Raw genomic sequence first — 72,089 nt, 5'->3', positions numbered from 1 at the left:
CATGGATGTGCACTTCCGTTTTATCTTTGTGACGCATATTAGTAATTGCGCAGTAAATAGCATTATTCCTATATGATCTTTGAGAAATCTAAATTCATATGTATAATATCCTAGTTAACGTCTGTTGTAAATTTGCGATATGTTGAAGATATGAATGTATACACATTGCTTAAATGTATACTCAAATATTAAAATATTATATGAAGTCTGATCTGTACCTGGTTCAGCCTCTGTCCCGCTTGCTCCCAGGTCACTGAATTGAGGGGCACTGGCCTCTGGGTCGGGAGTCTCATGGGCATCAGCTGGGGGCTGGGAGGGGGGCAAGGACCGCACGCTTGCAAATGCGGGGGGGGGGATCCAGTTTTCTTTATGGTCTAGTTTTTGTGGGGGGTGGGCCCGGATCCTCACCTTTCCGACGGGCACTAGTCCAATCCCTCATGAGGCAGACTTTATTCCGCTGTCGCAACCTCATATCTCCGAATCTCCTACACATTTGCTGGATGTCTGACACCCCATTAACTGAGAAAGCGACAGACGCCCAGATGGCATTTTTTATAGCCACAGTCGTCGCCCTCCTCTGAGCCCCATAAAGCGGAGTAGACTAGTGCCGCACTCTCCTCGCTGTTGAACCTGGGAAGCACCATGTTGGCAAACAGGCTTTACAGAACTGACAAAAATGGCTGTGTGAAATGGACTTTTATATGGGGAAGTAAACATGAGATACACCATGGGACATGGTATCTGTACATCTCATTGGATAAAATAATGTAATTTTGTTAGCATGTCTGTGAGGCCATACTGACTCAAGTCATGTTTGTGTGATGAACTCTGATTGGCCATTACTTAATGGTTGATGGATTCATATCTTTGTAACTTACATACACATGCCTCCTGGGGGTGCTGTTACTACATTTGGCATGTAGACTTTTCTTTAGAATTTATGGGAATGTAATGTATATGTGACGCATATATAATATACGGCATCCAATAAATATTAAGCTATTTTGTTTACATTTGAAATATATTTGATTTAATATTACGAAAGTAAATATTATCCAGTCACATTAGTAAATGTTTATTAAACATTTCAAAGTTTAGTATTGATCAATAGATATGTAACATTGTTCAATTTATTTTTAACTTCTATTTGATTTTCTTTACAATCCCAACAATGCACATCGATTGTGTGCTAAGTGACAGTGTGTGAAATTATATTTTGCATTTCAGAATTGTGAATCTTGTGTTGAAAGATACATTTACCACGCTATATTTCACTAATGGTGAAATGTGCTATTTGTATTTAACATATACGTTACTTTGATAATTTAAAGGGACATTTTAAAACAAAAAATATTGACATTATTTCACATAAATCAAAACGAGCATGTATTTCTACAAAATATTCACATATACTTAATTTAAATAATTCATTCTCATGGTGTATTTTATTTTGAGGTGCAGCAATGCAATACTGGGAAGTATCTGAAGACATCTGGCTAACCATTTAAAATATGCATTGTTGTCTACACACAAATAAGAAGAAAGCTCCCAGTAATGCTTTTCTGCTGATGAGCCTATCTAGATTGTTTTCTCAAATAAGGATAGCAAGAGAATGAAGAAAATGTTATTTTCGAAGATGAACGTATGCTTTTTTTTAAATATGCTCTGTCTGAATCATGGAAGATAAACTTTGGGTTGTATGTCCCTTTCACTAAACATGTAATAGGCATCACAAGTGATTAACAAACAAATAAATCAGTTAACATATTTACATATAGAATATTGTTATTTTAATTGATGAAGGCATGTAATACACGCTATTCTAATATTAAATACTAGTCCTAAAGTCCGTTCACACGGGCCATTTTTTGCATTACAGCGGTCCCACCCCTTGCTCTCTTTCCCACCGCTCTCTTTTGCTCTCACTCTCCCCCTCTCTTTTGCACTCTCTCTCCCCCTCTCTTACGCTCTCTCTCGCTCCACCTCTCTTTTGCTCTCTCTCCCCGCTCTCTTTTGCTCTCTTTCTCCCCCCTTTCTTTTGCTCTCTCTCCCCCCTCTCTTTTGCTCTCTCTCTCTCCCCCTCTCTTTTTCTCTCTCTTCCCTCTCTTTTACTCTTTCCCCTTTCTTTTGCTCCCTCTCTCCCCCCTCTCTTTTGTTTTCTCTCCTCCTCTCTTTTGCTCTCTCTCCCCCTCTCTTTTGCGCTCTCTCTCTCCCCCTCTCTTTTGCACTCTTTCTCTCCCCCTCTCTTTTGCGCTCTCTCTCCCTCTCTCTTTTGTGCTCTCTGTCAGCGCTCACTTTTGCGCTCTCTCTCCCCCTCTCTTTTGCACTTTCTCTCTCCCCCTCCCTTTTGCGCTCTCTCTCTCCCCTCTCTTTTTCTCTCTCTCTCATTTATATAAAGCAGTTGAGCATTGTTGTCCCTTTAAAAAAAGCGACAAATAGAATATTTTCTAATGATATATTTTAATTTGACGAAATTCCTAATGGCATATTATGTTTAAATCCTGATTTTAAAGGGACACTAAACCCATCATTTTTCTTTCATGATTCAGACAGAGTATACAATTTTAAACAACATTCCAATGTACTTCTATGATCTAAATAGCTTCATTCTTTAGATATCCTTTGTTGAAGAAATAGCAATGCACATGGGTGAGTCAAAATCACACAAGGCATCTTTGTGCAGCCACCAATCAGCAGCTACTGAGCCTATCTAGATATGCTTTTCAGCAAAGGATATGAAGAGAATAAAGCAAATTATATAATAGAAGTAAATTAGAAAACTGTTTAACATTGCATACTGTTTCTAAATCATGATATTTAAAAATTGGGTTTTATGTCCCTTTAAATATGTGTAATTTATTAAAATTATTTCCTATTTGTCATGATACAATTGATCGTGATTTATACTTGATGTAATGTAATGTAATGTAATGTAATTTCCTAAATGATTTTGACCGTCTACTGATGTTCACACATGTTGTAAAACACATAACTACAGTGCCAAATAGTATATTTCGTGATCTATTTGACATTGCAAGAATTAAAAAAAAATGAAAAATAGGAAATTACCGTGCGCGTTACAGAAAGAGGCCGATTGCGTGTACGAGCACGCATTCCCCATAGAAGTAACTGGAGGAGAGAAATAGAAAAAAACAAAACATTCCAATACTGTGAAATAGTACATGAAATAGTGATTATTTCATATTGCAAAAATGTTTTGTGAACGTAATCAGCTCTATATTGTTTGTATGTAGATAATTATGTATGTATGTGATGATATTTGTACAGAGATCTAGCTAAATGAGTGTATGCTCATGTATGTCTATGTGCGTCAATGTAAAATGGCTTTGTGTGCATTTTTTTCTAACACCCGATATCTCGTATCTTTGATCCGTTATAATTTTTGAGAGCAATATTTTAATAAAGTTGAATTTATTCTACAGTGTTTCTATGAGTCTAACTGTATTTTGTATTATAATTTTGAAGTGATTAGTGAAGGTTTTTGGTTGCGATATATCAATAACTACTGGTCTTGGATAGTGGATTTGGGCGTAAATGGAGATTTTTGTTGCGCTATGGAGGTTTTTTCAAACTTGTACTGCATTATGGAAATCGATGCGTTATGGCCATAACGCAAAAAAATTAGCCAGAAAGCACAACTCGTAATCTAGCCGATAGTGACTACACAATATTGATATCTTGCATACAAAGATGGCAGAGGCTTCTCCTGGTTACAATAGTGGCCTTTTAGCCAATTCTCACACTGTAAAAGATGTTTTGTAAAAAGGCGCCATTTCTGCAATTAAAACTAATGAGCCACTTTAGTTTTGCATAAATGTAATTTCTCACTGTACAGACCAGGATCCTGCAATCCTGGTCTGTACAGTGAGAACTTACAGTTCAGCCCAAATGGATTAAACAATAATATTGTTATTTTTATTTTCTTTAAAAAACAAATACCATTGATTTCACAACTTATATCTGATATTGACACCACATCACAAGACAAAATACTTTAAAAATGTAATTTATTATTTACCAACATAATTATTTATTTATAAAATATTTTACCAGGAAGGATACATTGAGATTTCTCTCGTTTTCAAGTATGTCCTGGGATCACAAAATATTGCATTGATACAATAGGGTACAATAAAATACAAAAACAATACAGGGAGTGAAGAATTATTAGGCAAATGAGTATTTTGACCACATCATCCTCTTTATGCATGTTGTCTTACTCCAAGCTGTATAGGCTCGAAAGCCTACTACCAATTAAGCATATTAGGTGATGTGCATCTCTGTAATGAGAAGGGGTGTGGTCTAATGACATCAACACCCTATATCAGGTGTGCATAATTATTAGGCAACTTCCTTTCCTTTGGCAAAATGGGTCAAAAGAAGGACTTGACAGGCTCAGAAAAGTCAAAAATAGTGAGATATCTTGCAGAGGGATGCAGCACTCTTAAAATTGAAGCTTCTGAAGCGTGATCATCGAACAATCAAGCGTTTCATTCAAAATAGTCAACAGGGTCGCAAGAAGCGTGTGGAAAAACCAAGGCGCAAAATAACTGCCCATGAACTGAGAAAAGTCAAGCGTGCAGCTGCCAAGATGCCACTTGCCACCAGTTTGGCCATTTTTCAGAGCTGCAACATCACTGGAGTGCCCAAAAGCACAAGGTGTGCAATACTCAGAGACATGGCCAAGGTAAGAAAGGCTGAAAGACGACCACCACTGAACAAGACACACAAGCTGAAACGTCAAGACTGGGCCAAGAAATATCTCAAGACTGATTTTTCTAAGGTTTTATGGACTGATGAAATGAGAGTGAGTCTTGATGGGCCAGATGGATGGGCCGTGGCTGGATTGGTAAAGGGCAGAGAGCTCCAGTCCGACTCAGACGCCAGGTGGAGGTGGAGTACTGGTTTGGGCTGGTATCATCAAAGATGAGCTTGTGTGGCCTTTTCGGGTTGAGGATGGAGTCAAGCTCAACTCCCAGTCCTACTGCCAGTTTCTGGAAGACACCTTCTTCAAGCAGTGGTACAGGAAGAAGTCTGCATCCTTCAAGAAAAACATGATTTTCATGCAGGACAATGCTCCATCACATGCGTCCAAGTACTCCACAGCGTGGCTGGCAAGAAAGGGTATAAAAGAAGAAAATCTAATGACATGGCCTCCTTGTTCACCTGATCTGAACCCCATTGAGAACCTGTGGTCCATCATCAAATGTGAGATTTACAAGGAGGGAAAACAGTACACCTCTCTGAACAGTGTCTGGGAGGCTGTGGTTGCTGCTGCACGCAATGTTGATGGTGAACAGATCAAAACACTGACAGAATCCATGGATGGCAGGCTTTTGAGTGCCCTTGCAAAGAAAGGTGGCTATATTGGTCACTGATTTGTTTTTGTTTTGTTTTTGAATGTCAGAAATGTATATTTGTGAATGTTGAGATGTTATATTGGTTTCACTGGTAAAAATAAATAATTGAAATGGGTATATATTTGGTTTTTGTTAAGTTGCCTAATAATTATGCACAGTAATAGTCACCTGCACACACAGATATCCCCCTAAAATAGCTATAACTAAAAATAAACTAAAAACTACTTCCAAAACTATTCAGCTTTGATATTAATGAGTTTTTTGGGTTCATTGAGAACATGGTTGTTGTTCAATAATAAAATTAATCCTCAAAAATACAACTTGCCTAATAATTCTGCACTCCCTGTAATAATACACAATATATGCAAACATTTAACATAGAACAGGTACGAAATATTTAATCAACCATGAAAGGAGCATTCTGTTTTGAGATATGTATAGAGGGATCTCTTAAAGGATTTTAGGCTTGGGGAAGTTTTTAAAGTGTGAAGGAGGTCATTCCATAATTGTGGCGCTCTGTAGGAAAAGGAGGATCGAGCTGCTTTCTTTTTGTATTGAGGCAAGCTAAATAATGTGCTGTTATTGGATCGGAGGTTATAGGAGGTGGGAATAGCAGGGGAGAGCATTCTGCTCAGGTAGGGTGGGAGCTTCCCAGAAAGGCTCTTAAAGATAAGGCAGGAAAGATGGAAGGTGCGTCTGGATTCCAGCAACAGCCAGTTTAGTTCTTTTAGCATGTCATCTTGATATTTTTTAAAACGTATTTAATGGATCTTGAAAGGGTACAAACACCCCTTCAGCACAAAGCAATGACACGCTTATGGATATATAATGAGATAAATGTAAAATAAAATTACAAAAAACAGTTGTTTTCCCAATCGTGCGATCATGATTTATGTATTTTCACATTTCTATTGGTTCCCATGTGTTATGAGACTTTACATATTAAAGATGCACAATGGCAAAAAAAATATTTCATCAGAAATATTTGTTTCAAAATTTTGCTGGAGTCCACTCGTTCATGCCACCAATTGTTTCGTCAGAATATTTGTTAAAGAAATTAGCTTGTTAAAATGAAAGTAAATCCTAGCGTTTTACAAACGCTAGGATTTACTATTTAAACAAATAAAGGGCACTTTCATTCATGAAGTATAAGATACTTCATGTAGAAAGCTCTTATATATTTGATTCAATTGATAGCCACTCTTAGCTCTTACAGCAGCCCACGGCTAAAAATATTTTTGGCTAATAGATGACGTTTTCACCTCTTAGCCAATAGCCGTGCGGTAAATCTGGCTTGGCACCCATGGGCTGCTGTAGGAGCTAAGAGCGGCGATCGGTTGAATCAAATAAAGGAGCTTTCTACATGAAGTATCTTATACTTCATGAATGAAAGTGCCCTATAATTGTTTCAATAGTAAACTTACTTTCACTTTAAAGAGTATGCAATTTTAAGCAACTTTCTAATTTACTCCTATTATCAATTTTTCTTTGTTCTTTTGGTTTCTTTATTTGAAAAAGCAGTAATGTAAGCATAGGAGACGGCCTATTTTTGGTTCAACACCTGGGTATCGCTTGCTAATTGGTGGCTAAATGTAGCCACCAATGAGCAAGCGCTTTCCTGGTGCTGAACTAAAAATGGGCCGGCTCCTAAGTTTTTATTCCTGCTTTTTAAAATAAAGATTCTAAGAGAACGAAGAAAATTGATAATAGGAGTAAATTAGAAAGTTGCTTAAAATTGCCTGCTCTATCTGAATCATGGCACAAAAAAAATTGGGTTTAAAAACTAATATTTACAGTAAAATTGAATAATAGACAAATACACAATAAAACAATGCAATATCATTTACTTTGAATTTGAAATCCACATTAGAACATTTTCTGACAAGTTTAAAAGTGAACCCAAATGTCCCCTCCCCCTGTATCACGTGACAGAAATCAGCCAATCACAAAATTGTATATATTGTGCACTTTTGCACATGCTTAGTAGAAGCTGGAGCTCAGAAAGTGTACATATAAAAACAATGCACGTTTTGATAATATAATTATATTTGAAAGTTGTTTTTTTTTATTGTGACTAGATAATGAATAGATAATAGTCTCAAACAAGAGGAGATGAAGATATGTTTTGTTTATTAATCCCTTTTATTTATCCCTTTTATTTGTTTATTTACTCTTATTTTTTCTCTCTTTTTTTAATTAATTACTTAATACAAATTGTTGAAAAAACATTTGTATTAAAGGAGCTGCCAAAATCTCTATAAGACAGTGTTGCACATCTGCAATTCCTATATGGGATATTTGGTGGCACAAAGGTGTGGAGGGTGGTGAGTGGAAAGGAATTGTCACAGTGTTTGGTTCCCGTGTTTGGTTGTCTACAGATAGGAAATTAATTTATGATCTGTTAAATTTATAGCAATGAATTAATACACAATTTTCATTATACAACAACTTTAATGAACCTTTTAGCTCTACTGCAAGGGACAATGTACTATAAAATGTGTTTTCCCTTAATATGTGTTCCAAATTACTTGTTATACCTACTGCAGAGTATTAAATGTATGGTATATTGTTCCTTCATGTTTATTTCTGCCTTTAAAATAACTGGGGGGGTTCCCATTAAAACTATTACCTAGGACATACCCATAACAATGGGCAGAGCCTGTAACTAAAGCAGACCTGTTAATCACCTAGATTACGAGTTTTGCGTTGCGGCTCGTAACGCTGAAAATATGGCATTTTCAGCGTTAAAACAGCACCACAGCCATTATGAGTCTTGTCGGTATAGCTGTACCGCACATCTTTTAGCCTGTAACGCAACATCAGTACCGCTCTCGTAAAAATTAAGTTTTTTCATGGGACTCCCATAGCGCCGGTATTACGAGTTTTGCGGTGAGGCTAAAAGTGAGCGTTACAGCCTATAACGACAAGATCTGTACCGCCATCTAAACTCAGCAGTTAGGAGTTTCACGCTACAAAGCTGTAACATAAAACTCATAACTAAGAGTGTTAAAAAGTACACTAACACCCATAAACTACCTATTAACCCCTAAACCGAGGCCCTCCCGCATCGCAAACACTATAATAAACTCATTAACCCCTAATCTGCCGCTCCCGACATTGCCGCCACTAATAAAATGTATTAACCCCTATTCCGCCGCTCCCCGACATTGTCACCACTATAATAAACCTATTAACCCCTAAACCGCAAGCCCCCCACAACAAAATAAACTAAAATAAACTATTATTCCCTAAACCGAAAGCCCCCACAATGAAATAAACTAAAACAAACTATTAACCCCTAAACCGAAAGCCCCCCCACAACGGAATATACTAAAATAAACTATTAACCCCTAAACCTAACGACCCCCTAACTTTATATTAAAATTACAATTTCCCTATCTTACATTAAATTAAAACTTACCTGTCAAATTTAAAAATTAATTTTAAACTAACAATTAAACTATTATAATTATTAAACTAAAATTAAACTAACCAATTAAATAAAACTAAACTACACATTAAAAAATCCTAACACTACTACTAAGTATCTAAATTCAAAATAAATAAATAACTAAATAACAAAAAAAACCACACCAAATTACGAAAAATAACAAATTATCAAAAATAAAAAAGAATTACACCTAATCTAATAGCCCTATCAAAATAAAAAAGCCCACCCAAAATAAAAAAAAAACCTAGCCTACAATAAACTACCAATGGCCCTTAAAAGGGCCTTTTGTGGGGAATTGCCCCAAAGATATCAGCTCTTTTACCTGTAAAAAAAATACAAACCTCCCCAACAGTAAAACCCACCACGCAACCAACCCCCCAGATAATAACACTATCTAAAATAACCTAAGCTAACCATTGCCCTGAAAAGAACATTTGTATGGGCATTGCCCTTAAAAGGGCATTTAGCTCTTTTACATTGCCCAAATCCTAATCTAAAAAAAACCCACCCAAAAAACCCTTAGAAAAACCTAACACTAACCCCTGACAATCCACTTACAGTTGTTGAAGTCCCCCTTGAAGGATCCATCCAGCCGGCGAAGTCATCATCCATGCGGCAAGAAGTCTTCATCCAGGCGGCCTCTTCTATTTTCATCCAGCCAGTGAAGTCTTCATCCATGCGGCAAGAAGTCTTCATCCAGGCGGACTCTTTGATCTTCATCCAGCCGGCGCGGAGCTGGTCCATCCTGAAGACATCCGGCGTGGAGCATCCTCTTCATACGGTCACCACCGTATACTAATTCTTCAATACAAGTGACGCAATCCAAGATGCCGTCCCTTGCATTCCTATTGGCTGAAAAATTTCAATCAGCCAAAAGGAATTAGATCTGCTAAAATCCTATTGGTTGTTCCAATCAGCCAATAGGATTGAGCTCTCATTCTATTGGCTGTTCCAATCACCATGACACCATGACACTTGTATATGAGCATCGTTGTATGGTGCCTTGTCCTCAAGAGCCTCGCACAATGCCTGCGTTAGGCTGTAGAAGAGGTCATAGAGGAGCTGTGCCACCTCAGACTCCCACATGGCCAAGGCCTCCTTCATGGTTATAGTTCTGTCAAACTCCCTGGTCTAGAAATATCCGATCCATCTTCTGAGTTCTCCTCAAGCCCATCTAAACACAATAGGGATCTGTCTTTAGCGCCTAAGGGGTATATATATATTGAAACCTTCTTTTACTCAAGTTAGAGCCGAGAGCTCAGCACAAACACAACTTGTTCATTTAGTAGTTGGCTCCGACCCCTTGAAATGTATTTTTGATGTGTTTTTTAATTTCACGAAACATTTAACTACAGCTCTGAGATTGCAGTAATGATTATAGCTTAATCCCAATTGCGCTCAACTTGTAATATGAGTTCAACTTAACATGCCCACAAACGATCGGGAAAACATGCTTGCAAATGTTTGTGCACCACTTGGAATTTAGCCCATAATGTGCAATCAGAGTTGAGGAGAGAGTGCTAAAGAAACATCCACCACATCCAAGGAAGGCAGTATACCTGCAAATGGCTGACTTCCAACTGGTTTGTAGTGTCTGTAATAGGAATGAGCACAGTTTAAATCTTTTAACAGTGATCTATTGGAGGACAAGTCAAGTGCCAGTAGCAGCAGTCATTCCAGCTCCAATAGCATTTATTAAAGTTGCTGCAGTTAAAAAGCTCAGAGTTAGATCTTGGAATTGATCTGGGGGTCTGCTGTGAGGTAAAGTATCGCCTATCCCAGCCCCCACCTCTCGATGCCAACTTGAAAATGAGTGTCTCGGGGGCCCCAAAGCAGAAGTGCTCTGTTTCTACACAGAGCAGGAGCGGCAGAAACAGCAGCTGCACTGAAGGCCTTTACATATACTGCAGCAGCAATGGAGTGTAGGAGCAGCAGCAGCAGTATTAGAGGAGGCTTTTAAATAAAATGACATTTTACATTAATAAAATTAGTTGTAAGGCAAATGAGCACCAATGGATCAGGATCCTAGAAGAGGAAACAAACAGAGGCATCTCTAGGTGCATTATCATCAGGTGATAAAAACAGCAGCACAAGCAGATAAGAAATTCACTCACATGTGATGAAGCACACAATAGTGCTAATGGTGCAGGCCGAGACTTCTGAGCCACTAGGCTGACTCAACAACCAACTCTCCTGGAAAAGGTGCCCAGCGATTGTGGTGCCTCTCTCCTGGCAGTCCCGCTCTCCTTGCAGGATATTCAGTCACGATTTCCAAGTCGAATAACTTTGTAATCACTGGATGCTACTTCAGTGTAACAATCATCTGCCACAGGGTTTGGGAATTGGTGTACGGTAACAAAATTACCAAAGATAGGAGTCGTAGCGTATAAAAGCAATTTATTTGATAAAAATAATTAAAACAGTGACGCGTTTCTTGGCTGTCCACGCTGTTTCCTCAAGCTGTTAACATACTGAAAAACCTCTACCTATTTAAATCAATGTGCTCCAATCAACTATAGTAAACTAAACCCACACCTTGTTTGTTAATTGTTACATCCCCCCTCTGACATCATGTAGGTAAATAGGATTAACAGCATATGATAGGGTAACAAACATTTGGTTATTCCTCCTCCTCCAAAGTCAAACAAGAATTAACAAAGAGTTTAAACTACCGCACTAACATATAGTGTATATAGATGGCAATAGCGATAAATACAAATACAGAATTAAAAACATTAACAAAATCTCCATACTATCTTATAACGAACACAAATCACAGGTTAATGTTAATTCAAGTGGCTCACAGTCCCCTTGTAGCAACATATTAACACATGGGAAAAACACATCTCCTCTGCAAAAATAAACCAAATCTTACCAAAAAATTGATCATTCAATACACTATTAGTATCCATCTATATGACAGTGTGTCACAACCCTTCATGAATATACCAAGGTAATTAATACAGCCAGATATGAATTGATCCGAGTGCTAATTCCAAATTTTATGTTATACACATCAGAATATGTCTCACGTAAAAATAGGACTAAAGTGAAAAATATAATAGTAAAAATAATAATAAAGTGTAACTATTAATCAAGTGAATATAAGTTGTAAAATAACAACTATTATATCTATATGACTAGTGTCAACATTCAAATAACTTAAGGGCCCAAAATAAATTATATACAATAAGATATAAACTAGTGACTAGTGAGTATATGTGATTGGGCTGTGTTAAAAAATACGATTAGCTTGTGATATGTGTCCATTATATCAGCGACCCCAATTACTATAGGGGATAACAAAAATTAACAAAAAAGATAAACTAATTAAAATGCAACTAAATATATATTAAGGTTTAAACTGTGGGGGTGTAGTGTATTGTTTATAGATCCAAAATGTCTCCCTCTGGCGTAACCTAATTAATCTATTGTATCTGTGAGATGAGAGAACATGTTCAATGAGGGTGATATTAAAACACTTCAGATCACCACCATGCCTGGCATTACAGTGTCGAGACACACTATGATATAGGAATTTTGTCTTCATATTCCTAAAATGTTCAGACCACCTATGACTAAGGCATCTACAAGTGCGCCCCACGTACTTGACCCCACATTTACAGGTCAATAAATATATAACATACATAGAAGCGCAAGTGATACGGCTTCTTATGGGATAAGTGCATGTTTAATGGTCAGATTTAAACGTGGTTTTCCCATGAGAAACGTGTCACTGTTTTAATTGTTTTTATGGAATAAATTGCTTTTATACGCTACCGCTCCTATCTTTGGTAATTTTGTTACCGTACACCCATACCCGAACCCTGTGGCAGATGATTGTTACACTGTAACAGTTCCTGAAGTAGCATCCAGTGGTTACAAAGTTATTCGACTTGGAAATCGTGATTAAATATCCAGCAAGAAGAGCGGGTCTGTCAGGAGAGTGGGACCGCCAGGAGAGAGGCACCACAATCGCTCGGCACCTTTTCCAGGAGAGCTGGTTGTTGAGTCAGCCGATCGGCTCAGAGGTCTCGGCCTGCCCCATTAGCATCACATTCATCATCACATGTGAGTGAATGTCTTATCTGCTTGTGCTGCTGTTTTTTTTTTTAAACTTTATTAAAGGTAAAGCAAAGAAATAACTGAAAAGAGAAAATCAGTATAACTGAGACCAACTGAAAGAAGGTCACATTACAAAGTTGTTTGTGATGACACAATACATAACAGTGAAATACAAAGAACAGAAACAACATAAGATAAATATAGTGCAATGCTGTTCTTGCAGGAAAGTATTTATGTATCAGTTGTAGAGGAATTGGGATATATAATAAACACTCATTAGTAGGATAATCCTTCGACCAACTGATTCCAAGCATATCTAATGCTGACTGGCTTGCAAGCTGTTGGACAAGTAGTTAAGGAGGTATATATGCATTGGGTCTAGAGTGCTTGTGGGTACTAGAGGGGACGTGAGAAAGATGAAGTGTATTCAGGTTGGTGGTGGTGCTTGATTTAGATATTCTTCCCAGAGGAAGCAAATGGATTGATAATCATCCAAACATTTACTTTGTGTGTAGTGGTGTTTTTCTAGCTGGAGAGATTTTGTGGTTATCTCTCTCCAGGTGTTAACTGATGGGAGGTGCGGTGATTTCCAATTTTTTGGGATAAGTCTTTTTGCTGAGTTGACCATAATCGTCATCAATGTGAGTCTCAATTTACATTTAGTCTTAGTAAATTTGTTAAAGAGGAAAAACCAGATGTTTAGGTCTAGAGTCGTTGAGAGTGCCCTTTCCATTGCAGTCTTGATTGTCATCCAGTAAGATTGAGCGATGGGACAAGCCCACCAAATGCGTGTGGGAGTACCTTCTGTGTTACAACCTCTCCAACAAGTTGGGGAGGATGTGGGGAAGATTATGTGCAGTCGGGATGGTGTGTAGTACTATCTGCATAAGAATTTAATATTCATCTCTAGTGTGTATATAGAAGATGAGGATTTGGTCATGGATGAGAAGATGTGGTACCATGTTATTTGGGGTTGGTGTGCGTCGATCTCTTTTTCCCATTTGTCTACATAAGAAGGAAGTGAGGTAGGGTATGGGTGCATAAGAATTTGATATGTCGTTGATAGGAGACCTTTGTTTACGGCTTCTCTGGTACAGATACCCTCAAAATCAGTTAAGTTGGGGGGCGGAGCCTATAGCTGAAGCGGCAAGACGCATTTTTATGGAGCTCCTGGCTCTAATTATCTTTAAAAGCCTTAACTACAGGACATTCGTCCAAAACAGAACAAATTTATGCTCTGAAATAGTCTGAGATAGTTGGAAACACAAATCCACATCGAAATTGCTGATCGCCTATGTTCTTCAGCTGTGCCACAAAGTGATCGCTACCTTTTGAAAGGCCGACCGTCTGCGTGACCAGGGCTGCCGCATTATACCTCCCCCGGGAAACTGGGTTACAAGGCAGGAGTTTATCACTGCTTCACAAGACTGTTCATACATTTCATCTGGAATCAACACTAAACAATATTTATTTTGTGCAACTGTTACTGTACAAGATAGACAGCAGGAGATTTCAGTGCCTTTCTCATCAGCACGTAGCCAATAAAGATGGCGTTTGGCGCTGAAATGCTACTTGCAGCCGTGACAAGGCTGCTGCAAGATCACCATGAGAAGATACTACAATCATGGGAAACTGAGTGTGGTGGACTCCGTGAGCTGGTCAGACAGGTTGGGCACAGACACATGAAGCCAGGAGACCCTGCAGAGAAAACCGACAGGGACACAAGCCTTCAGGAGCCTATTACAAGCTTATCGGGCACAACACCTCAACTTCAGGATCCGATTGCGGTAGCACCGCACTTGAGCCTGTCTGTTAAGTACCCCCCAGCAATTGGTGGCTATCCGTGTGCGATCTCGGTCGTTAGCGAGAGGCAACTGCAAATCCCCAGACAACAGCTGATCGCAACTGAAATGGCAAGCGCAGCCAGCGCTGAAGCGACTGCCGCATTCTCAGGCCCAGAAATAACTCACCTCACAGATGCCAGCGAGAGGAGGGTGACAGTGGGGGATCTGACTCAACCCGAGATGAAACTTGCCTATCGTAAGAAGAGTGCTTCTGTGGAGTCCGGGGCCGCAGAGATGAGGTTCACGGTCACATATAATTGTCTTCCGGTGAACAAAGTGAGCTTGAGAGATCGACTACCAGCCCGGGGAGCTTTCTGTCAACCCATGATCAGCATGGACGCACCTTGCTACTGTCGGCCCTTTGACCCTGGGGGCTATCAGACAGCCTTCGGTAGGTGTCAGAAAGAGTTACTCACGGACTGACAGGTCACAGCCGCAGCACACTGAATTTCATAATACCCTATTCAGATGGACTGGAAAATGAAGTTAGTATACAATTACCCTCAAAATAGACTTTATAATACGCTCAGCTGTGGCCTTATGCTTGCGATTTAGATGAGTGTTTTTTCTTTTAAGTGGGGTCCTGAGCTATTGGGATCTATACAACTGCTTATTGTTGTGTCTAGCTGCTGCGACTAGACTTGCATAACTCAGTAACACTCCACTGCAAGTCTTTCTGTGTATGTCTGTTTACCTTTAACCCTTCACCCATACTTGACGTTATCCTATTGACACTGTGAACGCACGTTGCAGCAGCAGGACCCTGGACCACTGGAACACGGACATCATATGTTTATTAACTCTGTGCTAGCATATAATATAAATAGCTGCTGCGGACAGGAGGTATAACTCTGTGTCAGCGTAACTAGGATATAAATGCACTGGCTAAATCAGCGTCTGTTATACTCTTTATAATATGTATCAGAATGCACTATCTTGGGGTAAAAATACTGCTTAGATAACTACACAGATGGCTACGGTTACCGCTGCTGCAGGAGGGCAATATTGTTCTGGGGTAAAAGTAATATTTTAGCATAACTCTGTGCTAGCGTCCCAATATGTCTCAGAATGCTAAAGATTTGGTACACATTGACTTAGCCCAACCTTAACGCAGCCCAATATCAGGTAACATTCCCCCTGCTTTTGATATACCCAGGAGCTGCTTGTTTCAATAGCTTACTAATATCAACCCAGGTGCTGCTAGTTCAAGTAGTTCAAGTAACTTACTCATATGTTTCAGACTGCTAAAGGGATAGAACACATTAACTGTTACTGCTGAAAGAGGGCATAACCCTATGCTAGCGCTCAAACATCTTTCTGTCCAAATACGTTTCAGACTACTAAAGATTCAGAACACTTTAATTCAGCTCAATATCAGCTAATATTCCTTTTCTTTTAGTATACCCAATAGCTGCTTGTCTAAATAATATAATAATATATACCCAGGTGCTGCTTGTTTAAGGAACTCACTTACAGTGTATTAATTTCTATACATCACTCTCAGTAACTCCTTTATAAGTATATAACTGGTACTTGTTAAAGTAACTCACTATATGTTAGTGTTGATTACCTACCTTCTTCAACTACATTCTGGGTCCAAGAGTGGCCCATTTTCCTTGTTCTCCTTTCCCCAAGGCCCCTACTACGACATAGTTATATTTCAGGAGGTCCAAGAGTGGCCTTTATATTTTTCTAGGGGCATGCGTTATGTCTTTAAGTTAATATACTCTAATGGGGATGCTATATAACAGAAAACATGAGGTTACATTTTCTTATTTCTATTCGCATGACTAGATAATAATTGTCTTCCTTGTATGACATGACTATATCTGGTGATATTGAATATATTAATGTTTTGTTTCTATTTATATTCTTCTCCCAGTGTTAATGTGATACCTTTCTGTATTTACATGTCTTGCGAATTATCACTTGAATTGTTAAATCATACTTTATACCTCAATAAAAATTAAATAAAAAAAAAAAAAAAAAAAAAAAAAAAAAATCAGTTAAGTTGCGCATGAGTTGGGTTGTGTGTGGATGTCTCATAAGAAAATCCGACATTTGAAGATAGCGAAACCAATTTTCATATGCGGGATCTAAATAGGGGGTAATCTCAATTTGAGTTTTGGGTTTACCATTATCTATGAGGATATGGCAAGGGATGGACTTGGTTATGCGAGGTTTCAACACTGCTTGCTTTGGTTGTTGAAAGGGGAAATCAAAGTTTTCTAAAATGGGGAACAGGGGAGAGGGTATTGTGGATACTTAACTGTGTTTTTTAATTAATGTATTCCATACATGAAAAGTTTCAGCAATTATTGACGGAAGAGGAACTGGTAGGTTCCTCGATTTTGGGGAGAGCCAACACTTGCTCCCAAGATGGTTAGTGTTGGATAGGTGATGTTCTAAAAGAACCCACTCTTTGTGCAGCAAATGCTTGCACCAGTTGATAATTCTGGTAAGGAAGGTGGTCAATCTGTACTGTTGCAGATTTGGGATCCCCAAGCCTCCTAAATCCTTTGGGCGATAGAGGGTTGCAGTTGCAATTTGGGGACGCTTATGTTGCCAAATATATTTCATGATTAGTTTTTGCAGATTATGTATTAGTGGTAACGGTAAGGGAATGGGGAGGGTCTGGAAAAGATAAAGTAGTTTCGGGAGAAGTATCATTTTAACAGCATTGATCCTGCCCACCCATGATAGAGGTTTGTTGCTCCAGGAACATAGGAGAGCTTGTGTCGTTATGGTTATGTCTTTGAAATTTGTATCTAGTAATGTGGGCTTGTAAGGGGAGATGTATATTCCTAAGTATTTAATGGATTGTTGCTGTGTGCGAAAATGAGCAAGTGATTGTATTATTTTCAGTACATCTGCCTGAAGCCCAATTGGAAGGAGTTCTGATTTGGAAATATTGATTCTGAAATTGGAAAAATTACCGTAGGTGTTTAAAGTTTGGAGGAAGGGGGGAATCGAGGAAGCTGGCTGTGTGAGTGTTAAAAAGATATCATCCGCATATAGAGAAGTATTATATTCATATTGATCAAATTTGAAACCTTGAATAGCAGTATTTTTTCGGATATGGGAGGCCAGAACCTCCATGGCAAGTACAAATAGTATGGGAGAAAGAGGGCAGCCCTGTCTTGTACCATTGGAGATCTGAAATGGGCGGGATAATGTATCATTTAATTTGACTTTGGCTAGTGGTTGATTGTATAAGGAGAAAATTTCACCTATAAAGGCTTGATCAAATCCGAATTTAGTAAGTGTCGTTCCCAGGAAAGGCCAATTTAGCCTATCAAAGGCTTTCTCCGCGTCCATAGAAATGAACGCAGAGGGTATATTGTGTTTATGGGCATATTTCATGAGATGCAAAATTTTCTTTTCTTTTTCAATAATTTTTATTGTTTTTACATTATATACAGCATCATCACATATTAACAAAAATATATAAATCTACAATCAACAAAATACAGATAGATTTGAAAATAAAATAGTCTCTACTTAGCTTACAATTTCCGCAATACAAAAAAAATAATATTTAAATCAAAAAATAGATTTCTCATCCTGTATCCTATTCTTACACACATAATCATTACAAAATCAAATGTGAGTGATACCATACTAAAAGGCCATAACACCTAGACAGAAAAAAAAAAATAATAAAAAAAAAAATAGTTTGAGTTCTCCCTCTCTCATCCCCCCCCCGTTACTCCAGTACTCCCACCGCATTGTCCCCCATTGGGTCACTCCAGCCAACTGTGCGGAAATACATTTAATAACGTCAACTCTGCAAAACTCACTGTTGAAAGGAAGGGGGCAAGAATTATCTTTTGCAGCGGTATAGAGTATGATAGAATAACCGGAGACCATTTCCACAGAAATTTCTGCGTTTGTTTCTCAGTAGCATCGTAAAGGTGATATGATTCAAACACTAAATGGTCTTGTAATGTTTTAAAGACCATAGCTAGACCAGGAACACTCTTAGCTTTCCAATTTTTCAGTATACAGTGTCTAACAGTTAATATAATTGTGTGTAAACTATTTATAGTATTACAATTAATCCTATCATTTGATGAAAAAAGAAAAATAACATCTTTCCCATCTAATGCTATTGTTACTTTGTATAATTTATTGAACCAAAAGATAATTTTCAGCCATAATTGTCTGACCTTAGGACATGTCCAAAACATATGGAGTAAATCTGCCTTGCCATGTGCACATCGCGGACATAGGTCAACTGGGGTCGAATAAAATTTAGATATTTTCCACGGTGATAGATAGAAATTATTAATCAACTTCATATGTGATTCTTTCAAAGTTATAGGTATCTTACATTTACCCATGGCCGCAAAATTTTAATAGTATTATCTTTTGTTTCCCTATGAGGGGTAAACCCTGCTTGATTTAAATGAATTAAAGATGCTAATACAGTGTTAATATGGGTTGCAAGTATTTTTGCGTACAATTTGATATCTGTATTGAGAAGAGATATTGGGCGGAAGTTCGCTGGAACGGTGGGTGGTTTGCCTGGTTTGGGAATAACAACTACGTGGGCTTCCAGCATAGATTGGGGGAAGGGATTGTTATGGGACACTTCATTAAAAAGAAGTGTAAGATGTGGTATGAGTACTGATGAGAATGTATAGTAGTATTTGCCCGATAATCCATCCGGGCCCGGACTTTTCCGTTATTTAATGATTAAATGGCTGCTAGCAATTTGTGATGGGAGATGGGCTTATTAAGGTCTTTGAGTTGGTCATGTGAAATTGTGGGTAATTGTGCACTGGAAGCGTAGTCAGTCATGGATAGGGGTAATACTTGCACTGACTTGTCTATTTGTAGATTATAAAGAGCGGCGTAGAAGTCATGGAAAGATTGAAGGATGTCCTTGGTAGTTTTAAGAGTAATTGAGGATTTGGGTTGATGGATTTCATAGATATACGACTTAAGTTTTTTATTTTTCAGTGCCCTGGCTAATAATTTTCCTGATCTGTTACTTTCGTAGTAAAACATACTCTTTGTTTTTGTGCATAGTGTTTGATATTCAATTTGTAAAAAAACTATCTAGTGCAAGTCAAGCTTTATGCAAATCGTTTGTTATAAGGGGATCAGTTGGGGATAGCTTATGGGCAAGGTCTAATTTAGCAAATGAGTCTGACAGGGTCTTATAGGACTGTCTATGTGTTTTTAAATGTTGAGCTTTAAGCTTAATCAGCTCTCCTCTAAGCACACATTTGTGTGCTTCCCATAAAGTGTATTTGCTGTCAACCGAGTGCATGTTGAGAGTGAAATATTCTTCAATGGTTTTACTAAGGTGTGTAATCGTATCTGGGTTGCTTAGGAGGTTTTCATCAAGTCTCCATTGGTATGGTGTTATGGGAATGTTGTACCAAGATAGTTGGAGTTTCACTGCGGAATGGTCCGACCATGATGTGGGGGATATGTCACATTTATTAACTAGGACTAATGCTGCTTGGTTTGAGAGTATATAGTCAAGGTGGCTGTAGGATTTAATGGGGTGAGAGAAAAAAGTATAATCACGTGTGTCTTGGTGAATAAAACGCCAAGTATCATACAGATTGCGATTTCTCATTCCCTTCCAAAGAGTGTTTGTTATTTTTTTTTATATTTTAATGTTGGGGTTTAAGCTATCCTTAGAGGGATGTAAGGGGATGTAAGGGGATAAAGGTAGGTCCCTTAGTGATATCTGTTATTTTGTTAAGGATATTTTTGAAAAATGCAGTTTGATTAGTGTTCGGGGCATATATATTTATTAGTGTGATGGGCCTGCCATAGAGTAAGCCTACCAGGCCTAGGTATCTGCCTTCAGTGTCTTTAGCAGATTGTATAAGTGTGAAAGGGATTGATTTATTAATGAGAATGCTGACTCCACCCCTTTCAGAACCGTTGGAACTATGGTAATGGGTGGTAAAGGTCTTGCCGAAGTATTTGGGCTCTTTGTTACGTTTAAAGTGTGTCTGCTGAAGAAACAATATATCTACTTGTCTTTTCGATAGATCGAGTAGAGCTTTCGATCTCTTATGGGGTGAATTCAAACCTCTTGCATTTTTGGTAAGAAGGGTTAACTTTTGCACTGCCTCTTTGGTGTTGTTAGCCATAACTATTACAATTAAAGTGGAGGGATATCTGATGGTTGGGAAGGGGGAACATCTCAGTGGTGTAATGTAGATATGAGTGCAAATGGGTTCCTGCAAATGAGAACATATTCAACAAACATTTTGATGAGGAAAAAGTCATAAAAACTGTGAAATATTAAACATGAAATTATCAACAAGGTGAACAAAAGGGGAAAAAACTCTCTTCCTATTATAGGGCATAAATGAGAGTGGTTAGGGGGTATGACCACTACTAGCCCTATGGAATGTGGGTTAAGTTGGTTTGCTGGAGCCGGATACCCTGGCCAGAGGGGGTAAGAACGGAAGGGGTATGGGAGGGTATGGGGTATGGGAGGGGTAGAAGGTTGGAAAAGGGAGAGGAAGGGGGCTGGGAGGGTGGGGATAGTTATAAGGAGATATAAGTACAGTTATTCATAAGGTATCAAGAGATTACAAACACATTGTACAGTTACTTGCCCGATTTGACGGGGGACACAATGTTCAAAGTCCGTGCAAACTAAAGGCGAAGAAGTTATTAGGTGGCATGAGGTGAAGAAGTAGGGCTGGAAGCAGTTTGGCTTCCAGGTGAGGCCACAGCTGGTTTATTCTTCTTTTGTAGGACAGTGTGCCAAGAATTGGCTGGTGGATTTCCCATCTTGGGTAGAGAAGGTAGGGCGTGGGTGAGGGAAGAGGACCCAGAAGGGGGGTCTAAGTCCAGTGTGGAGCAAAAGTTTGGGATATCTTCTGGAGTCCTACATATGTAGCGGGAATTGTTCCTGATGGTCCAGATGTGCGTTGGGAATCCCCAACGATATGGAATCTTTTTATTCCATAACAGAGTGGTGATTGGGGCAAAATCTTTCCTCCGCTGCAAAGTCCGTGTTGAAAGGTCCTGAAAAAATTGCAGAACATTACCTCTGAACCGTATGATTCTTTCTGGATTGAGATAAGAGCATCTCTTTTTCTTGGAAATTCTTAAAACTAATTACAATGTCTCTGGGAGGCGCTGAGTCAGATGGTTTAGGTCTTAAAGTCCTGTGTGCTTGAACCAAGGGATCTCCGTTGGGAAAGATGGGTTCTTTAGGTGTTGAAATAAGGCTTGAAGGTAAACCGGAAAGTCTCTTGGTAACACAGACTCAGGTACACCTCTAATGCGCATATTTTTGCGTCTACTGCGGTTCTCTAAGTCATCCAGTTTTTCTTGAAGTTACACAATAGTTTCTTGCTGTGAGGTGAGCTGGTATGTGAGGTGTTGAATATCTTCTTTCATAGAATCCTGGTTACCTTCCAAGGTTTCCACTTGAAAGCCAAGTGTATGTATATCCTGTCTCATCTCAGCCAATTCCTCTCTGATACATGTGAGTGGTATTTGCTGCAACTTTTCCTCTCTGCTTTTGATTAGTAGGAGACATTTCTGCAGTGTCTGAACCTTGTAGGAATGAGGTCATTGTTAAAAGTTTACCTGTTGCAGGTTTCACCAGCTTATCTTGTTTTAAAGTGCGTCTAGTTGACATGTTAGATAATATAGATGTTCAACCTGAGTGTATGAGAGCTTTCAGTCTCAGGAAAGTATTTATTGAAAGTTTCAATACAATTACAAGTGAGGAATAAAAAATAAAAAAAGCAGCAAAAAAGCAACTTTTGCTATTTTGATCTTATTGACAGTCACTATTGCAGTAAACAAGGATCTCAATAATTAGGGCTCAGATTAACCTCTCATGTGCATGGATAGGATGTTTGCAAAGTGATGCTTTGTAGGCCTCAGCTATTCCTCAGGCTGGAGACTGTTTACTGATAGGTATTGAGGTTTCTTTGTTCTGTGATTAACACCACTACACTGATTTGGAGAGGGGGTAGATTAAGCTAATATCTCTTGAAGTATGTGTGCATAAATTGCTAAGATGCTGGTTTAGATAGCTCACCTTTTCCGGTCCGGTGTAGGCCCAAGCCGGGGACTAAATTTGAAACTGGTATCCGGATTCAAGCATACACCCTCCGAATCGTTACCGGATCGTTTTTGAAGTCTCTGAGCTTCTGGATTACAGATTGGGGCTCCTTTCTGTGTAGGTTGATGGCTGTGATACCCCTAATTCATGCTGGTTGTGTTGGATGGGAGGGCCGAGTAGGCCGGAATAGGCCGGATTCAACAAAATTGTCTATTTTCGTCCAGTCTTTGTTTGAACAGTTGCTGGGTGGTAGAGGAGTTAGGTTAGGGAGCTTTAGGGGTGTTTGGGAGCAGGATGGCCAGGATAAACAGCTGGATTTTAGGCTTTAGTGGCAGAGCTCCGGTGTTATGCTGCTCTCATGTCAGCAGCCAGCTCCGCCCCCTCCTTGTGCTGCTGTTTTTATCACCTGATGATATTGCACCTCGAGGTGCCTTTGTTTGTTTCCTCTTCTAGGATCCTGATCCATTTCTGACATTTTCACCGGAGAGCTGCCTGTGATATCGACTATATTCTAAAGAGACTCTATTGTTGGGATATATATTTATATATATATGTTCCACCCTTTTGTTGGTTTGTGCTAAATCCTTTGTGCTTAACCCTTTGTATGGTATATCAGGGGTTTCTTATTCCCTTTATCTTTATTATGCCGGTTTGCTTTCAGGGCGCCTCCTATGAGTAATTGATTGACACGTTTTCTGTGACTTTCTCTTACTGTTGAGATGAGCACCAAACTACTAAAGAAGGTGAGCAGCAAACTGGGGCCACGATTAAGAGGGTGTTACTGACCTAGTAGGCCGATCAGGAACTGGAACCCAATAGCAGTGAGACAGCACACCCATACAAGCATAACCTCAAGGGGGACCTGGAGGTGAGCCTGGAAAGAATCCTAGGAGGTCTGTGGTGGCGCACATTCTTTACTAATTAAATAAAGGAAAATAATTTTTTTTCAAGTGATGTGGCCAAGAGGAGCAGGCAAAAGCGAGGTCAGATGGTCCAAGGCCAGGGGAGACAGCAATGGTTCATAAACATATAAACATAGCCTAGACCAAGTAGCTGGGAGATTCAATGATGCTGGGAGCTCGGAAGGGCCAAGGAGCAGAGCCAGAACAGGTGCAGGAGCAGGAACAGGAGCAAGAGCAGAGTGAGGAATAGGAGCAGAACACCAGGTAACCTTAGCCAAAGTTTCATAATAACCGAGCACGGGATTGAGCATGCTCAGGTTTTGGAGAATTTTCAAAGAGCTTTTATGTTAATTCTGCTGATGCTGCTGTGCCTGCTACTACTATTGGTGGTTGTGGTGGGTCCTCCTTATCTCCTATTGCTGGTTGCCATGGGCTTCCCTGCTACTAATGCTGAGGAAGATGACCCTGCTGTTGCTGCTTCTCTAGATGTTTAAGCCAGAGCAGCAGAATACAACCTTGACAATGACATTTGACTCTGCTTCATAGATAGTGAAGCAGAGGAAACAGTGGTTCTCCCACTTACAGCAATTAGACAACTAGCAGAAGCAGATGACACATACTCTGAGCATGTAGTAGTGATGCTGGTGATAGTAATATTACTGGTGGTCACACAAAACATACACTATATGGCCAAAAGTATGTGGACACCTGCCCATCACACCTTTAAAAACTTGTTGGACATCCCATTCCAGAATAATGGACATTAAAATGGAGTTGCCCCCCTTTTGCTTCTATAACAGCTGCCACTCTTCTGTCAAGGCTTTCTACAATATTTTTGAGTGTGTCTAAAGGAATTTATGCCCATTCAGCCAAAAAAAATTTGTGAGGTAAGGCACTGATAATGGACGTCTGGCTCACAATTGGCATTCCATTGTTTCCCAAAGGTGTTTAGTAATGTTGAGGTCAGGGCTCTGTGCCATCCTCTAAAGTCCATCCACACCAAAATGATCAAACCATGTCATCATGGACTTCAGAGAACATGTTTCCACTGCTCTAGAGTCCAGTTGTGCTTTACACCACCCCGGTCAATGCTGGGCATTACGCATATTGATATGAGGAAGTGTACAGCTGCTCAGACATGGAAACCCATTTCATGAAGTTCTTTACTCACAGTGTGCTGATGTGGACTACACTTTGTGTTTGGACTGTTTGTTGCTAACGGTTGCTTCCACTTCACAATAATAACACAGATAACCAGGGCAAGTCTAGCAGGGCAGAGCTCTTCAGTACAACCCATTGTACTGACAATGTTTGTATATTGAGATATTATGAATATGTGCTGGATTGTATGCACCTGTTAACAATGGGTGTGGCTGACACATCTAAACTCAAAAATTAGTAGGGGTGTTCACATATGTTTGACTATATTGTGTACCTTCTGTCTCCCTCTCAGACACTCCTTTCTTGTGAGGATGACTGATTTTCTGAAGCACTGAAAATGTTATTGCAGAAAATATGTATTATTTTCTTGTTGAGCTTTCTGAAGATCAAAAATGGGATTGTGTTTTGGTGTTATCATTGAAAATTAAACATTTGATATTTAAGTGTGGTTTTATTCAAAATTTCTAGGAAGACACTAGAAATAATACAATACTGTGTGTGCTGTGCAACGAAGACAGTAAAAAAATGTTTTTTATGGTCAGCAACAACAATTGAAGAAACAGCATTGTTTCTCTTTCTCTCTCTCTCTATCTAAATTGAATCTGAACTGGAACAAGAAATACAATCTGTTGCAGATTGCATTTGAGGCAATGACTAGCTCACTGTGGCACAGAAGTAACTCACAACTACACTTTCCAATAGTTATAGTCAAAGTTATTGACAAGTACTGAGCTCCCACTAGTCTCCCACCTCCCTATGCTATGTTAAGTCTTGATTGGACAATGTATGACTAAAATCAACATTTAGTGCCTTACTGGCTGTCCCAATAATTGGTAATACTAATTAGTAATACTATGACAGGACTGGGCAGGTGGCATTGGCACTTGAATGGTAAGAATCCCTGTACATTATTGCAAACAAATAAGTTGATTAGCTGAACAATGTTAGCTCCTTCCACCTTTCATGTTCCTTTGTAGAGTTCCAAATGGAACAAACAAAGCCATTTGATCACATGTTCATTCTTTGTTTCTTTCATTTACTTTTATTTGGTGATTAGCTTTAGTACAAATCACTGCATAGATATTACATATAATTGGCCAATCAATATATTTAAATATTTAAATTTAAAGGGACAGTCTAGTCCAAAATAAACTTTCATGATTCAGATAGGGCATGCAATTTTAAACAACTTTCCAGTTTACTTTTATCACCATTTTTGCTTCATTCTCTTGGCATTCATAGTTAAAAGCTAAACCTAGGAGGTTCATATGCTAATTTCTTAGTCCTCGAAGGTCGCCTTTACTCTGAATGCATTTTGATAGTTTTTCACCACTAGAGGGTGTTAGTTCATGTGTGTCATATAGATAACATTGTGCTCACGCACTTGGAGTTACCTAGGAGTAAGCACTAATTGGCTAAAATGCAAGTCTGTCAAAAGAACTGAAATAAGGGGAAAGTTTGCAGAGACTTAGATACAAAGTAATCACAGAGGTAAAAAGTGTATTAATATAACTGAGTTGGGTATGCAAAACTAGGGAATGGTTAATAAAGGGATTATTTATCTTTTAAAACAATACAAATTCTGGTGTAGACTGTTTCTTTAAGGACCAACCAATAGAAAAAAACACTTTAAAAATAATATGAATATGGCATTAATGAATCTAGACCATTGTATATTAAGTACATCTAAAAAAATAGTGGTCTTTTTTCTAGGCACAAAAACAATGTCCTTTGTAAAAAGTCTTGAAGTAGTATAAAAATAAAATGTTAAGGGCTAATTTGTATTTTATCAGGTCCTGTATGAACCGTCTCAATGACATTACCAGAGCATTTCACTTTTGTTTATACCAGCGTTAAGGTTATTATTGCTTGAGTATAAGTATTAACCAAGAACTTGTAATATGAGTACAACTTTCCACCATCATAGAAATTATAGAGAGTGTTAGTTACGGCAATATCACTCTATTTTTTTAAATGCCAATTTTTAACATAGGTTCTAGCAATAAAAATATTGCAACCTTGCGATTGCATTTGTGCTTCTCACTGTAATCTAGGCCAATTAGTGCCATGCAGCTATAAACAATGCTAGCACTGGGAACTGAGTTAAAGGGACATGAAACCAAAAATGTTTCTTTTGTGATTCAGATAGAGGATATGATTTTAAAAATATTTTTAATTTATTTCTATTACCAAATTTGCTTTATTCTCATTGTATTCTTTATTGAGAAGATACCTAGGAAGGTAGCATGCATATTTGGAGTGCTACATGGCAGAAAAAGTGCTGCCAACTAGTGTTTATACAATTGTATAAGATTCTTGCAAAACTGCTGCCATTTAGTGCTGCTGACACGTGCATGCTTCTAAGCTTTTCAATAAAGGATGCCATAGGAATAAAGAACTTTTGACATATATTGTAAAGTTGTTTAAAATAAAATGCTCTATCTGAACCGTGACAGAAAACAAAGTGGGGTTCACATCACTAAAGAATAATTTTGTTAGGCCTAAAATGCTAATGCTGCTGTATTCTGAATAATAAAACAAGGGATAAGTGTCTGAAGAGATAGCAATATCTGAGGAGATTTCTGTAAAATACAAAATGATTATTGATCTGTGCTATTATGTATACTTTTATTAATTCCCTTCAACCAGAATACACATATATATTATACATTTAAGGTCTACTGTTTTCCACTATACCGATGCCTCTCCAGGCACATTCCTTCACTAAGGAAGTAGAACTGTGGGACTATCAAGATTCATGTTTCCCATAGCTGGAAAATATACATTTCTATAGCTCAGACATCCCATTATGAGCTGGACTCCAAACATTACCAAATTTAGATTTTAAACAAAACTAGCTCCTACTTCCTCTTTAAAAACAAAACAAACCTCCAACTAACCAAACAAAAAAACAAGCAAACAACCTACACATAGCAGAGATGCCCACAGAGACTCTTCTGACAAGGAGAGGGGGGTTATTTTATGTTACTAACAAAAGGATATATAATGTATGACTACCCCTTTAAGAATTTTAGTTTATATCCTATGTATTAAGGGTACAGAATTGCATTGTGCAGAGTTATATCAAAGAAAACTCAGAAATAGCATCAGACTGGGTTTGTGATACTTTAAAAATGTTCTTTGTTCACTTCTAAAAAGAGAGTATTTCAAAATGTGGTAATTGCCCTGGTCAGCCAGTTAGAAACAGATACCTAGGTATAAGTTGTACTTCCTGTTAGTTTTACTTTAATTTAAATATAAGGTATATGAAACACCAAACATTTCTTTCATGTAGAGCACACAGTTTCAAACAACTTTAAAATGTACTTATATTATCAAATTTGCTTCATTCTCTTTGTATCCTTTCTTTTAAGGGGTAGCAATGCACTAATGGGAGCTAGCTGAACATTTCAGGTGAGTCAATAAAAGAGGCATATATGTGCAGCCACCAATCAGCATCTAGCTCCCAATCAGCAGTGTACTGATGCTCCTTAGACTCCCTAGGTATGCTTTTCAATAAAGGATACCACGAGAACCAAATAAATTAAATAGAAGGACATTTGAATGTTTTTTAAAATTGCATGCTTCATCTGAATCATGGAAGTTTAATTTTGACGTTATTGTCCCTTTAAAAGGGCAGTAAACACCTTATTAACAATACAATTCTAATCAAAGCTATAGCTGTTTCAAAAGTGTATTTAAGTATGCACTGAGCACCAACATGTCTAGGTCCACAATTCTAGTCCATCAGAATTGAATGCAAATGCTTTGTGTGCAGTTTCAATTATTTTGTCTGCCCTTAAAAACAAAAAAATGAAAAGCCCCTAATAATATCCGTGGTTTTGTGTTCAGCAGGAGAGAGCTGTTTATTGTACACAAACTGCACAACATTAAAACATGCGGCTAGATTACGAGTCTTGCTTTAGCCTTAAAAAGTAGCGTTGAGAGGTCCCAACACTGCTTTTTAACGCCTGCTGGTATTACAAGTCTGGCAGGTACAGGTGTACCGCTCACTTTTCTACCGCAAATCCCCTTACGTCAGTTGCGTATCCTATCTTTTCAATGGGATTTTCCTAACGCCAGTATTATGAGTCTTGGAAGAAGTGAGCGGTAAACCCTCTCCTGTCAAGACTCCTACCGCATTTAAAAGTCAGTAGTTAAGAGATTTATGGGCTAACGCCGTAACATAAAACTCTTAACTAAAGTGCTAAAAAGTACTCTAACACCCATAAACTACCTATTAACCCCTAAACTGAGGCCCCCCCCCCCACATCGGAAACACTTTAATAAAGTTTTTAACCCCTAATCTGCCGGCCCTAACATCGCCGACACCTACCTACATTTATTAACCCCTAATCTGCTGCCCCCAACGTCGCTGCTACCATATTAAATTTATTAACCCCTAAACCTAAGTCTAAACCTACGTCTAACACCCCCCTAACTTAAATATAATTTAAATAAAACAAAATAAAATTACTACAATTAAATAAATTAATCCTATTTAAAACTAAATACTTACCTGTAAAATAAACCCTAAGCTAGCTACAATATAACTAATAGTTACAGTACCTATCTTAGGGTTTATATTTATTTTACAGGCAACTTTGTATTTATTTTTTATTTTTTTTATTTATAACTTTTTATTTGGTTTGAAAAGATAAAAGTGACAATTGGGGGCACGCAGGACCCCTATTCCAAAAGACACAAACAAGAAATTCGGACACGCAGGTCCGAAATAATACACAAACTGAGAAAGGTACTATATATAGGGCATGTAGGACCCCTGAAGCAAGAAACAAAAACAGTAAATGAAGTAAATCGATAAATAAGTCCCCAAGGGTCCAGACTGGAACAGGTAATTTCCCTGGAGTGTGTAGAAAAACATGATATGTAGACATATTTCCCTGCTCGGGTAATGAACAAGTTAAGACTAATCAGTGGGGAAACTAATACTATGTTGGGATGGGAAAAGTTGTGGCGAAAATAGTTCGCCTGTTTTGAACCCTGAAGTGGGTTCTATAAATATAGGAGTGAGGGGGGAGTTGAACTTGTACAAGATACCTAATGCAAATAACATAAAAATGAAGATGACTGGGTATAGCACGTTATAAGGGCAGTGGTTGAGCCTATAACCTCTTTTATAATAGGATGGGCCTTAGACTATTAAGGGTTGCATAAACTTGGACCTCCTCCATAGTCAATATGGGTCCTCGCTGCACATCATCACTAGGCAGAACAGATTGAGCCTACAACTATCCTGTGGGAGTAGGTTATCTCATAATTAATACGTTGTCCGACTGCAAATAGGGTTCCCATGTTAATGGGAATCAACATCTCCAGCATCGCTACCTCACATTGTGTAATGAAGACCTAATCTAGTTGTACGCATGTGAACAAATATATGGGTTAGACTACCTTAGTGTGAACTCCCTCAGGACCCTGGCCACTGGACCAGAAGGAGAAACACAAGCTATGTGAAGATTGTCTCAGGTCATAGTGAAGTGATAAAGATGCATCAAAGTGTGGTAGTAACATAAGATTGTCCCTGCTAGGGGCCCCTCTCAAACCCCCAGACCGGGCAGATACGTAACAAGGATTTATCAGTACCATTGGATGCATTATATCAGTAACCTATGTCCAATACGGTAAGAATATGACTGTTGCAACCTCCACGTCCCGGACCCACATAAAGGTGTCCCTCCTGGGGCTCCCCACTAACCCACAGGAGAGGTGAAAAGACATGGCGTCTGCAACCAATATCACATGAACCATCAGTAACCAGCGTTATAATAGCAGAACAGCGAGCTAGATTAATATTTAGATCCCACTACATAAATATCAAACCCTCCTTCTAGTGACTTTGTAGTAATCTCAATGGAGTTCCATACAGTAAGACAGCTGGGTGACCCAGATAATATAATTGGAGGTTTAATTTTTCCTAATTTAGGGCCCTTGGTACCAACAGCGACATGGCATTGTCAGACAATGTGAAAGGATGGGATCTCTCCCTCTTGAAAAAAATATGCACATCCCCCAATCTAGTCACTTAACGCCTGAGCAAATAGATGTGTAATAAATATCACAACAGGAAGTTTAGGTAGAATTAACAACCCCACCTATTTTATGGCATATGAGACTAGGTGACTCAATTTTCATAAAGGCAATAATTAACGTAACAGTGGATTTGTACTGAAGGAGAACAAAAATAGGAGAGTCCAGATAGCCATTTCTGGCCAGGTTCTATAATTATTATGCTAACTCACTGAATACTAGTAACTTGGCATCGTTTCCACAGTAATCCATGCAGTCTCGAAAGCTAAAAGAACATTCCTAAAATAGCTTATGGTATAGTGAGCTAATATCAGGACAAAGATTTGTGAACATTAATATACAACAGTTGTGCTTACAATAGTTAAATAGGCAACACCTATCTAAAGACTATCTGTGTTCCCCAGCATTTATAAACTACATGTATAGTTACAATTACAGTATACTATTAGGGTCTGCGAGCCAACACAGGCTCATTGTCAGGTAATACACAGCAGGCAGCAAAGATCTCAAACTATCAGTGAATGGATTATGGCTAAAACAAATAAGTCATTGTACTTGAAAAGTGATAGTTCAGACCTGTGGTCGTCATATACTCTTGTCCCAAGAGTTCTAGAAAGTGTAATCATAACCACAAGTCTAAGGTTCAAACCTGCAGTTATATCCAGTGAGAAACAATAAGTCCATTCGGGAGGTATCCAGGCTTTACAAAGGACCAGTACTTTGTTCTAAAAGGTGCAATCGTAATTAAGAGTTCAAGACTTAAGCCTACGATTATATCCAGTGAGAAGCCATTAGTCCATTCTGGAGACAGCCTGAATTTACAAAGGACCTTCACCCTACACCAGTCTTATTGTTAGGGCACCAGGCAGAAAGAACTACGGGAGGCAGCCTTACCAGCTCCTGTCTCATGCCGGTTGCTGCCATCTTTATGTCCACTCTCAGTTCCAAGGACAGCTGTCGGTGATCCTCTGGCTTCCGCGTATAGCCCATGACACAGTCGGCTGCCTCAGGCTTATTCACAGGCACCTGAGTGATCAGTTGTACTGCTGAGTGGTCTCGATCTGCAGCTCTGTGCTTGTACCTTTACCGACAACCCACTGCGGGCCAAAGCAAAGGAAGGCTCTTTCTTCTTAATGGTCTCCCGGTTTCTGGGATCAGGTACAACCCGCTTGCTGGGCCTCTGGGTGTGGAGTTTCTGTCTCCTGAATCCTTGTAGCGCAGCTGCTTTGTCCACCGAGATCCCACGCATGTGGGAGCCTATTACTGCGTTCACTACTTCCTCAACCCGGGCGAGTTGCGCTGATAAAAGTGACTGAAGGTCTTATACGGCACATGTGTCATTCTGTCAGTATTCAGGGAATGTTCCCCTTTCAATGCTATGCAGAAGGATCGAGTGCCAGTCTCACAAGGGCTCAGACTTCTGAGAAGTTATCTGCTGCACTTGTAGTAATGGCGTCCGGAGTTAGCTGCCTCATAACATTGTCAAGGCCCTAAGGGTAGATACCGTTCACAAGCTAGATGAAAAGTCATTTCACAGGAACACAGAGTAATCCTTGAATACTTATACCGAAGTAAAATAGTTAGGTAGTCTTAAAATCTTCAATATGCCTTTTTAATAATCAAAAACAGCAGGAGCACTGCATGTTCGTGTCTAGTCTCTTCAGCGGCCGGCTCCCCCCTCCTTTGTATTTATTTTAACTAGGTACAATAGTTATTAAATAGTTATTAACTATTTAATAACTACCTAGTTAAAATAAGTACAAATATACCTGTAAAATAAATCCTAATCTAAATTACAATTACACCTAACACTACACTATCATTAAATTAATTACCTAAACTAACTACAATTAAATACAATTAAATGAAATAAACTAAAGTACAACCCCCCCCACTAAATTACAGAAAATAAAAAAAAATTACAAGAATTTTAAACTAATTACACCTTATCTAATCCCCCTAATAAAATAAAAAAGCCCCCCAAAATAATAAAAATCCCTACCCTATACTTAATTACAAATAGCCCTTAAAAGGGCTTTTTGTGGGGCATTAAAGTAATCAGCTCTTTTACCTGTAAAAAAAAAAGACAATACCCCCCCAACATTAAAACCCACCACCCACACACCCAACCCTACTCTAAAATCCACCCGATCCCCCCTTAATAAAACCTAACACTACCCTCTTGAAGATCACCCTACCTTGAGCCGTCTTCACCCAGCCGGGCATAAGTGGTCCTCCAGAGGGGCAGAAGTCTTTATCCGATCCGGGCAGAAGAGGACCTCCAGACGGGCAGAAGGCTTCATCCAGACGGCATCTTCTATCTTCATCCATCTGGAGCTGAGCGGTTCCATCTTCTAGCCAGCCGATGCGGAGCATCCTCTTCTTCCGACGACTCCAGACGAATGAAGGTTCCTTTAAATGACGTCATCAAAGATGGCGTCCCTTGAATTCCGATTGGCTGATAGGATTCTGCGCGCGTAAGTCCTTACGCTGCATATTGGATACCAAATTGCGCGGCTGTTCTATGTTAGTCTATGGGTAAAAAAAATTTGTCCGAAGGGTGAAATATACGGGCGTAACTTGTATGCTACGCCGTATATGTAATACCAAAATTACGTAAAACCTGGCGTTGGAGGATTTTGCGGGCGAGGCTGCATATGAAATGGAGGCCATGCTTTTTAAAGGGACAAAAAAACAAGTTGGGATAGAGACAAAATATAATAATATGTACTTTAATTACTTTACCTGCAAATTGATACTGCAGTGCCTCACCATTAACCCTTTCTTTTAAGTTTCCGAATTGTACAGCTCTAACTCCCCCACACAATTCCTTCTATGGCTGTTTCTATATCTACCATTGATTTGGTAGAATGCAGAAGTGAACACTCATCTGCTGGAACATGCCTAGAAGCAAATAAGCTGCATGTGAACTCAGTTGAAATACAATGCCACAGGATGATGCTGAACACATAAGGGGGGTGGATCAGACTCCTTCAGATAGCATGGCTAACTAATTTTGCTTATTTTTGAAAATTATTTTAAAATACTTGCCAGCAATTTTTACTTAATTAGCCCACTAATTTTTTTTACCAACTGCAGAGTATAAAATGTATAAGAATGAGCTTTTTAAGATTTATTTGTGTACAGGGAGTGCAGAATTATTAGGCAAGTTGTATTTTTGAGGATTAATTTTATTATTGAACAACAACCATGTTCTCAATGAACCCAAAAAACTCATTAATATCAAAGCTGAATAGTTTTGGAAGTAGTTTTTAGTTTGCTTTTAGTTATAGCTATTTTAGGGGGATATCTGTGTGTGCAGGTGACTATTACTGTGCATAATTATTAGGCAACTTAGCAAAAAACAAATATATACCCATTTCAATTATTTATTTTTACCAGTGAAACCAATATAACATCTCAACATTCACAAATATAAATTTCTGACATTCAAAAACAAAACAAAAACAAATCAGTGACCAATATAGCCACCTTTCTTTGCAAGGACACTCAAAAGCCTGCCATCCATGGATTCTGTCAGTGTTTTGATCTGTTCACCATCAACATTGCGTGCAGCAGCAACCACAGCCTCCCAGACACTGTTCAGAGAGGTGTACTGTTTTCCCTCCATGTAAATCTCACATTTGATGATGGACCACAGGTTCTCAATGGGGTTCTGATCAGGTGAACAAGGAGGCCATGTCATTAGATTTTCTTCTTTTATACCCTCTCTTGCCAGCCACGCTGTGGAGTACTTGGACGCGTGTGATGGAGCATTGTCCTGCATGAAAATCATGTTTTTCTTGAAGGATGCAGACTTCTTCCTGTACCACTGCTTGAAGAAGGTGTCTTCCAGAAACTGGCAGTAGGATTGGGAGTTGAGCTTGACTCCATCCTCAACCCGAAAAGGCCCCACAAGCTCATCTTTGATGATACCAGCCCAAACCAGTACTCCACCTCCACCTTGCTGGCGTCTGAGTCGGACTGGAGCTCTCTGCCCTTTACCAATCCAGCCACGGGCCCATCCATCTGGCCCATCAAGACTCACTCTCATTTCATCAGTCCATAAAACCTTAAAAAAATCAGTCTTGAGATATTTCTTGGCCCAGTCTTGACGTTTCAGCTTGTGTGTCTTGTTCAGTGGTGGTCGTCTTTCAGCCTTTCTTACCTTGGCCATGTCTCTGAGTATTGCACACCTTGTGCTTTTGGGCACTCCAGTGATGTTGCAGCTCTGAAATATGGCCTAACTGGTGGCAAGTGGCATCTTGGCAGCTGCACGCTTGACTTTTCTCAGTTCATGGGCAGTTATTTTGCGCCTTGGTTTTTCCACACGCTTCTTGCGACCCTGTTGACTATTTTGAATGAAACACTTGATTGTTCGATGATCACACTTCAGAAGCTTTGCAATTTTAAGAGTGCTGCATCCCTCTGCAAGATATCTCACTATTTTTGACTTTTCTGAGCCTGTCAAGTCCTTCTTTTGACCCATTTTGCCAAAGGAAAGGAAGTTGCCTAATAATTATGCACACCTGATATAGGGTGTTGATGTCATTACACCACACCCCTTCCCATTACAGAGATGCACATCACCTAATATGCTTAATTGGTAGTAGGCTTTCGAGCCTATACAGCTTGGAGTAAGACAACATGCATAAAGAGGATGATGTGGTCAAAATACTCATTTGCCTAATAATTCTGCACTCCCTGTATATAAATTAGCTGGATTTGTGTTTTGAAGCCATAACCTATTAAATTGGGTTGAGCGTGTAGGTATAATCAGATCTCATTACTTTATCACATTATGTAGCAATACATGCTTCTTTATCTTATATCTGTCTGTATTGTAAACCAAAGACCAATACTTGAAGAGAACAATGGAAAATTAAAATTTTATTACTTTATCTCTTCTATACCCCACGGGTAATGTAATTTCTTCTGCTGGTTGTGCTTACATAGCTTATCTATAGTTTGGACCTAAGGCCAGAAACTTTCAGAATAGGTGGGGATGTCACATGCTAAATCAACTATTTCAAATGCCAATATAAGGGTAAAGGGTTAATACACTCCAGCAAGTGAATAATTGGGAACAAAATAAAGGGGAGAACATTTATGAGTAAACTGCCCCTTTAAAGGGACACTGAACCCAATTTTTTTCTATCTTGATTCAGATAGAGCATGCAATTTTAAGCAACTTTCTAATTTACTACTATTATCAAATTATTTTCATTCTCTTGGTATCTTTATTTGAAATGCAAGAATGTAAGTTTAGATGCCCGGCCCATTTTTAGTGATCACACTGTGTTGTTCTTGCTGATTGGTGGGTAAATTCACCTACCAATAAACAAGTGCTTTCCATGGTACTGAACCAAAAAAATAGCGGTAGATGCCTTCTTTTCCAAATAAAGAAAGCAAGAGAACGAAGAAAAATTGATAATAGGAGTAAATTAGAAAGTTGTTTAAAATTGCATGCTCTATCTGAATCACGAAAGAAAAAAATTGGGTTCAGTGTCCCTTTAAGCTATTTGCTTACCTTTACTATGGAGACAAATAGTGCAGATCAGGCCTCAGGTCCCTTAGCTTATTCTTAGAAAAATGAATCCCTTCCAGTTTGTGTTTGCTTTGTAAGGATTCTCAGATGTGTGTCCCTGCTAAGTTATTTAACTTATGTGCTGAGTGTATTTCTAACCAGATACAGGGATTTGCTGCTCTGCATTATTTTCAGTCTGTTCAAGGATTTCTGCCTTATCAAAGCTACTTCATGCCCTTCTGATTTTTCCCAAAATTTAAAGGGACAGTCCACTCAAAATTAAATTTCTTTCATGTAATTAGCAAGAGTCCATGAGCTAGTGACGTATGGGATATACATTCCTACCAGGAGGGGCAAAGTTTCCCAAACCTCAAAATGCCTATAAATACACCCCTCACCACACCCACAATTCAGTTTTATGGAGGTGGTGAAGTAAGTTTGTGCTAGATTCTACGTTGATATGCGCTCCGCAGCAAGTTGGAGCCCGGTTTTCCTCTCAGCGTGCAGTGAATGTCAGAGGGATGTGAGGAGAGTATTGCCTATTTGAATGCAGTGATCTCCTTCTACGGGGTCTATTTCATAGGTTCTCTGTTATCGGTCGTAGAGATTCATCTCTTACCTCCCTTTTCAGATCGACGATATACTCTTATTTATATACCATTACCTCTGCTGATTTTCGTTTCAGTACTGGTTTGGCTTTCTACAAACATGTAGATGAGTGTCCTGGGGTAAGTAAATCTTATTTTCTGTGACACTCTAAGCTATGGTTGGGCACTTTATTTATAAAGTTCTAAATATATGTATTCAAACATTTATTTGCCTTGACTCAGGATGTTCAACATTCCTTATTTTCAGACAGTCAGTTTCATATTTGGGATAATGCATTTGAATCGATCTTTTTTCTTACCTTAAAATTTGACTCTTTTTTCCCTGTGGGCTGTTAGGCTCGCGGGGGGCTGAAAATGCTTCATTTTATTGCGTCATTCTTGGCACAGACTTTTTTGGCGCAAAAAATCTTTTCTATTTCCGGCGTCATACGTGTCGCCGGAAGTTGCGTCATTTTTGAACGTCCTTTTACGCCAAAAATGTCGGCGTTCCGGATGTGGCGTCATTTTTGGCGCCAAAAAGCATTTAGGCGCCAAATAATGTGGGCGTCTTATTTGGCGCTAAAAAATATGGGCGTCGCTTTTGTCTCCACATTATTTCAGTCTCATTTTTTCTTTGCTTCTGGTTACTAGAAGCTTGTTTATTGGCATTTTTTCCCATTCCTGAAACTGTCATTTAAGGAATTTGATCAATTTTGCTTTATATGTTGTTTTTTTCTCTTACATATTGCAAGATGTCTCACGTTGCATCTGAGTCAGAAGATACTTCAGGAAAATCGCTGTCTAGTGCTGGAACTACCAAAGCTAAGTGTATCTGCTGTAAACTTTTGGTAGCTATTCCTCCGGCTGTTGTTTGTATTAATTGTCATGACAAACTTGTTAAAGCAGATAATATTTCCTTTAGTAATGTACCATTGCCTGTTGCAGTTCCTTCAACATCTAAGGTGCAGAATGTTCCTGATAACATAAGAGATTTTGTTTCTGAATCCATCAAGAAGGCTATGTCTGTTATTTCTCCTTCTAGTAAACATAAAAAATCTTTTAAAACTTCTCTCTCTACAGATGAATTTTTAAATCATTCTGATTCTGATGACTCTTCTGGTTCAGAGGATTCTGTCTCAGAGATTGATGCTGATAAATCTTCATATTTATTTAAAATGGAATTTATTCGTTCTTTACTTAAAGAAGTACTAATTGCTTTAGAAATAGAGGAGTCTGGTCCTCTTGATACTAATTCTAAACGTTTAGATAAGGTATTTAAATCTCCTGTGGTTATTCCAGAAGTTTTTCCTGTTCCTAATGCTATTTCTGAAGTAATTTCCAGAGAATGGGATAAATTGGGTAATTCATTTACTCCTTCTAAACGTTTTAAGCAATTATATCCTGTGCCGTCTGACAGATTAGAATTTTGGGACAAAATCCCTAAAGTTGATGGGGCTATTTCTACCCTTGCTAAACGTACTACTATTCCTACGTCAGATGGTACTTCGTTTAAGGATCCTTTAGATAGGAAAATTGAATCCTTTCTAAGAAAAGCTTATCTGTGTTCAGGTAATCTTCTTAGACCTGCTATATCATTGGCTGATGTTGCTGCAGCTTCAACTTTTTGGTTGGAGACTTTAGCGCAACAAGTAACAGATCATGATTCTCATAATATTATTATTCTTCTTCAGCATGCTAATAATTTTATCTGTGATGCCATTTTTGATATTATCAGAGTTGATGTCAGGTTTATGTCTCTAGCTATTTTAGCTAGAAGAGCTTTATGGCTTAAAACTTGGAATGTTGATATGGCTTCTAAATCAACTCTACTTTCCATTTCTTTCCAGGGTAACAAATTATTTGGTTCTCAGTTGGATTCTATTATCTCAACTGTTACTGGTGGGAAAGGAACTTTTTTACCACAGGATAAAAAATCTAAGGGTAAAAACAGGGCTAATAATCGTTTTCGTTCCTTTCGTTTCAACAAGGAACAAAAGCCGGATCCTTCATCCTCAGGAGCAGTTTCAGTTTGGAAACCATCTCCAGTCTGGAATAAATCCAAGCCTTCTAGAAAGGCAAAGCCTGCTTCTAAGTCCACATGAAGGTGCGGCCCTCATTCCAGCTCAGCTGGTAGGGGGCAGGTTACGTTTTTTCAAAGAAATTTGGATCAATTCTATTCACAATCTTTGGATTCAGAACATTGTTTCAGAAGGGTACAGAATTGGTTTCAAGATGAGACCTCCTGCAAAGAGATTTTTTCTTTCCCGTGTCCCAGTAAATCCAGTGAAAGCTCAAGCATTTCTGAATTGTGTTTCAGATCTAGAGTTGGCTGGAGTAATTATGCCAGTTCCAGTTCTGGAACAGGGGATGGGGTTTTATTCAAATCTCTTCATTGTACCAAAGAAGGAGAATTCCTTCAGACCAGTTCTGGATCTAAAAATATTGAATCGTTATGTAAGGATACCAACGTTCAAAATGGTAACTGTAAGGACTATCTTGCCTTTTGTTCAGCAAGGGCATTATATGTCCACAATAGATTTACAGGATGCTTATCTGCATATTCCGATTCATCCAGATCATTATCAGTTCCTGAGATTCTCTTTTCTGGACAAGCATTACCAGTTTGTGGCTCTGCCGTTTGGCCTAGCTACAGCTCCAAGAATTTTTACAAAGGTTCTCGGTGCCCTTCTGTCTGTAATCAGAGAACAGGGTATTGTGGTATTTCCTTATTTGGACGATATCTTGGTACTTGCTCAGTCTTTACATTTAGCAGAATCTCATATGAATCGACTTGTGTTGTTTCTTCAAGATCATGGTTGGAGGATCAATTCACCAAAAAGTTCATTGATTCCTCAGACAAGGGTAACCTTTCTGGGTTTCCAGATAGATTCAGTGTCCATGACTCTGTCTTTAACAGACAAGAGACGTCTAAAATTGATTTCAGCTTGTCGAAACCTTCAGTCACAATCATTCCCTTCGGTAGCCTTATGCATGGAAATTCTAGGTCTTATGACTGCTGCATCGGACGCGATCCCCTTTGCTCGTTTTCACATGCGACCTCTTCAGCTCTGTATGCTGAATCAATGGTGCAAGGATTACACAAAGATATCTCAATTAATATCTTTAAAACCGATTGTACGACACTCTCTAACGTGGTGGACAGATCACCATCGTTTAATTCAGGGGGCTTCTTTTGTGCTTCCGACCTGGACTGTAATTTGAACAGATGCAAGTCTCACAGGTTGGGGAGCTGTGTGGGGATCTCTGATGGCACAAGGAGTTTGGGAATCTCAGGAGGTGAGATTACCGATCAATATTTTGGAACTCCGTGCAATTTTCAGAGCTCTTCAGTCTTGGCCTCTTCTGAAGAGAGAATCGTTCATTTGTTTTCAGACAGACAATGTCACAACTGTGGCATACATCAATCATCAAGGAGGGACTCACAGTCCTCTGGCTATGAAAGAAGTATCTTGAATTCTGGTTTGGGCGGAATCCAGCTCCTGTCTAATCTCTGCGGTTCATATCCCAGGTATAGACAATTGGGAAGCGGATTATCTCAGTCGCCAAACGTTGCATCCGGGCGAATGGTCTCTTCACCCAGAGGTATTTCTTCAGATTGTTCAAATGTGGGAGCTTCCAGAAATAGATCTGATGGCGTCTCATCTAAACAAGAAACTTCCCAGGTATCTGTCCAGATCCCGGGATCCTCAGGCGGAAGCAGTGGATGCATTATCACTTCCTTGGAAGTATCATCCTGCTTATATCTTTCCGCCTCTAGTTCTTCTTCCAAGAGTAATCTCCAAGATTCTGAAGGAATGCTCGTTTGTTCTGCTGGTAGCTCCAGCATGGCCTCACAGGTTTTGGTATGCGGATCTTGTCCGGATGGCCTCTTGCCATCCGTGGACTCTTCCGCTACGACCAGACCTTCTGTCGCAAGGTCCTTTTTTCCATCAGGATCTCAAATCCTTAAATTTAAAGGTATGGAGATTGAACGCTTGATTCTTGGTCAAAGAGGTTTCTCTGACTCTGTGATTAATACTATGTTACAGGCTCGTAAATCTGTATCCAGAGAGATATATTATAGAGTCTGGAAGACTTATATTTCTTGGTGTCTTTCTCATCATTTTTCTTGGCATTCTTTTAGAATTCCGAGAATTTTACAGTTTCTTCAGGATGATTTAGATAAAGGTTTATCCGCAAGTTCTTTGAAAGGACAAATCTCTGCTCTTTCTGTTCTTTTTCACAGAAAGATTGCTAATCTTCCTGATATTCATTGTTTTGTACAAGCTTTGGTTCGTATAAAACCTGTCATTAAGTCAATTTCTCCTCCTTGGAGTTTGAATTTGGTTCTGGGGGCTCTTCAAGCTCCTCCGTTTGAACCTATGCATTCATTGGATATTAAATTACTTTCTTGGAAAGTTTTGTTCCTTTTGGCAATCTCTTCTGCCAGAAGAGTTTCTGAATTATCTGCTCTTTCTTGTGAGTCTCCTTTTCTGATTTTTCATCAGGATAAGGCAGTGTTGCAAACTTCTTTTGAATTTTTACCTAAAGTTGTGAATTCCAACAACATTAGTAGAGAAATTGTGGTTCCTTCATTATGTCCTAATCCTAAGAATTCTAAGGAGAAATCGTTACATTCTTTGGATGTTGTTAGAGCTTTGAAATATTATGTTGAAGCTACTAAGTCTTTCCGAAAGACTTCTAGTTTATTTGTTATCTTTTCCGGTTCTAGAAAAGGCCAGAAAGCTTCTGCCATTTCTTTGGCATCTTGGTTGAAATCTTTAATTCATCTTGCCTATGTTGAGTCGGGTAAAACTCCGCCTCAAAGGATTACAGCTCATTCTACTAGGTCAGTTTCTACTTCCTGGGCGTTTAGGAATGAAGCTTCGATTGATCAGATTTGCAAAGCAGCAACTTGGTCCTCTTTGCATACTTTTACTAAATTCTACCATTTTGATGTATTTTCTTCTTCTGAAGCAGTTTTTGGTAGAAAAGTACTTCAGGCAGCGGTTTCAGTTTGAATCTTCTGCTTATGTTTTTCATTAAACTTTATTTTGGGTGTGGATTATTTTCAGCAGGAATTGGCTGTCTTTATTTTATCCCTCCCTCTCTAGTGACTCTTGCGTGGAAAGATCCACATCTTGGGTAATCATTATCCCATACGTCACTAGCTCATGGACTCTTGCTAATTACATGAAAGAAAACATAATTTATGTAAGAACTTACCTGATAAATTCATTTCTTTCATATTAGCAAGAGTCCATGAGGCCCACCCTTTTTTTGTGGTGGTTATGATTTTTGTATAAAGCACAATTATTCCAATTCCTTATTTTATATGCTTTTGCACTTTTTTATCACCCCACTTCTTGGCTATTCGTTAAACTGAATTGTGGGTGTGGTGAGGGGTGTATTTATAGGCATTTTGAGGTTTGGGAAACTTTGCCCCTCCTGGTAGGAATGTATATCCCATACGTCACTAGCTCATGGACTCTTGCTAATATGAAAGAAATGAATTTATCAGGTAAGTTCTTACATAAATTATGTTTTTCATGATTCTGATAGGGCATGCAATTTTAAACCACTTTCCAATATACTTGTATCATCAAATGTTTTTTTTTTTTTTGTATTCTTGGTTGAAAGCTAAATGCTATTTGCTAAGCCATTGAAGGCTGCCTCTTATCTCAGTTCACTTTGACAGTTTTCACAGCTAGACAGAACATGTGTGTCATATAGATAACATTGTGCTCACTCCAGTGGAGTTATTTAGGAATCAGCACTGATTGGCTAAAATGCAAGTCTGTCAAAAGAACTGAGATAAGGGCTGAATTGGCTAAAATGCAAGTATGCAGATGCTTAGATACAAGGTAATCACAGAGGTAAAAAGTGTATTGATGGAGCGTGTCTTGTTGCCCGACATGGAGACCCAAGTATTGTATGCTGGTTTTAGAGATTTGCTGAAGGAGCATGGGAAGAGGCTGTGCGAAATACTCGATGCTCTTATTATCACATTGCAAACGGCGCGGGCATGCCGCGATGCCGACACAGAGGAGAGCAGAGCAGTACAGGAGTCGCAGTATACCGCAGCACCTACAGCTTCCCAGACGTACTCTTCATCACTGACATCAGTGAGTACGGACCTCAAGATGAACATTCACACTCCTTCTGTCGCTGCAAGCGGCTTGCACCCATGGGGGGCAATAAAGTTTGACCACTCACACATGGAGGCAGACACTGTGGAGCGCTGCAGCGCTCAAGCACTACTAAGCACGCTTCTCTCTGCTATCAGCTCTGCAGACGTAGCATGGCAATTCTGCTGGGAGCACGGCCAGAATCTTCAGACGCACCGGACTTTGTGTCAGTCCTCCCCTGGGGATCTCTGGGCTGTCTGGCCTCGCCTGGGGGCTGATGGGTTTGCCCGCATGCAAACAGAATAATCAGTCTTTTCAGGCAGGGTTTATGAGCAACTGTGCAGGTTTATTGAGACTGTGAGAGACTAAAATGTTATGTTTTTCCTGCCTAGAGGTGCCCTCTTTACTATGGATTACTACCTATTGTATTCATGAAGGCACGCTGGCGGATTACCAGTTGAGGGCTGCCTTATGCTCCTATATATCAGTTGGTGCATTGCACTGTCAGTTGTATAACTCATACGCCTGTCCATTACATATGTATATGCTTCTGATTGTTATCCTATGTAAGAAAGTTTTCTAATATCTGTGCCTTAGCTGGGACAATGCTTGGATTACTGTATACTTTACCACATATTGAGTGGACGTCATGAATAGTGTGTTAAGGAATTAACTAGTGTTGTGTATTTAACTCTTTGAGTGATATGTCCCTTACATAGATTATATCACATTTAGCTAGTAGTCCAGTCACTTATAATGCATAGATAGCCATATGCTAGACTTAATGTCCCTAGAGTCTTTCTTACGTGACCTTTTGGAACTCCTGGCTACACATAATACCAAATGAGAATGTTCTCTTAGCTTTATTGTAGTCCCCTCCAGAAAATATGTATTCTCATGTCTTGTGAGAGAGCGCATTTACAGCATGAGTAAATTAAACTATACAATTTCTTTAATGAAGGGAATGTCATTACCAGGTCTAGATCCGCCCCCCAACACACATGTGTGGTAAGGGATAAATAATTTTTCCTCCATACTCTTTTTTAGCAGAGTTATGCAGTCTCTGCTCTGTCCGTAGAGCCTTTGCCATAGCTTGTACTTATAGTAGTGTGAAGATGGCTCTCCGGATCTTAATAATGATAGTTCCAGTATGACTATTCTTACGTGTCTCAATATCTGCAGTTTGTCTATCCCTATAATTTTTAATATAACTACAGGGAGTGCAGAATTATTAGGCAAATTAGTATTTTGACCACATCATCCTCTTTATGCATGTTGTCTTACTCCAAGCTGTATAGGCTCGAAAGCCTACTACCAATTAAGCATATTAGGTGATGTGCATCTCTGTAATGAGAAGGGGTGTGGTCTAATGACATCAACACCCTATATCAGGTGTGCATAATTATTAGGCAACTTCCTTTCCTTTGGCAAAATGGGTCAAAAGAAGGACTTGACATGCTCAGAAAAGTAAAAAAATAGTGAGATATCTTGCAGAGGGATGCAGCACTCTTAAAATTGCAAAGCTTCTGAAGCGTGATCATCGAACAATCAAGCGTTTCATTCAAAATAGTCAACAGGGTCGCAAGAAGTGTGTGGAAAAACCAAGGCGCAAAATAACTGCCCATGAACTGAGAAAAGTCAAGCGTGCAGCTGCCAAGATGCCACTTGCCACCAGTTTGGCCATATTTCAGAGCTGCAACATCACTGGAGTGCCCAAAAGCACAAGGTGTGCAATACTCAGAGACATGGCCAAGGTAAGAAAGGCTGAAAGACGACCACCACTGAACAAGACACACAAGCTGAAACGTCAAGACTGGGCCAAGAAATATCTCAAGACTGATTTTTCTAAGGTTTTATGGACTGATGAAATGAGAGTGAGTCTTGATGGGCCAGATGGATGGGCCCGTGGCTGGATTGGTAAAGGGCAGAGAGCTCCAGTCCGACTCAGACGCCAGCAAGGTGGAGGTGGAGTACTGGTTTGGGCTGGTATCATCAAAGATGAGCTTGTGGGGCCTTTTCGGGTTGAGGATGGAGTCAAGCTCAACTCCCAGTCCTACTGCCAGTTTCTGGAAGACACCTTCTTCAAGCAGTGGTACAGGAAGAAGTCTGCATCCTTCAAGAAAAACATGATTTTCATGCAGGACAATGCTCCATCACACGCATCCAAGTACTCCACAGAGTGGCTGGCAAGAAAGGGTATAAAAGAAGAAAATCTAATGACATGGCCTCCTTGTTCACCTGATCTGAACCCCATTGAGAACCTGTGGTCCATCATCAAATGTGAGATTTACAAGGAGGGAAAACAGTACACCTCTCTGAACAGTGTCTGGGAGGCTGTGGTTGCTGCTGCACGCAATGTTGATGGTGAACAGATCAAAACACTGACAGAATCCATGGATGGCAGGCTTTTGAGTGTCCTTGCAAAGAAAGGTGGCTATATTGGTCACTGATTTGTTTTTGTTTTGTTTTTGAATGTCAGAAATGTATATTTGTGAATGTTGAGATGTTATATTGGTTTCACTGGTAAAAATAAATAATTGAAATGGGTATATATTTGTTTTTTTTAAGTTGCCTAATAATTATGCACAGTAATAGTCACCTGCACACACAGATATCCCCCTAAAATAGCTATAACTAAAAACAAACTAAAAACTACTTCCAAAACTATTCAGCCTTGATATTAATGAGTTTTTTGGGTTCATTGAGAACATGGTTGTTGTTCAATAATAAAATTAATCCTCAAAAATACAACTTGCCTAATAATTCTGCACTCCCTGTATTATCCTATAAATATATTCACTATAGTTTGAGAATTGATGCTGTGGTGGTTAAGGTTCAAGAGGATTCAGATGCGACAATTACAGGTGTTTGACATGTGCAACCTCTATATTTTTTTTCATTTTTTTTTTACTTTGTGCCCGCCACAGCAATGGTAATATGAACAGCCCTATCTTCATCTATTTCAGCACTCAGATTAATTTATGAAACCCACATAGGACCAACTTGTACTATTATATTGCCTATAGTTCACGCATGTCACTATGTTATATTGTGTTATGTCTAATTTTCTTTCAGATGTTTAGGCGGGATCAGTTTGAGTCTGCAGTTTTTTTTTGACTCTCCATATGATATTACTGTATTAATAATGTGTCTTCAACTATATCCTAGTTTTCAGATCCCTTGGGGGGGATCTCTGTCCCATTGATGACGCTATGCAGATATATCAATAAAATGAGGTGAAATGTTGTAGGGTAATATTTGGAACCGACTAGGCGAGATGTAATTTCCTATTAATTGGGATATTAAACTATGTAACCAATGTCTCTTGCATTACTGTACTTGTAATGTTGCCCTTCAACTTGTAATTGTTTTGTGTATGTTTTGATCGCCTCAATAAAAAAATATTTTTCAAAAAAAAAAAAAAAGTGTATTGATATAACAGTGTTGGTTATGCAAAACTGGGGAAAGGGTAATAAAGGGATTATCTGTATTTTTAAACAATAAAAATTCTTTCCCAAAATTAGAAAAATAATTAAGCTATTTAGTGCTTTTTCTGGATATGTAGTTAAAGGGACATGAAACCCAACATTTTTCTCTCATGATTCAGATAGAGAATACATTTTTAAACAACTTTCTAATTTACTTCTATTATCTAATCTGTTTAATTCTCTTGGTATCATTTGTTGAAGGAGCAGCATCGCACTAATGGACACATGGGGGAGCCAATCACAATCGATATATACATGCAGCCACCAATCAACAGCTAGAACCTAGATTCTCTGCTGCTCCTTAGCTTGCCTAGATAAACCTTTCAGCAAAGGATAACAAGAGAAGGAAACAAAATAAATAATAGAAGTAAACTGGAAAGTTGTTTAAAATTGTATTCTCTTTCTGAATCATGAAAAAAATGTTTGGGTTTCATGTCCCTTTAATGTAAATAAATCGGAAATATTATGGGTATATAAGAAAAAAGAATCGTCTCCCGGAATGTTTAAGGAGGCTGGGGAGTTTATAACATATTTAGGGATTAAGATCTCTAATAACCCAGAGGAATGTTTTTCAAAATGTACCTCTATTATTGAAGAAGCCAGATGTTATCAGGATTAGTGCTGCAATTGGATATTATCTATGGGGGACAGGGAAGGCCAGAATTAGTTTAAACAAATTAACAATATCCAAAAAATTCTTGGGATTTGCTCTTTCCTATAGTGTTAACTATAATCTTGCTGCATTGGCAAAAATTGCTTTAGATATGATATTGAAATATGGACATTTTGTTATGTAAAAAAAAAAAAAAATGAAGTTTATCAAAGATAAACTGCAAGAGAAGTGCAAATGTAACAGTATGGGGAACTGTATATCTATGAATGTCAAGTGATATACTTTCTTAGATTAAATGAAAATAAGTAAAAGTTTCTGTTGCCTAGGAAATACAAAAAAACCTAGATAATCTAGTGCCAATTAGATATGTAAAACTAATATGAATATAATGTAATATATAAAACCATATACATACAATCTCATACCTCCCAACATTTCAAAATTCAAAAGAGGGACCCCCCCCCCCGCGGCAAAAAAATTGAAATGTGGTGGGCGGGGCTTAAAAAATCATAAGACCAAAGTAATATAAATAAAATTCTAAATAAAGTCATAGATTTTAATACACTTAGGCAGCAAATCAAACACAAGCTCAAACCACTGGTACAGCTATGTGAGCTCTGTATTTAATTAGCCTTTGCAGAGACAGTGCTAAATATTTTTATCTTAATTGGACATTTAATAATAAATTCTTTAAAACTGCTCTCTGCATTCCCCATTAACATTCTAGATTCTGGCCTTTAAAGTCAGCAAAAATGCACAGTAGCACACTACATAGCATACACTTACACATGCAGATACACACACTAAATAGCATACACTTACACGTGCAGTTACACACACACACTACATAGCATACACTTACACACACACTACATAGCATACACTTATACATGCAGATACACACACACTACATAGCATACACTTATACATGCAGATACACACACACTACATAGCATACACTTATACAGGCAGATACACACACACTACATAACATACACTTACACATGCAGATACACACACACTACATAGCATACACTTATACATGCAGCATACACTTACACATGCAGATACACAGACACTACATAGTATACACTTATACATGAAGATACACACTTATACATGCAGATACACATACACACACTACATAGCTTACATTTATACATGCAGACACACACAGACTACATAGCATAAACTTATACATACCGATACACACACACAGTTATGGATACAGATAGACACACACACTACATCATATATAGGTATCTGTAATTCATTTTATGGGGTCCTGGGGTTGGCAAGCACATTAGCTGGCAGTCTGCGGCTGCCACTGTTCATTACCCTGGTATTAGCACTGCTCATTGTATAAAACTGAAGGCATGCTAGTATTATCACTAGGGGTTAGACATCATCCCTACCAGAGGTAGGTTAGAGAGGTCACCATTACCAGTGGTCAGAGTGTATACAGCCTTCTTACTCCTGCTTAACCCACACACCATTCATTTTCCACAGGGAATCTAACAGGTATCTAACCATGTGAGGGCAAAACCAGCAGCTTCTGAGTATGGGCCCAATAGAATTAATTATTTTTTTTTAAATGCCTGGGGCAAATCGAGACAGATGGCTAGCAACCCAGGACAGGGGGACAGACCCCTAAAATCGGGACTGTCCCGTGAAAATCGAGACAGTTGGGGGGTATGCAATCTGGTGTATGAAAAAGTACATAAACTTCATATACTTATAAATCAATCCAAATGTTCATAAAGTCTCCATAAGTCAGGGCTACAGAATGTGTTGCTGCTTCTCCTAAACGGGTAGATCCGATTGACCCCAAGGACATCTAATTAGGCTTACCATAATTTTTAGAGGTGAAACTGGGACCACCTGGTGCGGTGCCAGTGGGGGTGTGGTCAGGAGCGTGGTCAAGGGTGTGTGGCAATTACCGTTCCTTTTAAAGTAGTAGCTTTTATGTGTGTAATGTTTCGTGGATACTCTACCCTTCCTCAGTCAAACAAGTTAATCACACAGTTTAAATAGACCATAACACAGACATCCCAAGTCTCCCTGAAGTTCAGGGAGTCTCCCTGATTGTAATAGCGGCTCCCTGATGCCAGCAAATGGACTGCAATCTCCCTGAAACTCCAAGTATTTTAACTCCAAGTTTAATGATGATTAAACTTCATATTCTAAAATATTTGAGCATTCAACAAGTGTACGATCCCTGGAAAATAGGTTTGTTGTATGTGGTTGTGCAATAAAGCTACATTTTATGTGACTTTAGTGGGAAGCTACTTTAATGAAAAGTCTCTCTTGTTTAGGGTTTCAAGGTGTCCAATATATAAATGGGATGGGGGGCCGGCGCAGTAGCGGGAGAAGCCACCTCCCTGAAATGAGTTTTTGCAGGTTGGGATGTCTGATAACACCACCCCCTAGTGAAAATGGCACCATTACGTTGTCATGGCAAATAAATCATTAATCTAAATCTCAGATTCTAAATAATGCCAAACATCAAGCATAATTATCACTTTCATAATGATCAATTTCACAATTTAATATCTGCAGTGTAATATGTGTTTTATGTGTCTAATTAAGGAACAGAGCCAGATACCGATAAGGCATAAATACAACATTGAATGAAAGTAAAAAAGAAACACGTACCTGCTAAAGCTGTTTAAGAGGCTACTCTATACCATAATGCAGGAAGATTATAGCCAAAATGCTATCCTGCAATAAGTAAAGCAAGATCCAGGCCAAAAATCCTGCCTGTCTGTACTTCCTAGTCATACCCATATGATTCCCCTAAAGGTGTATTACCGGCAATGTCATCAGGGGTCGGGGGTGTTAAATTCTTAGAAAAATAAACCAAGTGGTACTACAAAATTACAAAAAACCCTATGCTTCTCACTCAGCCTGTATTACTAAATGTAAACTTTGAAGGACACAAACGTTAAGCTAAGCAGTGCTGTATGTAACAAAGTATCAGCATCCAACTATGCTGGAGAGCCACAGTCCAGTCATTTTGAATAATGTGTCTGGGTTTCAGGTTGTCTGAAACCCGGAAACATGATTTAAAACCTGGAGGTGGCAACTCTACTGGGACAGAATGAACAACTGGGTGGGACACTGGGACAGCGCCTCCAAACCGGGACAATCCCAGTAAAAGTGGGACTTCTGGTAAGCCTACGATCTAATGCAAAATAGGAGAGGAGAGAAGCGCAGACACGATTCAAGTGTAGTGTCAGATTCTATTCATAGCTGCACACGCTATATATATACTCACAAAAAAGATAAAATAAACAGGCACGTCAAGTCGAATAATATCCGTGGTTCCCTGAGGTGATTCTTTGCTGCTGTGTAAGGATTGCAGTACATATAGCCATACACGCCACAGTCCAAACTGCTTTGTGAGAATGCAGATTCAAAAATACCCGGGATACAAGCTTGTGAGAGTGGTAGTACACACCCTCAACTTAGATCCAATAGAATAGCTCACAGCGGTATGCGTAACACGAAAGGACCTTACGGATGCCTCCCTCAGGCTCCCTGGACCAAGATTACAAAGAATGCAACAGTCCGTTCTACGCATTTCGTCCCGATCGACGGGACTTTGTAAAGAACTGATGTACAATACATGCTGAATCTCTCTTAAAGGATTACTCAACAAGGTACGCCCCCTTGTGAACCAATCAATTGGATAGTTCACGATAAGGGGTGTAGTATATTAATTAATATTGTCTAAAATACTATATATAAATAATTAAAAAATGAATATCAAACCTATAATATATTACAAAATAATGAATTGATCACAAACATAGTCCCACATAAATTACAATACATATATACATAAAAATACATGAAGTATATATAAAAAATCTCCTAGTATGTACAGGAAATTGATAACCATAAAACCCCTAAAAATTATGTTATAAATAAGGCCTGATTATACAATTATAAACATGTCATAACATAGAAAATTTCATCAATAATGATAATATAGAGGCTCAAAATTGGTTAAAAAGAAATTGATATAGAAAAAAGTTAATAAATAAATTGGATAAATCTCATGAGTCTAACAATCCATATATATTACTCCAGTCATATAATAATGTGACATTTAAAGTTCTTATTTGAAAATACTGATTTAACCTAAAAACAATGCTAATAGACAGGGATGCATTAAATTATATACTTATAAAAAGGCTAGGATATCAAGCTCAATGTTAAGCCCCTTGAGATCCAGACTATCTAATGTTTTGATCCAAAAGGTTTCCCTCTGTCTCAACTTTAATAACCTATTGGTATCCCATTTATATGGTTAACTATAATCTTGCTGCATTGGCAAAAATTGCTTTAGATATGATATTGAAATGTGGACATTTTGTTACGTATGAAATTGAATCTAAAATTAATAAATCCATCTCGTTAATAAATATGATGCATACGCAAATGAAAAATTTACAGAATTATATAAGAAAGATAGCTTTTCTGCGAGACCCAATTATTGCCTGGCACCGTATATGCAAGATTCTAAAAATATTTTTTTTTATCTCTAGATATTTAGAGATAGATAATCCAAATCTTCAACTGGGACAGAGTGCAACATTTTTGCATGATAAAGGGTTAATTTGAATATGTCAAATGTGGGAAGAAGAACAGGGAAAGGTAAATTCCCTCTCCTTTGATCAAATTAGTGATAGGTACAAGTTGGAGGGGAAACATTCATTATCTTATTTGCAAATTAAGCATTATTGTAGCTATTTGCATAGAACATATGGGGTACATTGGGAGTGGAAGGCAATTATAGATATTATTAATGCATTTAGGTACAGAAAATTTTCCATCTCTCCTTTATATAATGTAATTACTAACATGAATCATGAAGCTCTTTTGGAGGAAATTATTTATAAGTGGAATAAATTAGCTGTACATACTATAGATGGTCAAATTATAGACAAGAGTTAACGGAAAGTGGAAAAAGCTACTCTTTCTGCTTTTTCCAGAGAACAACATGTGAAGTTATTGTTGATGACATATATAACCCCATGTAGAAGATCTAAATGGAGAACGTGTTTAGTACCCCCATGCTGTCCTAAATGCAAATTTTCTAGCGCCAATATTCTACATTGCATGTAGTCATGCCCTAGAACTATGAGATTTTGGAAAAAGGTTAATTTCTGGTTAAATAATATCTGCTGCATTAATATAGATTTTTCTCCTGAATTAATTATTTTTTTGTAATGTCGGATTCAATACCTCAACATAGACAACATTTTATTAATACTTTGATAATTATAGGGTGGAATTTAATATTCAAAAACTGGATCAGGGAAACAGAACCTTCCTTTGCAGCCTTTAAAAATGCAGTACAGAGACAGTTTAGGGTAGAGCAACAGGATATCTGGTTTAGTATTGAGCACAATGTGGAAATATTTTTTGAAAAATGGAAATGTTGGATTCTGAATTTAGACTATGAGGATCAAGTAATATTGATAAAGAAGTTCGATTCAACTCAGCATATGATGGAATGGAATGTAAGGGGTGAATGGATATTTGGTGATACTTGAATACCTATATTAATAATCAATTTGGCGCTTTTTTTTTCTTTCTTTTTTTTCTCTCTCTCTTCCCCGCCCCTTCCCGCTTTGCTGGATGTGGAATTGATAATTATAGTAACATGGGAACATGTGAATGGGTAGAATTTCCCAAAAAAGTGCAGGCTCTAGGTTTTTTTTTACAAAGAAATGTAGTCTGGATTTAGGTCTAGTTTTTTGTTTTTCTTCTTTATTATTTTTTGAAAAGGTTGGTGTACAGTATATTAATGCGAATGATCTGAAGACGCTGATGTTCTGTATAATTATTGCTATATATGCTCTGGTAGTTCCTTATTCTTTAGACTGTAATTTAGGAAATGATTATTGTTTAGAAAATTGAAGGCATACATGACTTTCGAAGAACAACAATGTACCAATGTTTAAACCTATTTTACAAATTCTGTGTATTGAACTGGTCAGTGGTTAATGGAATTGTACTAGCAAAAGATATAAGGAGGGTGGTGCATACAAAATATACACCACACTCCTAGGGGGCGCTAACAATATGCAGCAAACAGGTAAGTAGAATTATACAGATAATTAAGAGAATATACAATAAAACTGGCACATTTATATCAGATTATTGGAGATGATATGCTCACAAGTGGACCCAGATGATATTGGTGTATTCAAAACAAAATGTCCGCACAAATAATGATCCAAAAGATAGAAGGCAGCTCTCTGTCATAGGACGGTCATCCTGGTGTAGCATGATCTATAAGAAAAAGAAGCATAGAGGAGCCAACATGGCCTAGTAACGTCACGGCATTCGGATACAAAGCATCAGCAGGATAGGAAATATACTCACAAACGTGGCGCACCCAAATGGTGCTATTGTGGCAGCCTGGAACTTCAAGCAGTGGTCCAGCTCACTGGTATCTCCAGCCAGATAAAGATGATCCTTGGCGGGGGCCTATCCTATGATGCCTATAAGGGCAAAAAAGGCACACACATAGCCCAGTAACGTTTGTACACCAGATAAGATAGGATTCAAGGTTGTACTTACAGGAAACAAAGCACCACCAGGTGCAATATCAGCAGTACTGGGACCTCTCAGCCGCCCAGTGGACTGTGGAATCCAATTAGCAGGATGCAGAAAATCACCACTTAGGAAGATAAGACTAGCAAAAAATAATATATATATACACACACACTCTGCCCCCAACATGAGCAGAATAAATGTGAAAAAGCAAGTGTATATTTAAAAACTTTTATTTAAAACAGCGACATGTTTCTCAGCCACCACAGGGCTGTTTCCTCAGGCTCAGATAGCCTGAGGAAACAGCCCTGTGGTGGCTGAGAAACATGTCGCTGTTTTAAATAAAAGTTTTTAAATATACACTTGCTTTTTAACATTTATTCTGCTCCTGTTGGGGGCAGAGTGTGTGTGTATATATATATTTTTTTTTTGCTAGTCTTATCTTCCTAAGTGGTGATTTTCTGCATCCTGCTATTTGGATTCCACAGTCCACTGGGTGGCTGAGAGGTCCCAGTACTGCTGATATTGCACCTGGTGGTGCTTTGTTTCCTGTAAGTACAACCTTGAATCCTATCTTATCTGGTGTACAAACGTTACTGGGCTATGTGTGTGCCTTTTTTGCCCTTATAGGCATCATAGGATAGGCCCCCGCCAAGGATCATCTTTATCTGGCTGGAGATACCAGTGAGCTGGACCACTGCTTGAAGTTCCAGGCTGCCACAATAGCACCATTTGGGTGCGCCACGTTTGTGAGTATATTTCCTATCCTGCTGATGTTTTGTATCCGAATGCCGTGACGTTACTAGGCCATGTTGGCGCCTCTGTGCTTCTTTTTCTTATAGTTAATGGAATTGTACCCCATTCTGAGATTACTCACCACCTTTACCGACTCTTGTATTATTCTGGATGTGGTCTGACGAATATGTCATTTACATTGGAAATGAGATTGTTCATTGTATGTCCTTTATATAAATAAAATATATGTAAAAAAAAAAAATCTGGAGTAGACTGTCCCTTAAAGGAATACACAATTAAAGTGTTAGCTGGTATGCCTCCAGCTGTTATACCCAGATGCATGGATTGGAAGGTTATCCTTCTTCCTCCATTAGCTCACCAGGCAGGGCCTGACTGGGAATAAAAAGCAGTCCTGAAAATTTTAGAGACCAGTTGACTCAGTATAATGCGCACATCCCATTTTTCTCAAAGGAGATTACTGTGATACTCCTTCCCCAAACATTTTGTTTTAAAATTATATTGTATTAGTTTGTATTTTAAAAAGTGCAAGATTGTTGTTATATAGGCACCATACAACCCAATTGCATCCATTGATCATCCCTTTAAATTGTAGCTTTCCCAGATGCTGCAGCCCATTGGGAAATTTTCTGGTAGGCCAATCCAGCCTTGTCTCCAGGGACTCCTTTTGAAGCAGCTCCTCTATGTTTCCAATTGACGATAGAGGTGTTTATGACTATGAGGACAGACTTTCTGAGTCTCAGGACCCTGCTCCTATTAATTTGAGGCTAGAGCATATTCATGCTTTGTTACAGTGATTTTTAATTGCTTTAGAAGTAGGGTTAGGATTTTCCTCCTACAGTAAATTTTTGAACCCCTTAATGACCGCAATATATCATGTACATCTCCGGTCGTTAAAGGTTTTCTTGTTTATAATAGTGCAGGTCCTGCATTATTATACCATCCCTCCTCCCTTGTGGTCACTAGAATTAGCGCGTTCTTGCAACTGACAGCTAGACCGCGCTATTAATACGCAACCCCCATAAAAAAACTTATTTCTAAGGAATGACAAAAGACAGGTGTTCCCTTTGTTCTGTCTAAGTTCAAATCTATGTTCCCTCTCCCGCCTTGGAGGCTCACCCAGGAAAGTAGCCTCTTAATCAGGAACTTTTCAACCAAATTGTGAGATGGGGTCTGCTGAAAATAGATATCATAGCTTCTTGCTTGAATCACAAACTTTTAGTGTCCTCGTGCCCGCCTTGGAGGCTTCCTCTAAGAACGGATTTTCTTTCTCAACGTTCTTTCTTTTATGAGAATCTCAAAACTCTGAATTTGACATATCATTAGCAATCCATTTGTAATCTGGTTCTTGTGCCTTTACAAATATGGCAATGGCATTTCCAAAATGTCCACTGCTAGTAAGAAGGTCCATTCCACATGTGTAAAAATACCATGTATGCACAGTAACACATATTTCTCAAAAAGACAGTAGCCATATTTCTATAGAAACCTCTGGCAGCCTTTTTTTTTTAGTAACATAGTAACATAGTAGATGAGGTTGAAAAAAGACCGAAGTCCATCAAGTTCAACCTATACAAATCTAAAATATATACAAAAAGCTCCAGTTAAGCTTAAATAATCCCACTAAAAGGTGACCCATTTAATACTAGCAATCATATCCATGAATTTTGTTTATAGACAGAAATGTATCCAAATAATTTTTAAATGTATCTAGGGTATTGGCATTCACTACCTGGTAATGAGTTCCACAAATTTATTGCTCTTACAGTGAAAAAACGTTTCTGTTGCAGGAGATTAAATCTCCTTTCCTCCAACCTTAAATTGTGACCTCTGGTCACAAACAATTTTCTTGGAATAAACAGAGTTTCTGCCATTTCTGTATATGGGTCTTGAATATATTTATATAAAGTAATCATGTCACCTCTTAAGCGCCTTTTTTCTAAAGAAAACAGACTCAGTTTGGCTAGACTCTCCAATCCCCTTATTAGCTTTGTGGCCCTTCTCTGAACTTTTTCTAGTTCTGCAATATCTTTTTTTGCGATTGGTCCCCAGAACTGCACTCCATACTCAAGGTGAGGTTTTACCAGGCCTTTATATAGGGACAGAATTATGCTTTCACTTGAGTCACTGCCTCTTTTAATACATGCTAGTATCTTATTAGCCTTTGAAGCTGCTGCCCTGCATTGTGCACCTATCTTTAGCTTGTTATCTATTACTACCCCCAAATCCCTTACCTCCTGTGTTTAGCTAAGTCTTGTCCCATTTAAATAATACGTTGCCTGCTTATTTTTACTTCCAAAATGTAGAACCTTGCATTTTCCTGTATTAAATCTCATTTTCCATTTACCTGCCCATACTTCTAATTTTTGCAGGTCCCTTTGTAACGAAAGTTCGTCCTGCTCTGACCTAATGACCTTACTTAACTTAGTATCATCTGCAAAAATAGAGATGTCACTATTTAATCCTAGCTCCAAGTCATTTATAAAAATATTAAAAAGAATAGGGCCCAGTGACTGCTCAGAGATATTAATGCAGACACTGTCACACACTATTTTACAGATCCCCCCTATATATCAGTTAATTTAGACTATGAAATTAAAAATTAAATTGCGCAATTCACTTTCTCTGTGCTCATCCTCACTTAGAGATCAGCAACAAAATGATATTTATCATAATTATCACTTTATGTGGTTTTGTCATGTTAAATTTATTAAAACCTTCTTGTAGTTGTAAATTGTTTTACTTTTATGAAACATATGAAGAGCACCCTACACTTTTAACAGAAAGCACAATGTGTTAGCATTATGCTTATCTTGTGTGTATTACAAGCGTTTGGTTAAGCATAGTGTGGGTGTGCTATCTAAAATGCCACTTACATTTTTAACTCTTTTGAAACACTAGTATTAAGTATTTCTGCTTTCTATTGCACTTTCTTAGACCTTTGAAAAAGCTATAGGGTAAATGAGACTTTAATAAACAAGAAACAAATGGTTAAAAAGAATAAAGGGATAAGGTTTTTTGGGAAAGGGTGTATGTAGGGTTGCCACCTCAGCCATGTTTTCCTTGACAGCTATGAGTTACACATGTTGCAGGGTGTGCAAAAGGGAACATGCATTGCGCCCCTGGACAGCAATATTCATGTTTTACCATGCAGCATGCGTAACTCATAAGTGTCCAGGAAAACATGGCCGAGGTGGTAACCCTAGGTGTATGTGTGAAGTGTTGGTCCAATCCTATGCGTGTGAACCTAGTGTATATGTATGGGTGTTGATTATAATATGTACAAGTAAACTAATATGGAAAGTGTATATCAAAGAGGGGAAAAAGTGTGCTAGAATAGCTTAAAGGGACAGAAGACACTTATAAGATGCCTAATTACGAAGAATAAAACAACGTTCATTATTTATTTTGCCCCTTTTCCTGTAATGTGTCTGAAAAGTGTGTATTTTCCAGTCCTGAAAACTGAAACAACACATGGCTGGCTTCACAAGCCTAACCTTCCCATTTTTATGTCCCCCATTTGCAGTTTATCTTATCGTTTCTGCTGGAGTCAAACAATTGAGATTATGTTAACACAATGACCTGTAGGTGACTGGACACGGGTGATAGGTGGGTTCACACAATGGCTTCCCCTCAAAGCTCCCCCCAAATCTCTACAATTTCTAACTTACAGGGTGTGTGCACATACACACACACACACACTAGAGTTGCCAGCCAGCCAGTATTTTACTAACATGGGGCGCACTATTTAGCCTTTTAGATCTCTCACACAAACACAGCCAGAAGTAATAGCGCACATCTTCAGTCATGCTAACCCAACAAGCTCAAATTTAGAAAAAAAGAGAGTTCAATCCCACAAATCCAAAATTATAAAAAAATCAGCTTTATTGATCCATCCAAGTAAAATTAGACATGATGCACACAAAGTAAGAAAGGGGTTTTATGTGTTTCGGCGTTAGCCGTACTCATTAACCTAAGAAAGGCACCGGTGAGTGCCATTTAAAAAGCAATTGCTAAGCAGGTCATTGGAATGGCACTCACCAGTGCCTTTCTTAGGTTTATGAGTACGGCAAACGCCAAAACGCGTAAAACCCCTTTTTTACTTTGTGTGCATCATGTCTAATTTTACTTGGATGGATAAATAAAGCAAATTTTTTTATATTTTTGAATTTGCGGGTTTGAACTCTCTTTTTTTCTAATACTTTATTAGAGGACATCAAGGAGCCCTCTTCCCGCTTCCATTAGTGTTTGTAGGCTGTTCCCGGCAGTCCGCAATACACATACATATGTAGCAGCACCAGCGGCATTATTTTCAGCACTCAAACAGCACAGAACCACGAAAAGGATCACACTGAACTACGATAAGGATTTCCTCTGATTGGCTCTTCACTCGCCCATGTGACTACCCTAACTCCGTTGGATTAGTGAGTTAATCACTGACATCACAGATTATAGAGATGCCCTGTGGAAGAGCACGTATACCGCAGAGCCTTGGATATCGCTTAAGCGAACTGAACATAGGCTGCGTTTTTTTACCCCTGGGTAACATATATTGTGAAGACAGCAGTGAGCAGCAGGAGTACACGGCTTTACTCCGATTCGGCTTGTGTGGATGCTCACGCTGGAGGAGATAACATTGTTGTGGGTGAGTGTTCTTATGAGCCCCAGACCTTATCCTTACTGCCCAATACTTTAAACACTGCAGGCTATATTGTCCATACAAGTTGTTTATATTTTCATGGGATCGTTCAGGACTGCATTATTTGCTGATTGTTATGTTAAGTCTGCTTAAGTTGTTACGTCTGCTAAGGACTGCTTTACATTTATTACGGATTAATGGCCAGTTAACTAGCCAGACCTTTTCTCTTGTTATAAGCTCAAATTTAGTTTGCGTTCATGCGATTGTGTTTACTTTCAATTTGTAATACAAGCACAAGTTAAAACAAGCACAATGTTTCAATATCGTGCGCGCTAATGTTAGTGCATCACATGTAATCTTTAAAGGGATGCTGAACCCAAAAATTTTCTTTTATGATTCAGATAGAGCATGCGATTTTTTTTTTTTCCCAATATAATTTTTATTTTACATCAGCATTACATCAATTTTTCCCAAAGGAGAACATTATCAATAATTATTGTATGCCATTTATTCATCTACCTTGTCTTAATTTAACTAAAGCTCTAAATTATAGATAATCAATTTTTCTCGGAAGTCATCCTTGACCAGAGCGATTTGCATGCATTTTTTATTTCAATTAACTCAGTTAATTATGGTTACGGTTAAATAATTGCTAAACCAACCATGGTAACAATCAACATAAATAAATAAATTAATTATCCTAACAAACTTACATCCTTTTTTTTTTCAAGGAAGAACATTGTCTATAAATTATTACATGCAATTTTTACATTTACCTCGTCTTAATTTAACTAAAGCTCTAAATTATAAATGATCAATTTTTCTCGGAAGTCATCCTTGGCCATAGCGATTTACATGCATTTTTTATTTCAATTAACTCAGTTAGTTATGAATACGGTTAATTAATTGCTAAACCAATCATAGTAACAATCTAAAAAGATGAAAATAAATTGAACAAACACACAAACAAACAAACTAGCAAACCAATAACAAGAAAAAAAAGAAAAGAAGGGAAAAACAAAAACAAAACTTTAATTAAAAAATAAAGAATTTCTCCTGTCCCCCCCTCCCAAGCCCCAGTCCCCCCTCACCAAACATCCAACAAAACCAATTCAGAGTTTCTGAATGGATAAATTAAATGATCTATTTCAGAAGGTGGGAACATCCTGATAAATTTAGCCCATTTACTGAAAAATGTTATTATTTCTCGTTCTGAGGATAAATCCGTTGCTTTTTGTTTGATTAAGCATTGTTTTTTGACATAATTCTTAAGCTCAGTAATTGTAGGGCCTATCCTTCCAATTTCTAAAGATTAAATTTCTAGCTGCTAAAATAGTTAAATTTACTATTTTGGAGTCGATGAAGTCCCTATTGTTATTCGACAAGAAGATAATCATGGGTAGCGAAAGTTTGATATGTGTAATCTTCATCCCTTTAAGTAACAGATATTCGGTTTTACACCAGAATTGTTTAAGTCTAGGGCAATTCCATATCATGTGAATTAAATCCGCTGCCGGTAAACCACATTTTGGGCATTTATTAAAGTTTAGGTTATGCCATCTGTAGCCTCTGTCGGGGGTGAAATAAGTTTGATATAATAACTTTATATGGGACTCCCTCCAAGTTTCTGCAATTGTAGCATCGTTTGCTGATCTTATAGATCTAGCCACATGTAATTCACTCTCTATATTGATATTACTAAGTGTTGTCCATTTATGAGCTACTTTCTCTAAATTCACATTTCCTTTGTATGAGATCATAAGGGTGTACCAGGGTGATATGGAAAACAGACCTGCTCTGGTCAGAGCCACCCAATTCTCTAGTCTTCCCCAGGACCATTTCCAAGGGAACATATTTACTAATTGTGAAGTGTAATGTCTAGCTTGGAGAAAGGTAAAAAAATCCTGATTGCTCAGGTTAAATTCGTGTTTCAGTTCCTCAAATGATTTAATATTACCTGTCTCTGGATTAAGAAATTGTGAAACCAATTGTAGTCCCTGATTGTGCCAATGTCGCAATTTTACCGATTGAGATCCCTTTTGGAATTCGGAATTCCCTAGGAAAATTTGAAATCTGGGTATATTGATATCTACTTCTAAAAGTATAGCTATTTTTCTCCAGGCAACAATTATCGTGTGTATAGGTTTGAAATTTTTCACTTGCTTAGGAATCGAATGAAGTTGGATGTGAAGCATAGATGTGGGCAGCAAAGGGTATATTATGCTGGCTTCTAGATCATAATCTGAAAAGTGATTTGATCCCGCGATCCAATCTACTGCAACTCTCCCTAGGAACGATAAATTATAAAGATATATATTAGGGAATGCCAGACCTGCCAACTGCCTAGGAAGATATAATCTTTGCAAAGATATTCTGGTTTTTTTTGATTGCCATATAAATTTACGCAATGCAGTGCTAAATTTCTTAAAGTCATATGATTTTAGTCTAATAGGGATATTTTGCAATATGTAGCAGATCTTAGGCAGTATTACCATTTTAAATAATGCGATACGTCCAGCTAATGAAAGCGGTAGATTCTGCCAATTTCTCATCTGCGTTATAGCTTGTAAAAGAATTGGTGATATATTTAAGGAGTACCATTCCTGAGGATGAATAGAGATCAATATTCCCAGATATCTGAACGTTTTGGTCACTACCTTGAAAGGGTTATCTATATAAGAGTTTTCCTTCATTCTTAGCCATAATAATTCTGATTTCATGTTGTTCATTTTGTAGCCTGAAAAATGACCAAATATTTCAATTATTTCCAATAACTTTGGAATGTTAACTAGGGTGTTTGAGATATATACCAAGAGATCATCTGCATATAAAGCTACCTTAACCTCCTTATTAAGAATTTTAATGCCCTCGACTTGTTGTCTAATTTTGGTAGCAAGTGGCTCTATTGCCAAGTCAAATAATAAGGGAGATAACGGTCACCCCTGCCTTGTCCCTTTTTTAAATCTTATTTTGTCAGATACTAACCCATTAGTAATTAAACTTGTAGATGCTTGTAGACTAATTTTTTTAACTAGGTTGATAAATGTATTCCCCAGTCCAAATCGTTCTAATGTATCAAATAAATGTTCATGATAAACCCTATCGAACGCTTTCTCAGCGTCAATAGCTAGAATAGCTGCGTCTGGGTAGGTCGGAGGTAATCTTTTTTCTGAATTGTTAAAATAGTCAATAATCAGAAGAAGTTGTCTTATTTTAGCTGCTGAGCTGCGTTTGAATAGAAAACCAGCCTGATCACTATGAATGATCTCAGCTAGTCCCCCCTGTAATCTTTTAGCTAAAATAGAAGAAAATATTTTATAGTGAGAATTTAATAAGGCTATAGGTCTATATGATTCCCTTTGTTGTGGATTTTTTCCTGGTTTGAGTATTAAAGTGGTATAAGATTCCACAAAGTTTGATGGTATTTGAGCCTCTTCTAAAAAGAAATAGTTAAAAAGTTTGGTTAGATGGGGAGTAATTGTTGTTTCTAAGCTTTTATAGAATTTGTTTGGGATTGCATCGGGACCAGGGGCTTTCTCAGTTTTTAATGTTTTAATTGTTTGCATTACTTCTAATTCAGTTATTGGAGCATTTCATTTAGCTTTAAACTCAGTATCACACTTTGTAATGGGTGTATCCTTCCAAAATTTGTCTTGTGCATCTACCTTAGATATAGAGGTGGAATATATGGCTTTATAATATTGCAAGAAAGATTCTGAAATTTCCTCCGTTTTGGTGAGACTATTCCCATCCACCTGTAGACATTCAATTATGTTAGACTGTTTGGAGTTTTTCACCAGTTTAGACAATAGTCTGCCTGATTTATTGCCATATCTGTAAAACTTTGATTGGTATTTTAATTCCATTTGTGTTGTCTGGGAGAATATAAAAGTATCTCGTTCCTCTTTAAATTTGATATATTTTTTCCAATATTCCTCTAGTGGGGAGATCAGATATCTATTATATGCATTCACAACAGAATTTAATTGTTTTTCCTTTAAACGTGCATTTTTTTTATTTTTGCGATATAAGAGATAATATCACCCCTTAACACGGCTTTTGCCGTTTCCCAGATAATTGGTAGACTAGGCACCGAACCTTCATTTAAATTAAAAAATTCTTCCATTTTATTTTTTAGCCAGTTCTTATATTTCTGATTATTTGTTAAGTATTTTGGATAGAAGAAACGTGACCCTCTTGATCGGTTCTTTTGAGTTGGAATATCTAGAGTTATGGGGGCATGATCTGAGATACATATTTCCATGATTGCTGCCTTAACTCCTATATTATACAACTTGTCGTTTACTAAGAAGAGATCTATTCTCTATAGAGATTTAGATGCCTTCGAATGGCAAGTGTATCCTTTATAATCTGGGTTTTGAGCCCTCCACACGTCCCTTACCGCAAGATTATGAAAAATAGTATTAAACAGTTTTGCTTCTAGATTGTCTTTTTTAGTCTTTCTTTGTGTGTTACCGTGTCTAAATCTATCTAAGGGGCATCGGGGGGGGGGGCATATTAAAATCGCCCGCTATCACTACATAGCCCTCTGCTACCTGTAACATTTTGGATTGGAGGGAGTCCCAAAATCGTTGATCTATTACATTCGGGGCGTAAAGGTTGCAGATGGTATATACTACATTGGAGATTTTCATCTTTAATATTATATATCTGCTATCTATATCTATTATTGTATCTACTATCTGATAAAATAACTTTTTACCCAATAGGATAGCAACCCCTTTTTTTCTTTTTAGTGACGGAGCAAATATTACCTCCGCTACCCATGAAAATCTTAATTTCAGGGATTCTTCGCTATTTAGGTGTGTCTCCTGTAATAATGCTATAGATGTCTCGAATTTCCTGAGGTGGGCTAAGATCGTTTTTCGTTTAATTGGAGAGGTTATACCCCCTATGTTCCAGGACGTTATTCTAATTGCGTTATTTATTTACCATTGTCCATGAAAGCCCAGCCCCCTCACCCCCCCCCCAAGAACAAGGGAGGGGGGTAGGGGGGGAGAAGAAAAGAAAGCCAGCGGAGGCCTACAAGGGAGGGATAGCAAGGCAGGGGAGAGAGGGATAGGGAGAGAGAGAGAGACAGGAGAAAAGAGAAAAAAAAAAAGTAAACATAAAAAATTAAATGCATAATCTGTTCTATATAGTGAAACAGGGAATGCATTCCCCATTGCATTATAGACCTGTTATTTCTTACCCTCATACTTTATATACAGGAGATAAATAAAAAAGAAAAAAGAATGAGGAGGGATACTTATCAGTTTATCCCCTGTTCCACTAACTTTTTCTCCGCCTCTTCAACTGAGTAAAAAAAAAAAACATTTGACCCCCTAATAGCAATTTAAGTCTAGCAGGGTAGATGACAGTGGCCTGTCATCCTGCTTTAAGCATCTTTCCACAGACAGGGCAGAGCTCCCTCCTTTTCCGAGATGTCTCTATAGAGAAGTCCTGAAAAAGCAAGATTTTATTGCCCTTATACATGATAGGTTGGTTTTTACGATAATATTGTAGATATAGTATTTTGTCCTGGAAGTTTAAGAATTTTGCAATAATTGGTTGAGGTTTAGAAGTAGTGTTAGGACTATCAGCAGCTCTCCCCAGTCTGTGGACTCTCTCAATTAAGATAGAGGACTGAGATTCTGGGATTTTAAGAATTTGAGGTAGAATAGCTGTCATTACTTTCATAAGATCTTCCTGCTTAAAGGGGTCTGGGAATCCAATAATTCTAAGATTATTTATTCTTGACCTATTTTCTAAGTCATCTATTTTTGCTTGTAATTTTAAAATTTCACTCTGGGTGTCCTCAATCTGGGGTATGTGAGAGTTTGTTATCTGAGATTCGTTGCTCGACTTCTTGGAGTCTCCTAGAGTATTGTCTCACTTCTGTTGTTAGTAGAGAAAAATCATGTTTCAATTCATTTTTTAGAGTATCAAATTTAGGGGAGATTGCTTCTAGAATATTGGCTACCAATTCTTGGTTCTCTTGTGATACTACAATTTTTTGGGTTTTTAATGTGGTGACTTCATTTAAATTTTCTACTGTGGTTTCTGTTGTATTCTTATTCTTACGTTCCCTATTCTTGGACGCCATGCCTTGATTGTGCTTAATAGTGATAGTGGGTGAGGTGATATATTTATCCATTAATTAAGGGCAAGGATGTGAACCCTGTGGTTAAGTGTAAAAGATCCCCCCTTGGATGAGGGGAAGAAGTGGTATTGGTGGGGGAAAGAAAAGGAAGGGTGAGATAGAGAAGAAAAGAAGAGGAAAAAAAAAAAGAAGAGAGGTTCCTTCTCTCCCTCTCCCTTTAAGGAGGGGTGAGTGAACGTGATATGTGGATTTTAAGGCGTGGTGTATTGCCCCATGTGATGACAGTGAATTCTTATTGATTGGGGAAAAAAAAAAAAAAGGAAAAAATAAATTAATCATGAGAAAAGTGCGCTAGAGTGATAAGGCAACCAAGTGACAGCCAATTTAATTAATCAAGATATGGCGACCAGTGGGAATAAATTCTGTTAACACATAGACTTTAAGTTCTCTTTTTTTTTAAGTCTAATTTTTTTTTTTAGCCACCTATATTTTCTTTTCTCTTTTCTTTTCTCTCCCCTCTTCCTCCTTATTATTATAAGGATTTAAACAGAAGGATGACTGCGGGGCGGAGGAACTTAATTTCCGCTCTTATGTACTCAGCAACAATAACTTATCATTCATAAGATCTATGTGGGAGTATTTTAGATTTTAAACTCTCTTAAGGTTTGATAGACTTTGGTATGCTCTTTGTTTGTTTTTCCCTCCTTATTACAAGGTCTTATCTGGTCTGGGTCCTATCCTCTCAACAGCTAAGTGAGATCAACCAGTTATTTCAACACACCCTGAGGATCAGTATATCATTATCTTGTCCCAACTACAATTCTCCTTATTTCCTCCCCTTTTTCTCTTTTTTCCTGTTAAATAAATGAGGGATTATTGAGTATGACCTAGATCAATCATTTATATCATTTATATGTGTTTTTCTTTAACCCCTAACCTTATCTTGCTGCTGAAGGAGAAAAATCTATTTACATACCCTTTTTGGGGAGAAAAAAAACAAAACAAATAGAAAACAACAGGAACAACAAAAAGGGAGCAATGTTGCAATTATAACTAAGCAATAACGTCCTCTAATATACATAAGCAAATGACCAAAAACTCCATAATATAAGACAATTTTAGAATTAGTATCTGGAAAAGAAAAAAAAAACAAAAAAGAGCACAATAACAAATAGTCTGGAGGATTTAAACTATAGAAAGTTTGAGGAAGTCTCTACAATTATTTAGACTATTCTCCTTTTCTTCTTCTTTCACTTTCTCCTTGCTTCTGCAGTTTTATATCCAAAGATATATGACTTATTATAACATTGCAATATGTCCTTATTCATATGATGGTGATATAATTTATGAGCATTTATGAGGGTTTCTACAGTCCTTGACCCCCATAGACTATAATACTGTTCTGTTCTGCAGGGTTTAGACTGAGACTCCTTTATCTATCACATATCATCCCAGGAGGTACAAACAATATTCTTTGTAAAAAGTTCCACTCACCCCTCTTGCGGTTTGTTACTCACAGTCCCTGTCGCCAGCAGCGTGATGTCCCAATGTTTTAGGCTATCCAATAAGCCAACTGTCTCAGCGTTCTTAGATATATGTGACCCCACACCTTCTATGGGGACCTTCCGTCTCCTGGCTGCACTCTAATTAGCTCTGGAGCTTGGACCTCTCCTGAGTTTACTCCGTGTAGCCGTATCGCTCCTCCCTCCGTCACCGTGTCTGGCAAGTGTCAGGACTCAGCCTCAACTCCAGCAACGTCTCCTCCGAGGATCACCGCACCGCCCGCCCCTACACGCAGCACTGGTGGGTGCGGTAAGCGGTCAAGGAACCAGGTCCGCGGCAAGATTCTCAGGTAATTATTCGGGAGTACGGCTGGGATTTCTGACTTCTCAAAAAGTTGTCTTTGCTTGTGTCTCCAGCTGCCAATTGACCGGGGGAGTCTGTTCAAGTAGCCCAACAGAGTCTTTGCGTTTACCACCTCCTCACACGCAGCACCGGTGGGTGAGGAGGAAAACGCTGGTGACAGGCTGTGTGGTCTTTGGGGTGGGTGATGTATCAGTAACAGTTCTGCCAAGGATAAAAATGTAAGCTGAGTTGGCTGTCCACCCCATACTCCCAATATGAGAGGGGGAATTTTCAAATGTCTTTTCAGCCTAATTGGGAGCTTTGTTCATACAGCCTTCAGAACCTAGCTCCGGGCAGATAGTTTTTTCAGCGTTGTTAGTGGTATACGCTGTAGGAAGAATTACCCAGGTGATGTAGAAAAAACTGGCTGCAGTCCTCCTCTTCACAGAGCTACCTGGCGCGAAAAGAACCGCCTCTGGAATACCTGCAGGGGAGATTCACCTGCTCTATGGACAGACTCCTCCTCTTCCTCCTAGAGCATGCAATTTTAAGCAACTTTCTAATTTACTCCTATTATCAATTTTTCTTTGTTCTCTTGCTAATTTTATTTAAAATAGTGGGAATATAAGCTTACAAGAACACTGGGTAGCGCTTGCTGATTGGTGGCTACATTTAGTCACCAATCAGCAAGTGCTACCCAGGTGCTGAATCGAAGATGAGCCGGCTTGTAAGCTTACATTCCTGCTTTTTCAAATTAAAGGGACACTGAACCCAATTTTCTTCTTTCTTGATTCAGGTAGAGCATTCAATTTTAAGTAACTTTCTAATTTACTCCTATTATAAATTTTTCTTTGTTCTCTTGCTATCTTTATTTGAAAAAAAAGTCCAGAACCTTGGACAGCACATGTTTATTGATGGATGAATTTATCCACCAATCAGCAAGAACAACCGAGGTTGTTCACCAAAATGGGCAGGCATCTAAACTTACATTTTTGCTTTTCAAATAAAGATACTAAGAGACTGAAGAACATTTGCTAATAGGAGTAAATTAGAAAGTTGCTTAAAATCACATGATCTAATGCTCTATGGTTCCGGTGGAGGAGGAGCAAGCAGGTGTAGCTGAAGCTCTGCTCTCCAGTCCCTTAGCTCTTGGCGGTGGAGTTTCGCGCCTTGCCCTAATTTTGAGGCTGCTTCACGGATAGTACGAGACACCATCTCTGGAACCTGTGTCAGTGGAAAGTCACCCCACTGAGATGGCAACAAACAAACCACCCAAATAGGACCGGCTTTTTTTTAACCGGTCTGACAACTGAATCGACTGATACAAACAGTCTTTTCTCTTTTTCATTTACAATAGCTATTCCTTCTATTCTAAAGAGGCTGAGGAGTAGGAGACAAGAAAGACTCTGCTTGGAAAACTTAAAGTCTACCTTTTGCTATTTTTTTTATCGGAGGTCTCACTTTGTTTGCTTCCTGTTTCCATGACTGCCCCTCTCTATTGCCGCCGCAACTGCTGCCTTGCCCTTTCTACAAGCAACACAGCGCATCTCCAGGGAAAGGGCACCTGCGGCTTCCTTTGGCTCATCTGGGATTACGTCTGACCGGTAGCGGGTGTCCCCCCCTCCCCCACCGGTGCTGCGTGGGAGGTGGAAGGCTTGGGCTGCACTCGATTGGAGACCGGAGGACTTTCTCCTGAATCCTGCTTCCCCTTCTGCCGTCGCATATCTGGATCTCTCTCCCTCCTCTCCCACCGTTGCTGCATGAGGGGAGGTGAGTATAAGCACGGCTGAAAGAAAAGCCAAGGAACACTCGATCCGTCGACAGGAGATTCGGCTTGCTTTTCTGTGGGTCAGGAGGTGGTTAAGCGGCAACTCTCTCTGCAAACTTCTTGATATTACAAGCGGGCGGCTCGAGAGGGGTAAGTCATAAAAGTTAAAGCACTCTCCTCATTGAGCCAAAAGGGATGGTTTCACACAGCATAATCACGTAAGCTGTGAAAGGCACATCAAATTACACTATAAGGCTTATTGAACTGCACATAATAGTTCTGATACAAAACAGGCTCTTAACTAGCTACGGGTAAACCACAAGTAATCTCGCATTGGCAAATTAAGAGCTAAGATCCCTAGGAAAACAAAGACTTTGTTTCCAAGAGTATCAATGATCTAAGTATCACCCTGTTAATAGGAGTACATTTAGTCTGCTTAGGACTTATAATTCCTGCTCTTTGTGAAGGAGATGGGGGGAAATGAATGAAACAGTAAATTTCTTGTCTGGAATAACGAAAAATATGCCTGCATATACAATATAGGCAAAAGGAGACTTTTTGACTGAGGACTCTTACTGCAGGGCAGAGTGTTACTCTAGCTAACTCCTTTTTTTCTTTTTTCTCTACAGCCCCCTACTGTTATAATTATTCTGTATGATTAGTGTTAAATGCATTCACTAAATTAATTGTCTACTTCTGTCAGCTTCTGCAAAGTGCACTTGGTATGCTTAGAGCACACAGCTGGTTACCTGTGTGAAAACTCTTGGGCAGGACCCCCTTACCCTGAGCAGGAGAGGAAAAGGGGGGGAAAGAAAGGGGGGGGAAGGAAAAAGTCATTGATTGGATTATGGAAGTATTCACTATTTATGCTTTGTAAGAAAAAGTTCACTATTGAAATGTCTAAATAGCCTTGCTGTTAAATCTCTTTTTTTTTTTCTCTCTTCCTGCGTGCAAACAACTTTTCATTGTTTTAATAGAGCTGGTTTTCAGTGAGATGCTAAAGTCATATTTGAGATAGGTAACGGCTGTTAACCAGGTTTCTCATAGATTTGAATATATAACACTATAATATTGCGAACCTTAATCTCTCTTCCTCCCTCCTGCAATTTATCTGCCTGTTTTTCTTTTTTTCTTCTAACACAGCATTCATTATACTGACTCTGGAACAAAAAAATATACTTGATTTTAGCCCTGGTATAGAGCATATACATATTTAGTCAGAGCTGATTGCCTTGAATAAAGTGAAGGGGGAACGAAGCAAGGCAGGGGAAGAAAAATTCTATCCTTTTTCTCACTGGGGGGGGGGGTATAAAATTTTCTGGATGGCTGAATACTTCTTTTTTCTCTATTTTTGTGTATAGATGACTGTTGTAGGAGGGCGAGAAAGGGAGGAAGAGAAGGGGGTTCTTTCTCCAATCCTCCCCTTTCAGAACCCTTATATTGCTCAGTTGTCCTGCGGCTGGTTATGTGACTCCCTTCCTATAGGATCCTACACTCTTCACTACCCTAGTCACGAGTAACTCTTTTCCTTTTTGGCACTATTTCCCTCGGTCTTCACGGTTGCCCTTCACGTGATCCCTTCCCCCTTTTTTTTTTTTTTTTTTTTCTCCCCCTTCACGGCACATGGATAATTTTAATTGATAAGTTTGTTCTCCCACGATCCCTTATTCACTCCTTTTTCACCTTAACTATCACGGTTTATGGATAAATTCCTCCACAGTCACTCCCGGACTTCATCGCCAGCCATGGCAGCTAAGCAAAGAGAGAAAAGAACCAAAACTATCGTAGACTCCACTATTGATCCACAGCCACCTTCTTTAAATATATTAGCTACTAATGAAGCGACCAATATGCAAGTATTAGTAACAAATATTGCAGAGGCCTTAAATCCCAAATTTGATGCCCTCAGGTTGGAGATTAAACATGACATTACTCTATTATCCCAAGAAATTAGACATTTCACTAACAGAATCAATGAAGTAGAGCAGAGGGTATCTGACCTTGAGGATCTTACCACCACTCATAGCACAAACTTAGAAACCACAGATACCTTAACTAAAATGCAGATTAAGATAGAGGACCTTGAAAACCGTGCTAGAAGAAATAATATTCGTATTATTGGGGTACCAGAGGGGAAACAACCCGAAAATCTAAGCCTATTCATTTCAGACACCGGTTCAGCTCCTAAAAATCCCCCCCAGCAACCCTCAAATTGTGGTCGAAAGAGCACATAGAATAGGGAAACCACAATTAGACAATAAAGGAAATAGCAGGCCCAGACCAGTAATTGCTAAGTTGCTCAATTTTAACGATAAGGTAACTCTTCTCCAATACTTCCGTAAGAACCAACCCATCACGTTTAAAGAAAATAGAATTCTCATATTTCAGGATTTTTCAGCAGAGACAGCATTTAAAAGAAAGAACCTGGCCCCAATATGCTCTAAATTCATTCAACAAGGCTACCAGACCTTGATTATCTACCCCTCCAAACTGAAGGTCTTTGTTAAGGGAAAGGCTTATCTTTTTGAAAATGCACAGGATGCAGAAAAACTTCTGAGTCAATTAAACTCTTCCGAGTAACAATGAGCTTGATTAATGGACTTTTTGTCAACTTTCGTTTACTACATATATATATTGTTCTGTTTCTCTTTTTTTTTTTTTTTTTTCTTTCTCTCTTTCCTTCTTATCCCTCTTCCCCCCACTAGTTAAACTATATGGCTAATTTTAAAGTTGTCTCCTGGAACATTGGGGGCATCTCTACCCCCATAAAAAGGAAATCGATTCTTACCCAGTTAAGAAGAATGAATACAGACATAGCCTTCCTCCAGGAAACACATCTTAACCTGGAGGAAGCTTCAAAGCTTAAAACATCATGGGTTCAGGAGGTGATTGCCTCACCAGGACATGGGAGGAAGAGAGGAGTGGTCGTTTTAATAGGAAAAAAATGAATGCAGAAATATTATATGCTGGGACAGATCCAGAGGGGAGATCGGTGATTTTAAAAATTAAATCTGGTAATCGTATTTTTACGCTTTCTAATGTGTATGCACCTAACACTCTCGACCCAGAATTTTGGAATCAGTTACAAACTAAAATCTTCTCGATATTGGAAGGTTTTTTAATTCTTGGAGGAGACTTCAATATGGCCCCA

This window comes from Bombina bombina, chromosome 2 (genome assembly GCF_027579735.1).
Source record: "Bombina bombina isolate aBomBom1 chromosome 2, aBomBom1.pri, whole genome shotgun sequence".
NCBI lineage: Eukaryota > Metazoa > Chordata > Amphibia > Anura > Bombinatoridae > Bombina > Bombina bombina.
Note: the sequence above shows the minus strand (reverse complement) of the source record.